General features: G+C 33.0%; 2 protein-coding genes across 2 annotated transcripts; both read right to left on the reverse strand.

Annotated features, from left to right (window-relative positions):
- Positions 1-22,179: 22,179 nt before the first annotated feature.
- On the reverse strand, positions 22,180-26,481 carry LOC127721859 (ankyrin repeat domain-containing protein 50-like). Its single transcript, XM_052228668.1, has 3 exons — positions 25,709-26,481; positions 24,428-24,538; positions 22,180-22,461 (listed from the first exon to the last, which is right to left on the reverse strand). Exons 1-3 carry the CDS (start codon positions 26,340-26,342, stop codon positions 22,400-22,402), a joined length of 807 nt encoding a protein of 268 aa, XP_052084628.1. The 5' UTR covers positions 26,343-26,481; the 3' UTR covers positions 22,180-22,399.
- Positions 26,482-38,815: 12,334 nt separating this feature from the next.
- Positions 38,816-47,073, reverse strand: LOC127721083 (E3 ubiquitin-protein ligase DZIP3-like). The gene is made up of 3 exons (XM_052227765.1): positions 46,851-47,073; positions 39,078-39,311; positions 38,816-38,868 (listed from the first exon to the last, which is right to left on the reverse strand). Exons 1-3 carry the CDS (start codon positions 47,068-47,070, stop codon positions 38,816-38,818), a joined length of 507 nt encoding a protein of 168 aa, XP_052083725.1. The 5' UTR covers positions 47,071-47,073.
- Between the last annotated feature and the right edge of the window lie 25,016 nt (positions 47,074-72,089).

Consider the following 72,089-nt stretch of genomic DNA (forward strand, 5'->3'; position numbering starts at 1 on the left):
AAAAACACAAATTGTATTTAGTATTAATACCATTTATATACATGTAGTCTTGTAAAATATCAACTCTTGCCTTCAAATCGCCACAAACTAAACTAACACCTGGTTCATTAAAAAAACATCTTCAGATAAAAACGAAAAAAAAAAACACTGGAGCCTACAATTGCACGCTTCAACTTATATGAAATTGCGTTTGGGAAGTAGACAACACATACATATATTTAATTTTCTGTATTGATAAAAACAATAATTTTTAGGTACACACCACTGAAAGTTTAAACTTGGTATTGGAAGAGTTTTGAAAACAATGTTTTGAATTGGGTTTATAAAGGATACCTAAGCCTCCAAAAATTGTCAAATTTTGGATTTGTTTCTATATACAGGAAAGTAATGGTAGCCCGGAAAGCTCACCTGATCTTTATATCCAACACGCTTTTCAGCAAGCTGTACTATATCATATAAAGTTAATTTCCTGCATAAACAATGAATTACTTGTTGTATAATGGTATTTGGACTTAAAGCCAACTACATTCCTAAAACAGAACTTTAAATAACATACTTGATTTATAGGTGCCTTGGTACTCTTCGTCACCAAGGCCTTTATCATACACTTCTATGCAAACAAGTTACAAAAATTTCAGTGATATCATTGGGGTTATACTATGTTATTTATTTTTCGCTTTAAAGTCAGTTGGCCAGCGAGCTTGTCGATATCCAAATTAATAGCGAATTCGAAATTGTTTATTTTCAGGAGATTCCCGTATACGGGAACACAATGGTATGAAATTTTCAACTCACGACAGAGATAATGATAAGCGATTTACTGATAACTGTGCAGCGATCTGTAAAGGTGGATGGTGGTATAATGGTTGTTATAGGTCAAATCTGAATGGTGAATTCCTAGGTGGAGTTTACGACGTGGTTGTAATGGATTAGAAAGGAAACAGTTGGACATCATGGATTGGCAATAACTATGCTCTTAAAGCTTCACAAATGATGATTCCGAATCGCGTTTTGGATTTACCTTCATCGGGAACACTCACAACCAAGAATTGTTTATTTAATATCGAATACCTGACTGTTTGAGAAACTGTATTACATAAACAAATTATCATTTATACATGAAACAAATCTGATTCGGTTTAAATTAATATACCAGTGGCCAAACAACACAAGCACATCAAATAAACTTTAAGATGTCTAATAAACGAGCTCCCAACATCTCTTTTTATTCGATATACTCTTGAATGAATGTTTTGTATACTGCTCAAACTTAACCTATACTGGATAAGAATTTTACTAATGGGTGACTTAATGTATCGTAAGTGTATATCACCAATAGCAGTACACAATCGGTCTAGTTTTTTGTTTAAATCTGCAAATTTTGAGACTGAATTGCAATTTAAGTGTAAAACAGTTCATTTAAATAAACCACCATAACTGATGAATTTTATTATTTAGATTGTTTACAAATACCACCACAAATTTGTGTTTGTTCAGTTTGATTTTTAACTTAGTCATATAAGGGGAGATAACTCTTTAAGTAAAAATTTGTATAAAGGAATGTTTATTAAATTTTTTCGGTGAAACCATTTTTTATTTTTTTCTAAGAGCTTATTTTATTTAAAAATTCTATCTGATATTTACTTTCTATTCACAAGTATCGGGATTTTTTTTTATGAATAATCAATTTGCATAACTTGTAGCTTGTAGTACGATGGCCCATACTTTTTATTATATTTAAAAAAAAACATGGAAAAATCTACATTTTATGAAAGTATAAGAATAAGAAAATTCTGTTTTAGGAAATATTAAGTGACGATCCATTTGCAACGGAAAATGTATTGAGATTTCACGTTGCAAATTGCAATGTCATGAGTATATTAGCATCAAACAATATAATGTTAAAATGCTTTGTCAGTTTATTGATGCAAGTAATTTTTTAGTGTAAATTGCCTTTCTGTTTTTCAAGAAATTTATCAAGGTATTCGTAATATCCACAGATCTACACACAATGACCATGCTTAAGTATATACAGACCGAAGTAACCATAAACATGTGTAGTATAAAAATAAACATTCAAAATGGATTTTAATTTGGAAAATAAACGAAGATGCTTAATGGAAATCTTTTCTAACAACGTTCAAACAAAATATCAGTGCAACATGATGTTTGAAAATAAACCTAGGAGAAAGTAACTTCCTGAAAAGAATTCATGACAAAACCCATGATCATGACTGCAATAGCGGGACTGATGGTTTTATCTTTCACATATTTATACTGTATTTGACAAAACCTTTCGGAATTTTGGGTCTTCAATGCACTTCAAGTTCGTACTTTATCTGGCCTTTTTAACTCTTTTAATTTTGACGTCACTAATGAGTCTTTTGTAGACGAAAAGCGCGTTTGGCGACAAAATTTTAATCCTGGTTTGATGAGTTCATTATTGAAGGTAAAAGAACTATCAAGAACCATGTAATATTTAATGTGTCAACTCCTCAAATAAAGTTAAAAGTATTTGGAAATTGCCAGAGCAAAATAAAAGTACCGCCCATCAACTGCTATGAACCACAATTATAATAAGTCTATTTTTGTCGATAAAATAGACATACGTGTTGTTTTAAGTAATCATTCTTTCGGTTGAGATTTCTAAAAAACGTAATATGGAGAAGGAGTTTGAGGAATTTTTTACGAAAATGGAAAACAACGACTCTTATATCTCAGTAAATACCAGTAGATATCAGAGTGATCATATTATAAGAAACATTCAACTAGAAGCATCGATGAGTATTTAAATAAACATTTGTACGATGATGCTCGAATTGATTCACTTATTGATCTCTTTACGATAATAACAGACCCGAACTTATATATTGACGATAGACAAAAAGACATCTTCACACCCATGAATATAAAAAGCTGGGTCTGTCTTTGACAACGATGATTATAGAGGGATTACGCTTAACATAATACATATTCAAACATTTTTGAGGAATCTGTAATAAAAAAAAATGTATTTTGGACAAATCCATGAAGCATTTTTGAAAAAAAGAGGAATAAAGTATCATATTTTTCATGAACAAGGTATTTGTTCTATTCGTAAAGTAAAAAAAAATATTTATCTTGGACCTGTTTAAAGATATTGACAGAGCCTGGTGCGGTGGTAACTTCTATTTGTTGTGGAAAAACGGTATTTGAGGTAAGTGATGAAAACCGCTAAAATCAATTTATTGTAATGTATTAAACAAAGTATTGTTAGATGCTAGTGAAACAGGTTTCTATGAACAAGAATTCGATCTTAAACAATACTGTGTCTTGTCTTTGTCTGTGTTCTCTGTTTTCTTCGTTTTAAAGAATGACCTCGTAAGAATAGATGAAGCCAGTAATTTTGGCGTTAAACTATCCTCAAAACTTGAGACCTTCTTATTGTTTGCTGACTATAAGCGAGCTTATCTATTATGAATATTTTATCAAAAGTGATTTGAAATATTGTTTCAAAAATATCTTATTTGATTGTAATTGATTTGCAGAGGTCCTAATAAATCCTCTTCTTTTTGTGTCTGTAAACACGGTTTAACAAAAATATCGAAATCGAAGGTAACTTGAAAAATGAAGTTAGTCCATAAAAGCTGATAAAATCTAATGTAAGGCTATATAAACCAACGAAACGAATGGGAAACAACTGTCATATTCCTGATATGCATTTTCCGAAAATAATGGTGGGTTAAACCTAGTTTTATAGCTAGCAAAACCTCTTACGTGTATGGCAGTTGTTTATTTGAATGTAGAGTTATAGCATATCTAAAACAGAACCGAATTAATTTGTAAATAAAACAAGCTAATTATGTAGATAAGTTGTCCCAATCTTTTGTAGTTTTGCAGACAAAAAGAGAAATGGTAGCTGTCGTTGCTGCATCGGATTTGTCCGTATGTTTGTCCGTGATTATACCTTGTGTTTGCTCTTCTTCAATTAGGATATCATCATATAAGATGGAAATTTAGTGTTTGGTGATTTAATGGAACATATTTAGTCTGCTTTTTGGTCTCTTTCATGTCTTTCTTGGAGTGATGGCCAGTTAAGCTAGATAAGACTGTAGGTCACTCTTCAACGTAAGAGTATTTAGAACATACATATCTTGGATCGTTTCTATGGCGTTGAGGTTTTCGGTGGAATAAGGGTCCTAAACGGTGCAACATTATTCAAGTTTTGGTCTGATAAGGTTTTGGTATGCTTTGTCTTTAATTGTCACTGAGTTTATTTTAAGGTTTATTCTGATAAATGAGATTTGTTTGCTTTAGCTGTCATGTTCTGAAAGTGGTTGTTCCAGTTAAAATTTGATGACATGATTACTCCGCGACACCTTGCATTTTTAACTAAATCAATAATGTGGCCTTGCATGTAATTTTTGCAATGAATAGGTGGTTTGTTTGTGGTCATTCGGAGTATGTTACCTATGTCGGAATGGAGCTGCTTAAGTAGTCTGAACTTATATGTCCTGTTCACATTTGAATGCCCCATCTAGATCTTTTTGGAGTTTTAAGCAATCTGTAATTAGTTGATTCTATCGGTCAGTAAATGTCTTCAGCAAAGGACCTGATTTAATTGTATGAAGTCAGATAAGTAATTCAAATAGATTTAAAATAGTATGGGCCCTATACAGTGCTCTGAGAATCATCTGATTTCAGAGGAATGGTTTTTTTAGTATAAATGTTTGTGTTCGGTTTAATAGAAAATATGTTTATCTAATCTTTAATTTGTTCTGGTATACCATTAAGTCTGAGTTGATATAAGAGTCTCTTGCGTGGAGCTTTTCAAAAGGTTTCGCAAAATTCATGATGATTACATTGGTTTGTATTTGTTATCGTTGTTGGATGACAACTGGTTTATAAGTACAATTATCAGTAATTCGCAGGATCTATTTGCTCTGGATCCGTGTTGTAGTTCATATAGTATGATGTTTGATTCAAGCTGTTGCATGACGTTTCTCTAGTATTATGCAGGAAATCCATGTAAGTGAGATAGGTCTATAATTCCAAGGGTGTTGTTTGTCTACTCCTTTTTTGTTATTTTCACTTATATATTTAACAGAAAACATTTTGTATCTTTTTGACTGTGTCATTTACTTCTTGTCTCGTTGACGTACACCATTTGGTATATTTTAAAATTTATCATCGAACGTTCAACTAAACTATTCATTTAAGTTTTGTATGTTCTGTTTTGTGACATGTTGTTTATATCTTGTTTCCTTTTTTCTATCAGTCTAATGTTCTGCAACTTAAATTTAAGTAACTTTGGTATCTTTTTCCTTTTAAAATTAAGGATTTGCATTTGATCTTCTGCTAATAAATACATATTTAAGTTTCATCAATTGTATCTCCCTTCAAATATCTTGAAACTTAATACTCAATATAAATCAGAATCCCAAAAAAAGCTATAGTAATCATGCTCTAAACGTTCTGTTCCTACGTGAGAATCTCTCACCCAAGCACTGTCGTTCAATTTCAGATCAATAATAATGGACATGGTACCGATTTCGTACCCGTTACGATCGGCCCAGTTCTGGCCAATGGCTACTCCGTTTTTAACAATCTCAACATGGATGCCATAAACAGGCATCGTCATTACTGTATTAGTGATAAAATACAGACCCGATGTCGGTGCTTTAAATACACCACTAAATCTATTGTAACCCTTTACTACGTTACGTTTACTTTGACAACATCGTAGGCGATTGTATGATTGAAATTGTCGTTAAAATTCGTAGAAAGGTGTGTGTGAAACGCCACTGGAGTTCGCCCATTGGCTAATAAGAATCCTTGACCTTTCTTGTGGAATGAATCGAGTTTCACAATCTGTAAATCAGGAAAAGAAACATCAAAATAAATATTTTTAAATCTAAACATGATGTCAATGATCAAGGTTAAAATATATTAGCGATATTGGGAGAGGTTATTATTGAATAATATAATGCAAATAAATTAACAGCATAAACAAAAAATGTTTAGATCCCATTTTTCTAAAATGAATTAAATTGTTTAATCCGGAATGATTTTATCTCCGCAATATGTTCTGTAGAATATACATGCTTTTCAATAACATTTATGGCAATAGTTATGACTTGAGGTATCATTAATGTAATGATGATCATATTCAACAAAACATATTTGGTAAAAGATTACATACACATTTTTGTGATTATATGATTTAAAAGGTTAATTATCAATCTAAAGTTTCTATTGGAATTGTTTTTACAGTAAGAAGACCGACATGTGTACTTGTGGAGCATGCATAATAAAAAAATCTACACAAACTATTACCATAGAAAGGTTGATAAAAGATTTTTTAAGCAAAGAAAACAGCCATAAAATCCTTAAAGTATTAGAAAAACTTTCAATACAAATAAGTATGCACCCAGGGTTTCCGCTGGCGGTCGCCGTTTTCGCATTTTGCGAAAGAAACAAAATTTTTGGCGATTAAAATTCATTTTTGGCGAAAGAATTTGGCAAAAGAAATATATATTATGATTTTTTCTTTTTTTTGGGGGGGGGGGGGGGGGGGGGGTTCTCGGACTTTACCTGATCAGACAATATTCGGAATTCACCTGGAACTCGTTACGATTTTGAGAGAAAATCAATAATGAGCTGATTGAATTTGATAGCTATAGGCAACAATGGACTAATTAATAAAGGGGTTGTTTGTATTATTTTACGAAATGATGTAGTTAAAAAGCGTCACATGTCATCTAACGGATTTAATAACAACTATGCAACACACGTGTTTGAGGCATAATTTCACATATCCTCGTTTTCTTTTCAACGATGGTCCGGAAAAGAAAACTGAAGTTATGACGAAAACCGTTCAAAAGCAAGAAAGATCTCCGATTTATACTTTATCCTTTAACTTTGATAGAAATAATCGATTTGAAGTGAGTACCAGTTCTTTACAACCGTTTTGGCAACGCACGTGTTTCAAGCATAGTTTTACGTCTCGACTCTTTCTTTTCACAATTGTCCGGAAAAGAAAACTGTCGCTAAGAAGAAATATATTCAAAAGAAAAAAGAATCTCGGACTTTAGTCTTTATCCTTCAACTAGACGGAAAAAAATATATATCCGATATCCGATAACTTATTGAAATGAATCTCGTGTTCCCTGTAGTCAAAAATTATGATTTCATGATCCATATTGCAATTTTACAGTATCTTCTGACAAGTAAATGTTAAGTGTTATTTCATTACAATAAAGATTAAAAAAAAAAAATTGAAAAATTATCAGACAACAATGTCTTTGTTAGAAAGAAGGAAAATTTTAAAGAAAAATATGCATACGTTAGTTGTTAGTTGGCGAAAAAAAATGAAAGTGGCGAAAAATATATTGTTTTGGGCGAAAGAGGTGGCAAAAAATTGAATTGACAATGGCAATTGACTACTGTGTTATATTTTTAGTTAAGGCGGTCATGTTTGTTGGTTGACCGGAACAAAAATTTCAACTTTTAAACGAATTAACGTAAGAATCATTCAGCTCTCAAATTTGCTAGAAATTGTTTAGTGGTTTTAAAGGATATAATTTAATTACCATGACAGAAAACACCGAGGAAGAACGACATACGCCAAATGATGGTAAAAGCTCACGTGAGATAAAAAAGAACTGCAACATTGACACGTTCATATTGATTATAGTGATTAAAATTCGGTGACACATTCAACATTTGCTGTTGTGAATCATTGTTCAGTAGCTTTCTATCATGAGCTCAGTAGTCAGTACTTCGGTACAGACATGATTTATTACGAAGTATCTAAAATTGCCCGTTCATAAAATTTGAAATTTTACAGAAACTTAGGGTTTAACTCCTTCATGCAAAGTTGGCCTTAGATGAATTTGGCTATTTTTTTTAGGTAATATTTGATTTATAGCTCTTCCACTTTTCGGTCCTTATGCATCCTTCGCTTACAAATATTCGGCACGGAGCGTTCCTGATGAAGGTAAATCAAGAATAGCGCTTCGGACGCATGAAATTTATAACGTATTTTTTTCATTTTTTTTTCAGCACTGAGTCGATATCTCTGCTAGTGGACTATTAGTCCCCGAGAGTATCATCAGCTGAGAAGCCAGTGCTTCAGTACTGATATGATTCATAACGAAATATCTAAAATTGGCCGATTGTAAATTTTGAAATTTTACAGATAATTAGGGTTCAACTCCCTCAGGCAAAGTTAGCCTTAGATGAATTTGGCTATTTTTTTTTAGGTAACATTTGATTTATAGCTCTTCGACTTTTCGGTCTTTATACATCTTTGGCTTACAAATATTCGGCATGGAGCGTTCCTGATGAAGGTAAATCAGTAAAAGCGATTCGGACGCATGAAATTTATAACGTGTTGTTTTTATTTTTTTCAGCACTGAGTCGATATCTCTTCTGGTGGATTATAAGTTCCCGAGTGATTCACCAGGTGAGGAGTCAGTGCTTCAGTACTGACATGATTTATAACGAACTATCTAAAATTGCCCGTTTATAAGTTTTGAAACTATACAGAAGCTAAGGTTGCAACTTCAACAGGCAAAAATGGCCTTAGATGGATTTGGATATTTTTTTTTTTTGTAATATTTGTTTTAGAGCTCTTCAACGCTTTCAGTCCTTAAACATTCTTTGCTTTCAAATATTCGGTACGGATTGTCCTTGATGAAGGTAAATCCAGAAAAGCGCTTCGGACGCTTTAAATTTATAACGTGTTGTTTTCATTCTTTTTCAGCACTGAGTCGATACCACTGCTGGTGGACTATTAGTCCACGAGAGTATCATCAGCTCAGGAGTCAGTCTTTCAGTACGGACATGATTTGTAACGAACTATCTAAAATTGCTCGTTTATAAATTTTGAAATTATACAGAACTAAGGTTTCAACTTCCTCAGGCAAAGTTGGCCTTAGATGGATGTGGCTATTTTTTGGATTTATTCGGTTTATAGCTCTTCAACGTTTTCAGTCCTTATACATCCTTGGCTTTCAAATATTCGGGACTGACCGTTCCTGATGACGGTAAATTCAGATGGAGCATCGGACGCATGAAATTTTAAGGCTGTTTCATAATTTTTGTTATATTTAAAGCAGCAATCAGACTCTAACGCGGATATCGCTACAGGATGAACGCAGCTCGAGTATTGGATTTATGACAAAACAAAAAAACGAAAAAGAAGTATGACAGACATCCTTCAGGACAAGTATTATGCGACAACTTGATCCTGTCTTTGAAATCCTGTTTGAATATGTTTTACACTAGTCATTTTTGGGGCCCTATATAGCTTGCTGTTCGGTGTGAGCCATGGCTCCGTGTTGACGGCCATATTTTGACTTATAACAGTTTACTTTTTACTAATTGTAACTTGGATGAAGAGTTGTCTCATTGGCACTCATATCACATCTTCTTATCTTAGACAATATTTGAAAATGTCTAATTTTTGGCAATAGGAAAAACCAAAAACAAATGTCTTTAGAACTGGTATTCTAATAGCACAAATCGAAGAACGCACATTGAGGATTCAGGAACTGTTGTCTGTAATTCAAACAATTGTTAAATGTGGTAACAATGACAATGTAAAAAATTGTACCAAAAATTCCAGTTCTTTCCTGTTACCAAAATGAATCAATTTAAAAAGTTTCTAATGGGAATAAGGAATAAGTTAAAGATACTATTTGTGGTTTACTTGTATATCCTGCAATATTTTATCAAATGCCAATTATTTATTTAAGCATTTACAATACAAAAGGTTCAGAAATATACTAAAATATAGTCCGATATGTCGGTAATATGAAAGAATCTTGAGTAACAGGACAGAGTTGGTAACAGGAAGGAATTATTTTTTTAAAACAATTGCTTTATTTCATAGTTTAAGAAAAATACATCATTACAAATTGGTCACAATTGGAAGATAATAGCAAACAATGTCATTTATCTTTTGAAACTTTATTTGCAAGATGAAAAATCTGCCTAGGTAATGAAAAATTCAAAAATAAATTCCTTTCTATTACCATCTACTATACTAGAATTGCACAATGTTTTCTGCTGTTATCAAAAGTCAAAAACCTGTCTATTCATTCAAAATACTGTATATTATGCTGAGATTTATTTGATATGATGATAATAACTTACATTAAATGAAATGGTTGGCATATAGTAGATTAACTTTGTGATTCATCATTGAAATTGTCTTTAACATCCTTCCTGTTACTGATTATGGCTATGCTGTTACTTTTTATCAGGTAATATGACAGAACGTAACAGAAAGGAATTACGCAGTACTTTTTTGTCCTTTTATTCGAATTGTATGGTTTATATTCATCTACATATCAATTTAATAAGATACTATAAAAACACATTTACTGTTATAATGCTGACAATCAAATATTCTCAGAAGGTACACAAAAAGGCTGTAACAGGAGAGAACAACAACATTATTCTTCTCTAAATTCTGATCTTTGGGGAGCTCAGATTTTTCAAACTGGCTGCCATTCAAACTATACATATGGAGTCATACATTCAGGGAATGATGCTCTTCTCATTGCATTATAAGAAATAAAATCTTGGTCTTTCCACAGGTGGTAACACACAGTGGTTACAGGAGGTAAATTACCCCTTGGGACAAAATTTAAAAGACCCTTAAAAATGCAAAATTTTATTACATGCTTTAGTTATAATAAAAACAGACCAGTAAGGTACAAGTTTCTTATATGATCTATCATATTCGTGAAAATCGGAAGCCTGTTTACTTAATTTGGATATTCGTTGAATGATTTAGTTGTCAGAAAACAACACGGGACAACATGATTTTTTTGGGGGGTGAACATTCAAATTATAATATTTTATTGGAAGAAATATAAGAAAGAGTGTTTAATTGGCAATAGTTGGTGCATTATATACTCTAGTTAATACTGAAACCAAAAATATGGTTGAATAAAAAAATAATTTCTGGTGAAAGATGGAACCAGGAAATTAGACTTTTTTCAGATATTGTCTCATATATATTATCTCTGTTTTATATTGTTCTTAATTCTTTATGCGGGGAACTGCTCACATTGATGTTTCATTGTTTTGGTACTACATTTGTACTACCTTGAATTCGGCATGACAACGGGACCTTAAAAGACAATCCAGTCTGTTAACTAAATCTTTAATCTGGTACACAGTCTAATCTATATTTACAACAGTTACACTATGATTTACATTTTTTCCAACATTGTTATACACTGAATATTCCGCAATATTAATCGAACAATGATACAAAACCCGACAAATTCGCTCCATTAACATTAGATAAAGTATCAAAATAAGATTGGTATTTTCAAAAGTTATCTTTACGAAGAAGTTAAATACTTTTTATGAGTTAAGGACTTTTTATTTAAATCATTTACTTAAATATTATCTAAAACTTTGGCTATAATTGATTTTAATCTATCTCATTATTTTTTTGTAAATATGAATAACAAATTACTTAACTGGAAAACTTCTTCCTGATTATTCAGTTATTTGAGATAACCGACCGTGCTAGACCCTAATGGGTAGTCAAGGTCGTGAAAAACATCCCTCGTTCTCGTCGTCTTTTAAATGGTTTATCTCGTTTCTTCTAATTCTATAAAGCAAATTACTTGACAACAATGAAATATATAATAACCTCAAAATTAAAAAACAATCCAGTCTGCTAACTACATTTAATTCTGGATCACAGTCATATGAACAGAACCATTTTACACGACTATATATTCCAAAACTTGACTTTGTTTCACACGTGAATACATTTTTACTCAGTTTAATCTTACTTTGATCTATGTTTGAATGAACAATGAAATATACCGGATACAGGAAGAATTGATTAATGTAAACAATATTTTATTAGAATTATATTACATGGATGTGTCACGAGAATCCGTTCGTTTAGTTGGCTTACAACAATCGTGTGTTATTCAAAATTTAACCTTCGCATCAAAATACAATTTAACAGTCGTAATGACACGTGAACAGTCGACTTACTGTCATAATTACTTGAAAAAACTCGATGATATAATGTATGAAGAGTATAAATATGTGTAATCGAGAGATAACTTTTCCATTTCTTTAAATGAACATACTATAATTTAGGCATTTATATAACATGTTTATGGTTAATTTTAGAAGTTTTATTATTATTGCATGTGAGTAAGAATTTTATCAAATATTCCAGTAAATCTTTTGTTAAATTTTATTTTGACTTAATATTTGAATTATTATTATAGTCCGATAATAATTCGAGTTGTAGAAAAGACATTTCGAATGTCTTTTACTGAAAGGTTTTTAAATTGAATGATTTATACTCTGAGAACAAAATTGAAAGCTCAAACACAGCAAAAGAATGGATAACAGCTGTCATATTCCTGATTAGGTACAGGCATTTTCATATGTGGAACAATGTTTGACAATGTCCAACCCAATGGAATGTTTCAACACAAAAATAACCTGGTTTAGTCCTGCAGATCAGTGACACAAATGTGGGTTTGATGATAAAAGCACCATATTTGGCATAGTACTAGTTCTGGGTGATTTAAACATTATTAGCTATGAGTCCACCGTGAAATTTCTAAATGGCGGCTATTTCCAAGATGGCCGCCATAAAATATCAAAATAAACATATGTCACTTATATAAGGTCACATTTAATGTCAAATAATTTTGGCATGGTTGAAGTGCTGTGTGTTTCGAAAAGTAGTAGGTATTAAACCCACCTTGAAATTTCAGAGATGGCGGCTTCCATATCTAAACCAACAAATATCCCTTACATTATTTTAAATTTAACATTTGCATGCTAGATGTTTCGATCATATTAGCTATGGACCCAAATTAATATTTCAATAAGGTGTTTTTTTCCAAGATGGCCGCCATAAATTATCAAAACCAACAAATATCCCTTATAGAAGGTAACAAAGTGTTTTGTTTTAATGTACCTTCAGTAAAACTAAGTGCCCTATAATACAAAGTGTATGACACATTATTATGCTTAAAAAGACTAACGTTGAAAGATTTGGATTGAAAGTATAAAATATCGTAACTTCTGTTACTGTACCATTCTTCCAGAACAGTATTTTACAACGAGAGATTACTTATAAACACTGGCGTAATTCCAATATTCAAGCTAACCCTATTTAATATGTATACTTCTCAACTCGAGCAGTTTTCTTTATGTTCAACTGAAAGAAGACATAGTAATGGTCTTCAAAAATGCAGTAATCCCAGGCTTGCCAGGCCATTAACAAGGGAGGTGCTAGTTTCTTGTGTTTAGTAATTATGTTGGTGTGGCAATTAAACAAGCAACCGTAACAACGTGTTTGTATGACGACGATACTTGAAAAACTGCACATGCAGGTAGATAAAAAAAAAGATATGAGGTAGGCAAAAGGCTTTTCCACAGTCATCTAAACATAAGTTGATATTCAGATGCAGTCGAATTATTACATTAAGGCGAATCGACGCTATCCATTTCAAGGTTACTTCAGTTTATTTGCTGTATTTTTCTTTAATATTACATTCAACTTAACTCAAATCATCTCTTTTAGGCCTTTTTGATGCTTGGATTATGAAATAAGGTACTAAATTACCAAATGTACGGTTTACGTTAGTTGTTTATGAATTATCCAATTGTCCATTTATCTTTAGTACTAGAAGATTCCATTTATGAAACATTCAAGTTTGAATATGTGGCTCCTCCCTCAAATGCCGATAGTTTTACAACAACAGCTGTGCACAATATTGACAAAAACAAGGAAATAGTACGACACTTCCAATATTTCAGCATTTCTTAGTCTAAATTGGCAAATTCGTCATAACATTATTCTTTGAAATATATGGATTTCCCTTATACTTTCGGGTACTTTCACCAGTATATTATGCCCCTGCACAACTGTTCGTATTATTGCTATATCTTAGTATATAACTTAGTATATAATATTATAGAATAAGATATTTCCTTAACGCTAACCAAATATAACCATCTAATAACTACCGTTTTATTGACATGTACACTGTCAATTGTCTAGCCAGAAATACATGTTTCTCAAAATGGTATAATAAGTCAATTGTTAACTTCTATCCTTACATGGTATAAATAAGTTTACAAAATGATAACACGGTTGACTTGAAGCAGATGCGTATGAAAACATTAAATATGTCTGAATAGCATTCCACATACTATTATATGTAAAACCAAAATAGAATATCAGTCCGTTTTGACCAATGTTACAGGAAGAGATCAAATCTGTCACGCCGAGTCTACAGTCCATGAATACAATCCAACAATGTGTTAAGTTTTTCCGATACATATATCAATTATAACTTGTATTCAATTGTTTTTTACTTGCAAAATCGGAACAGCAAAACTCGGCGAGCCTATATCTAGCAGAACAAAAAAAGTTTTGTTTTAGGTCTTCATATACATATAACATCGTTGAGAACAAGTGTACAATTATGGAAAATAGTACTTCATGAACAGCAGATCCGTGGCTCTCATGCATCATGAACAAGACATCTCGGCTTTCCTATGAAACCGAATGTGTGCCTCTCCTTGCCGACCTCTTCTTATTTTCATATGAGTCGGAGTTTCTTCAGACATTTGTCAAAAAAAATATCAAAGAAGCCAGTTCATTTAAATTCACATTCAGATATATTGATGATGTTCTTTCCATTTACAATCCAACCTTTTCTGATTGGGTTCCATTAATATATCCCCCAGAGCTAGAAATTAAAGAAACAACAAACACGGCTTCCTCCGCCTCATTTTTAGACTTATACCTCGAATTTGACATACACGGTCATCTCTGTACCAGAATCTTTCACAGACGAGACGATTTTAATTTCGAAATTATCAATTTCCCCCCCCCCCCCCCCCCCCATTAGTAGCAATATACCAAATTCACCTGCATATGGGATAAACATTTCCCAGTTTATTCGGTATTCAAGAGCTTGCAGCTCCTACTCAGACTTTGTAAAACGTCACCAGTGTCTGAGCAGAAGGTTGATGAACCAGGGGTATGTCAAAGAACGTCTCGTCATTTTTCTGAAAAACGTTCATCGGAAGGTACCAAGATCTTGTTGATAAATATTCCGTATCAACTTCACAATTAATACACGATGGTCTTGAAGTATAGATCCTGGGTACTGACGTTGTTTATCAACTTAATAACGTGTTATAGTATTATTTTGTTTGTCTTTATTTATATTACTTTCACTGTTAGTCTGTTATTGGTGAAATCCATATGACGTGATTCTGTACTTATACATCCCGTCATTGTGTTATTGTTCTACGATAATTTTTTGTATTCTTGTCTTTCATTTTTGCTAATGAGCTTTGTCTGTATGCCTTTTTTATGTTTTTTTATACATATGACGTGGCTCTGTACTTATACATCCTGTCATTGTGTCATTGTGCTATGGTAAATATATGTATTCTTGTCTTTCATTTTTGCTAATGTGCTTTGTCTATATGCTTGTTGTGTTTCTTTGTTATATATTTGTTTGTTTTATAGTGATTAAGATTATAACACAATGTTGACTACTGTACCCTTATTTTTGACATTTGTACCTATATAATGGAATTTGATGCGACTGTCATACCAGTGAGAGGTTTAGCTAGCTATAAAACCAAGTTCAATCTACCATTTTTTACATAAGGAAATGCCTGTACCAAGTCAGGAATATGACAGTTCTTATCCATTCATTTTTGCCGTTTGATTAGGGACTTTCCGTTTTGAATTTCCTCGGAGTTAAGTATTTTTGTGATTTCACTTTTTTTCCAGTAGGTTACAGTTAGTTACTCTAAAATCAGAGACACGTTGATGTGAAATCATTAAGAGAATGTTCTTTCTGGGTGTATGAAGATTTCATTATATGGCTTATTCATTGTGTCTTTGAATTTTTCCATCCAAATTAAGACTTCCATTACCCGTACGCGATATTATGGCATTAATTCCTTAGTTTAAGTGTTGTAAATGTAGTTTTAAAATGAAAAAATGTAGATCAATATAAAAAAAGAAGATGCAGTATGATTGCCTACGAGACAAAATGAAACAGAAATCAACAACTATGGGTCACCGTACGGCCTTCAACAATGAACAAAGCCCATACCGCATAGTCAGCTATAAGAGGCTCCGAAATGACAAATGTAAACCAATTCAGACGAGAAAACTAACGGCCTAATTTAAGTAAAAACATGAACGAAAAACAAATATGTAACACAGTAACAAACGACAACCACTGAATTACAGGCTCCTGGCTTGGGACAGGCACATACACACAGAATGTGGCGGTGTTAAACATGTTATTGGGATCCCAACCTTCCCCTAAACCTGGGACAGTGGTGTAACAGTACAACATAAGAATGGACTATAAAAATCAGTTGAAAAAGGCTTAACTCATCAGATAGATACAAATAGAAATATATCTAACAAAAACACAGAGTGGACGTGGCCGGGTATTTGTACATCCTAACAACAAAAAGACACTTAGTACAGATATTAAAGTACTCGCAGTTATTGACAGCTAGTTCAAAGCCAATGAGAAGAGTTAAATACTTGTAAAAGGAAAAGGAGGGTCAATCATATTGTCCATCAATATCTTTCAACCACATCATTTAATGGTGTTTTGTCTAGAAATGACCATACAAATTAACAGGTTTCAATCCTTCTTTGAACATATATAGCGTAATCAGGTAAACTACATGATGTTCTACATCAGGAACGGTTTTAAAGCGAACACACAACATTCTCACTAATTAAACATATATCATATAATATTGGATTTATAAAAAAAAATTTCTGACCCTTGGAATCACAAAATTTAAAACCTGTAAAAATCATTGGTACATGTAAATTATCTAAATATTGACCAAATCAGAACGCTTGAAATGAAATAAGGTTCCACTTGCTTGTATGATGGATAAACAAGACTTTCACTAGTTGACAACAGACATTACAGGTGATCTGGAAGGGTGTGTAGTTTCTTACAAACTGGAAGCTATCGTGATTTTACACCATTGCAAGTAGAAATTTTATGACCATCTTACTATTATACCACAATCGAGGAAACAGAAAGTATTGTGGCATTGGGGAAATGGTAGATGTCCGTTACCATTTGTGATTCAGATGGTACTTAACGGTCAATCAAATCATGATGGCGTCTGAAAACTTTCAAATGTTTTCCTCTTTGATTAAATTGTCATGCAAGCAATCCCTAGAATATTGTATGAACTGAATAATGCAATCGATAAATGTAATGTCATCAAAGGCTTGTCTTTATCTTATTTATAATCACTTTTAAGCGGCCATTTTGAAATTTTCGTCATTTTGTTAAAAAAAGATACAAGTCTTATATAACCTTATGACTTAGTATAAACGTTGGATTACATTTTTATATGATTTCCAATCATTGGTTTGAATAGAATTTGCATTAAACACCATTATATGGACTGATTGGAAGACGTCTTGAAAATGGCGGCCATATTAGATTTGTCAGATTTAATCCATAGCTTTAATCGAGTGTCAAATATATATCTACAATTGTGCAAAGTTTTATGCTTTAATCATCTAACCCACCATTCCTCTAAAAATATGAAAGTTTCAGCATGACTAGTTCAAGCCACTCAACTTACAAAAGAAGTGTTTCCATCAGGAAGACTTCTTTTATTAATGATAATAGTCTGTACCATGCACTATTTCTATTTGTGTCGTCGGTACACCTGCTGTTTTCGAATGTTTGCTTTTGGCATTTGAGTAACATTTGAATTTCAGAACTTTTGGTATTTGTTTTTTAATTTACACCTGTAACTACCCAAATAGTATAGTCAGCATATTATGTTGCTCCACATTAGCGATGACCTAACAGAACAGGGCTTGATCATTCAAGTTTCCTTATTAATAGCAGTGTAAAGATCGAAATCTTCTGTATCAGCAGGACCTGCTAAATATCAGATTTGTAACACTGAGTTATATATATGCATATACTTGAATTGTTTCACAGTTCTCATTTCAAAACCTTTTATTGCATTGTTTGTGTTGTGGATTTGTTCATCGTTGAACGTTGTACGGTGACCTATAGTTGTTATCTTCTATGTCATTTGGTCTATGGTGGAAAGTTGTCTCATTGGCAATCTTTCCATATCTTCTGGTTTTTACAAGTATAGTTGTAGTGTATGTACCATCTGATCCTGCATAATCCGTTGATGCAAGGCTAGATAGTTTAACAAAACAGCATGGTTAGTGTGTATTGTGCGTTTTACCATCTTGGTCCCTACCTAGCATTTTGAAAAACTGTGGGTTTTGTTTGTTGAATGTGGAGGTAGACTTGTGCAAACAATTGTCGACATTCCAATGGGAACGAACTGTGCGCCTCTCCTTGTCGACCTCTTCTTTTTTCATATGAGTCGGAGTTCCTTCAAACACTTGTCAAAAACAAGAAGATCAAAGACGCCAGATCATTTACTTTCAAATTCAGATATATTGATTATGCTATTAACAATCCAACCTTTTCTGATTGGGTTCCATATGTATGATCAAGAACAAGAAACTAAAGATACAACAGACACGGCTTCCTCTGCCTCATTTTGAGATTTAAACATGTTAAACTTTGAACTTGACATAAACGGTCATTTCAGTACCAAAATTGATGACAAACGAGACGATTAGTAGCAATATACAAACTTCACCTTCATATGGGATATACATTTCCCAACTCATTCGGTTTTCAAGAGCTTGCAGCTGCTACTCAAGACTTTGTAAAACGTTACCAGTGCCTGAGCAGAAAGTTGATGAACCAAGAATATGTCAAAAAACGTCTCGTCCTTTTTTCTAAAAAAAAAGTTTATCGGGAGATCTTGTTGATAAATATTCCGTATCAACTTCACAAATAATACACGATGGTCTTGAAGTATAAATTCTAGGTACTGACTTTGTTTTTCATCTTAATAACATCTTATAATATTCTTTAATTTGTCTCTGTAAATTACTACTTTTACTGTTTAGTCTATTTTTGGTAATATCCATTTGACGTGGCTCTGTACTTATAAGCCCCGTCATTGTGTTATTGTGCAATGGTAAGTTTTGTATTCTTGTCTTTGGTTTTTGGGACTTTCTGTTTAGAATTTTCTTCAGAGTTCGGTTTGTTTTTTTATTCAACTTCTTAACTAGCTCCACAACTTTCTCTTTTTTTTATAATTATCTGGCTCCGATGAAGGAACGCAAAACGTTTAATTTTATTGCAACAATTAGTTTAATCAAATTCACATTAAGTATGGTATACAATATAATAATGTTTTGTTTAAAAAGATACACATAAGTTTCAATTTGATGAAATGCCTATACTTTGTGACAACAGCCTTCAAATCACACATGAATAAAATTCGTATTGGAAATAAGTGTCACGCCAGTCAATTTGAATGAATACATGCTTCTCCTTTCAAATAGCATATGTATTGTATATGTTGTGTACAAGTTATCATTTTGTACAAATTATAATTTGTATAAAAATGTACTAATTATAATTTGTATTATGGCTTTGTACAAATTGTAATTTGTACAAAAAGTGCTAAAAATTCACTTATAACCTGTACAATAATTTATAGTATGGATTTTGCTGTAAAAAAACATTGAAACACACTACAGAATTTTTAATCAATGACCACACAATAAACCTTATTTATAAAATACACAGTTCTGTATCATTTGTTTGAGCATGTGAGCGAATTATGGCATTAGAAATGCACAACATCTTTTTCTTTTTACATTTACATTTAAAAGTGCTGCACCTCCTTTGCATTTACATGAAAGAAATCCCGGACCACCAGTTTTTGAAAGTTTTGTAACTGCTTTACGTAGCGAAAGTCGAAACTAATGAACTGTTGCTGCGAATAAAGATATGTCTTCAACAGCTTCAATTTGATTTCTCGACAAATATCCTGTAAAAATGCATACAGCTGTTACAAAGCGGTACCCAAATTCCCCAGATTAATTCATGACAATTGGGCTAATTTCTATTATGCTATCAGAATTGTCACTGGACCAATTTTTATTATTCTATCAAAATTTTGACCGGGCCAAATTAGTATTGTATTATCAGAACTAACTTGCATGCATGTATTAATTACATTGCCCGTCTACATCTGGTTATTTTAGTATTTTGTAAATAAAGTTTATGTTGTGGTCATTGAATAAAAGTTCTATAGCTTGTATCAATGTTTTTATACAAAAATCCATACTTTAAATTATTGTACAAGTTATAAGTGAATTTTAGTCAAATTTTGTACAAATTGTAATTTGTACAAGCACTTTTTGTACAAATTACAATTTGTACAAAGTCAAAATACAAATTATAATTTGTACAATCTTTTTGTAAAATGATAAATTGTACACAACATATACACTGTTTACCATGGTTGACATATTGTAGTATGACATCCTATTAGGAAATGTTTACTGTAGGAACCACACCTTAATCCCGGTATTTATGTATTACGTGTAAACTTATCATGAACATCATTTTATAATAATATGTGTACATTGATTGGTTTATGATCAATTTAGTGGATTGTCTAAACTGACCATTGGATTCAGGCAAGTTGCAACTATTTCCATTTACAAGATAACATTAAAATTTTATCTAGACAACATACAATTTTTTGGTTCAAACATATTTTAACACCAACATGAAAAACAGGTCACAATACAGTTTTAAATATACTACCAACGATTTAATAACACATGAACTTTTAAATAAAGTTGGTGTTCTTTTCTATTTTGTGTATCGAATTGTTTTTTGTGTAGCATGAAATACCTTCTTACAGTGAAGTCTTAAACAAAATAATTTCTAAAAAAAAATCCTTTATCAACAATAACATGAATTAGACACATTGATCAATACAAATGTCAATAAAAAATACACAGTATAACTCAAACTGGTGACAAAGAATGAAAACTATCAATATCAGAATGTTGCACCACCGAATAACGTTCAATTATTTATGCCAAATCATTTTGGCATACGTCACTATATACAGTGTTATTTCATACTTGTTTAAATACAAAATGTACAAAAAAGTTTAATGGAGACAGCACATCGCAGATTTGTTTTTTGAGGGGATTGAACAGCAGACAAAATAAATATAATACTTTTAATCAAATAAGCTTCTAAGAAATACCATTTTCATTAAAAATGAAAAGGACATAAAAATCAAAATGGTTCATGACTTTGAAGCAGCAAATCAGTAAACGTTTCGTAAAATCCTATAGTGAAAAAGTTAACCCCAGCCTTTTTCTATTGATTATTAAGAAGTTCTGCAAAGGTTTCAGTTTATGTTTTAAAAATTCATGGTGTGGTACTGTTTCTAACTTAATTCTAAAACACCTAAATATTACTTCCGTTACTGTGCTCCGACCATGAGGAAGCTTCCAAACATATTTGCCAAAAAGATCATTGCAAAACAAATTTTCCGTCTCACGCAACTCTACGTTTCGGCACAATTATTGTTTTATAGTTTCGCTAAATAATGTTAATATCAGGGTTTAATAATATAAATAAGTAAACATCACCGAGGATGAGAGCTGGTAAATGTCCCCTGAAATTGCTAATAGGAAATTCGTTCAAGTCTTTTAAAATTATGTACATTTTAATGGGAAATCAACCAGTTGCTTTTATATAGAAACCGTATTGCAGAACAGTCACGTGTTGTTTCACTATGGCGTCATAAATATGTCAAAGTTTATGTATTTGACCGAAAATTGTCATTTCACTCATAGTTCTTGGTCACAATTTTTGAGCAAGAGCATTACCCAACAAATATTTTACACACATTAACGTCTTTGTGCAATACATTTTGTAAGGAAATATCTTTTTGAGAAGCGCACTTTCTAAAATCTAAATACATGGTAAGATCTCAAAATGATGCTACTTTGACACTTTTGCGGTTCTGTACTAAAAACAGGAAGTTTGACGTTAAAATGACAAAATTCAAGACAATATGTAAACATATAAATTCTAATATCCAACAGATTTATGTGTTATAAACATATGAAGGATGTTATTCGGTATATTTGATATATTTCAATTTTCGAGTTAAACTTGTTAAAGGGGCCAAAATATGGCCTTATCAACATTATCTTTTGTTCAAGCTATATAGTGTACGAAAATTAAATATTCTATAAGAGTTGTACATTGGAAAGCATAGCTATATGTTTTAATGGCACAAGATATGCTGTATGAGAACAGCCTCACATCAAGCTACCCTTTTCCGCTTGCTCCAGATACAGCACTGGTACCACGGGCTCAGATCCGTCTTCATTTTAACATGTTTAAAACGACATTCTCACTGTAGTATTTTGCAATCCTGGTTAAGATACTATTGCCTATCGCTGGGACTTCCTTAAGCTCCTTCTGCTTCCTTTTCTTTTTTTCGTCAAAGTATCATCTGAAAATAAGCCAAAAGTATAACAAATTTTAATATGAATAAAGAAAGAAATTCAACTCCTGACCAAAACAACAATCATATCCTATGCTCATTTTTGAACTGACGTGTTGTTCTGTCACTCGATGAATATTTTTACTAGTCCTGAATTCATAATACTAAAAAAGGAACTATCCGTAAATACAGCTATTATTAAATTGTTGTTTCTTAGCCAGAACACAAAGAATAGTTGGTGCCTAACCACAAAAAAGACAAACATACGTACAGTATATATTTTTGCAATGTTATCACTTGCTAATATGCTCATTGGCTCCAACAAAATGACCATAAAGCATGAAAGTTTTTTATTCAATACTGATGTGAAAATTCAATACTGCTTTCTTTTTAAGTGGATCTGAAAAAATGTTGGAGAGACTGACGCTTTGATTGGATAGAAATACAAACCTGAAGACAAGAGTACACATGATGGTATGTCGCTCCTTCTTAAAGGGGCACTAGCTACGAGAAATATAAAAAAGTCTAAAGTCTCGCCTCATCAAAGTCAGGAAAGCGAGACTAAATCGTGCTGTTTTGGGCAGTATCGGTGCCGTCAATAATGTGTTAGAGTTTGTGATTAAGTAGGTTTAAGTGGGAGCGGTAAGGATATGTCAATCATTTTTTGTCAATGGTATTTGATGTGAAATTGCATTGGCACATTTCATTTCCATTGATGTTATTGAGTCTGGCCTTTGACTTTAAACCTTTGCTTAGTTTCAAGGTATTTTTTCTGATTAGGTTAGTTTGATGGTATTCACTTGTAGTAAGTCAATGATATCTTATGTGTTGATGAATCAGCGTTAGCACATCTCATATCTACAAGGATTACTTGGGACCGTCCATAGTTTTATTAGTTATAGCATGTATCAATTCAATAGAATTTTTTGGTCCCATTCCGTAAGCAATGGTTCATTGACCTATGTGTTTTTGCATAGGTTACTTGTGAAAAAGTAAAATTACAAAAATACCGAACTCTGAAGAAAATTCTAAATGGCAAGTCCCTAAGCAAATGGGAAAATCAAAAGCTCAAACATATCAAACAAATGGATATCAACTGTCATATTTCTGCCCTGGTACTGACATTTTTTTATGTACAAAATAGTGGATCAATTCTGGTTTTATATCTAGCTAAACCTCTCACTTGTATGACAGTCGCATTACATTCCTTAATATAACAACGATGTGTGAACAAAACAAACAGACATAAAAATGTCAAAAATAGGGGGACAGCAGTCAACATTGTGTTATAATCTTAATCACTATTAAAACAAACAAATATGTCAACAAAGAAAAAGACAAGCACATCAGCAAAAACGAAAGACAAGAATACAAAAATTTACCATGGCACATTAACACAATGACGGGATGTCCACGTCAATGGATATTACCAAAAATAGACTAATCAGTAAAAGTAATAAGATTATGACTGCATCAAATTAGGAGCGGTCCAACTCCAATAGTTACTGTCCAGGATTTGCAAAGTTGAACAATTAAAATCAATTATATAAAGAAAGCAGTTGTAAAAAAATTGTCATATCATTTTCACAAAGGTTTTTTTGGCTTTGACCTTCACTCGTTTTTTCCACCCTTTATGTTTTTCATAGTTTAAATTGTAAAGTATTGGCGTTGTCATATTACAGTTTGCATTTTACTATCATAAGTAAATGCAGGCGAGCCACATTCCTGTGTCAACAGTTTATTAACCCATGGCATGGAATATCTTATCAGGTAACATCCACACCATATATTTTTGTGAACTAAATTTTGAATACACACGAAAAGTACCCAAAATTGTGTTTAGGAAACCAAAGACAAAACTGTTAAAGTTCGAAATATTTCTATATTTGCAATGACAGATCCTTAATATTTTTTTAGTTATCTTGTTGTCATGTTTAAGTGGTCACTAAGACTGAGCTAAGTTTGATTTATTTACCTTTTATTTTTTCCTTAAGTCTGGCCAGTGGAACATTTTCATCTGACTCGCTTGAATCTAGTCGCCTCTTTCTGCTATATCTACCTTTCGGGTGACCTCGCCTTTTTCTTGCTGCAGTAAACAAATAGCACAGATTTAAAATTGTGGATAATTTCTGTATTTAAAAAATATCTTTTCTTAAACAATTACTACAATATTCTTTAGTATGACGTTATTAACTTGCTGTTTCTGTATTGGCCCTGGTATAAATTCGAGATACACTGTATTTGGCCGATACTCTAATAATTCTATCCATTCCAGCTAACTGAGAAACATACTGTTAAATACCTTGTAGGTAAATTAAATCATATTTGAACTTTCCTTTTCCCAGTCGCGACAAATGTCACATTATATACCCTGTCTGAAACCTCAATTACACATATATTATATAAGTCTGTTTGTCTTTTTATTTTTAGCCATGGCGTTGTCAGTATGTTTCCGATCTAAGAGTTTGACTGTCCCTCTGGTATCTTTCGTCCCTCTTTTACGGATTCCCCTGTATTATTTTTTTTTCCAAGTACCAGGTATTGGTTTAACATTGTTAACATACAGTATAGATATTTTCCGCATACGTAAAGGATTTTGTAATTTGCCGTGAAAATAATTCTTTCGTGTATGCCATTATTTGTAATACAACTTAAAGACAAGTTAGTATTTGATATCTGAATCGCGTTATTTAAAAACGTATTGTTGACGGATACACGTCATTATTTTCCCTGTGTGAGCCTCTGATGTTCTTAAAGTATTTTGTATAGCTAAAGACTACGTCATATAGTAACGTTCGTTATTATGACATTGTAGAATTTCCAATCATTTCTAATCAGTATTCGGCATTTTTTATAAAGAGTTGTGATAAATAAATGTTAAACTTAAAGTTAAAATTAAACTGAGCGGTCTAAAAAACTATACATATGTGTGTAAAACATGTTCGTGTCATGAGCGATGACTTAAAAAATTAAATGTTTGTACAGTTAGTTGAGAGTATGAAAATTTCCAGGTCAATGCTTGATTAATCTATTAGTTCATTTTACCATAAAGACATTGACATTTGTAATGATTTATCGACCCTAGTGAACATAAATGTTTATATATTTTGTTTTCTCAGGGCATTGCATAGTATGGGCTTTATCAATGGATTAAAGGCCAGTCTGTAACTTGTAGTTGTTTCATCATTGACCTCTGGTGCAAAGTTGTCTCATTAGAAATCAAACCACATCTACATATTCTAATACTGTTAATTACCTTGTTCTTTCTTAAACTGTTCATTTATCACACGAACTATATCTCTATGACCTCTTTCAGATGCAATTATTAAAGATGACTGGCCTTGATTGTTACATTTATTATAATCTGCACCTATGTCTAACAACATCCTAACTATTTCTGTATGGCCATTTCTACAAGCACACATTACAGGTGACCAACCCACATTGTTACAATTATTATAGTCTGCTCCTGTATCTAACAACACCTTTACTATTTCCGTATATCCCTCGCCACAAGCAAAAATTACAGGTGAACAACCCGAATTGTCACATTTACTATAGTCTGCTCCTGCGTCTAACAACATCCTTACTATTTCCGTATGCCCCTTACTACACGCCAAAACTACAGGTGAGCAACCCGAATTGTCACATTTATTATAATCTGCTCCTGTGTCTAACAACATCTTTACTATTTCTGTACGACCATGTATACAGGCACTCATAAAAGGTGACCTACCAATACTGTCACATTTATTATAATCTGCTCCTGTGTCAAGCAGCATCCTTACTATTTCTATCAAACCATAAAAAACAGCAAAATGCAATGCGGTTAAATTCTTCTCGCTACACTTATTTACACAAACCCCATGATTAACACACCAGGAAATCATCGAAATATCATCATAGGAACATAACAGTATCAGTACAGTATAATTGCCACGTACATCACATGTGTGGGCTAATTTTTTCTGGTAAGACGTGTTCAATCCTTTCAAATGACAGAGAATTCTCCGTCTGAACTGAGGTATCTCCATGTTTATGTTACCAAATACTTCAATAACTTCACCCTTTGACCAGTCGTCAATTATTCTATGTATATACATTTGGTGATACTTTGGAGGCAAAACTGATATAAACTGATCCACATTGTCTTGTTTTTCTATTACAAATCTTCTCATAATAACATTGCTACGTGCATTCTTTATCAAGCAGTGGATTATTTTTTGTCCAAAGTAGTACACTAGAAAGTCAAATATTGTATCATGAATAGTTCTGTATATGTTTTGTTCCTTTTTCAGGAATGTGTGTATCAATGAATTAAGTTCATCCCGTAATTTAAGCCTTGATGTTCCTCTGTCCAGCTTACATGCCTCACATGTGTTCTCGATTATAGCTCTTGTTTTTTCATTCACCTCCTCTGTTAGGGTTTCTTCCTTTACATTGTTGTTAAACATGACACATAAAGCCAAAGCACAGTATTTACTGGAAAATCCTTTTTTTTGTAGCTTATCTATCTCTTCTTCATAAACTGAAAAAGGCTTTTGGAAGAAATCTTTGATATTTAGTAAAGGGTTTTCTTGATATAATTTACATAAAAGTGGGAAGCAATCATATAAATCATAACAATCTGATATATCAGGAGCTTTAGTTTTAAGATATAATTTGGCTATTGACTTCTTTTCAGCTTTTGACAAGCACAGGCTATCTGATAAAAGGTTACAAATGCATGATTTGAAAACTGATAAAGATTCGAATTTCTCATCCCGATACACTTGTAGTCGACATGCTACAATTATCTTGGCAAATGTGTTTGAAAGAATTTTTGTTATTTGCTCAATGAATGGTTCCCAAACTTTCATGTCAGTCTGATTTAAAGAATAGTTACCACATAAATCATCAATAACAAACAATGTCTTCTTTTTAGGGTTATAAAACTTGACAATGTCACCTGGGTCTCTTACTGGAAGTACATCGTACCCTTCTGCTGACATCTGTAAAGCCACATGTCGAAGTATGGCTGTCTTACCAACACCAGAACTAGCGGTGATAGTCACATTACTGTTCTCCTTAATACATTTCAGTACATGTTTGGCAGCTCTAGTTGTTATAAACATCTTGTCATTCTCCTTCCACTCCACAAGATCCTGACTGATTTGTGCTACAATAGAAATTATTGAATACTAGTACGTATTATGGACTTTATTTTAATGATTTTGAAGTTCATATCCTTGCAATTTACTTTAATACTCAACCAGTTTTATTGATTAGTCACTGTTTTTTTGTCATAATGGCATTGCCCTTACACATGAAAAATTGGTTCACATGAATTTCATCTGAACTTCACATGAAATTTACGTAAAATTTTCAGGTGAGATTCACCTCAAACGAGCTTATACATGAAACTCACTTGAAAATGTTCATGTGAATTTCACGTGAATTGAGATTCGCATGAATTTCACGTAAAATTTTTGGCATGAATTTCCCTTGAATTGTTCTTACTAACTTTGAAATTAAGATGTTATTTGAATTACATTATTTAAAACAATTTTGCGAATTTCGCTTGAAAAAAAAATCATTTTTATTTAAACATGATATTCACGTGAAACTCATATGAACTGATGTCACGTGAGTTCAGGTATAAGCTCGTGTGAGGTGAAAACCACCTGCATTTCACGTGAGATTCACTCGAATTTCACGTGAGATTAACATGAAATTAAATTCACGAGAAATTGATGTGAGTGAAATTTCCCTGTGTAGGAGTCTTGAATTTTGGCATTTTGTTCTTGTTTTAATGATACATCATATCGATTTCCAGTGTTTTTATTCGTATTGTAAATTGCTTCAATACAATTTGCCAAGAGATTCAGCATCAATGGTTTGCTTAATCTTGGGCGAGTAGGTATCAAACTTCTACAGCAAAGCGGGTTGAAAACTTATTTCAAAACAAGAGGCTCCCAAGAGCCTGAATCGTTCACTTGGAAAAACATAATCTATTTTGATATTTGTTTCAACTTAATAGCAATCAATTATGTTTTCCTCACTGTAAATCTTATTTAGTAGCTTTTGTGTAGGTCTGGTGTTGGAGATTATTTTTAGAGTTTACTTTCTCTTTTCCTATCTATTTAAGATTTTGAGATAAAAAAAAAAGTTATTCATTATAAATCTTATAATTATTTGGACAATTTGGTGTGGTATGATCGCCAATGAGACAACTCTCAACCATGCAGAAAGCAAATGACGAAGCGGTTAACAAATATAGGTCATCATACGGCCTCAATAAATGGCAAACCCAATACCATACAGTAAGCTATAAAAGGCCTCGAAATGAAAAATGCAAAACAATTCAATCGAGAAACATAACGGCCTCATTTACTTACTTTAAGATTTTATTTTGCGGACCTTTAGTTTTAGGTTTTCTCCTACTCTTGCTCTTAAACTATTTTATACAAAAATGTTAAAAAGGGATAAAAGTCATAATTCAGAGAAAATAACTTTGAAAAGGAGTATTTTTGCAATGATAAATGATTTGTAGATCTTATTGTGTTGAACATTTTTTTACTGTTTCTCTTTATTTATCACAGTCTGTGCATAAACCGAAATAAATGAAGGGAAAACATCTTGGAAGGGCTTCTCTCAATGGTCATTTGACTTAGATCTTATGTTGCTGTACGTTTTTACTATCTATTGTTGCTATCTATTGATCTTATTTCTGCAAATGAGTCATCAAATTGGAAAAAATAGTTAACAATTTCGGTTATCATCACTTGTTTGTAAATCTTATTGTGCTTATTGTCTTTGCTATTTACAATTGCTCTCAATCTATAGTGTTTTTTGCAAACAAAATGCAACTCTAGTGGAATATTTCTGTTAACCTGATCATCAGAGAAATATCTCTTACATTCGACTTCATCATCAGAGTATTTCCTCTGGCATTCCAATCTTATCAACAGAGCAGTATATCTACTATTTCAAATTCGAACTGATCGTCAGATAGTAGTGACTAACTTTCTAACCTAATCTCCAGAGGATTACTTCAAACGTTTCAATCTGATCACAAGAGAATCTCCTCTTTCATTTTAATCTGATCACCAGAGGATTGTCTTTAGCATTTCAACCTGATCACGAGAAAATTACCCTTAACATTTTAACCTGATCACAAGAGGATAACGTCAAACATTTCACCCTGATCACGAGATGATAACCTCTTACGTTTCAAACTAATCGACATAGGAATAACTCTACGATTACAACCTGCTCACCAGATTATTATCTCTAATTATCCAACTTAATCACGAAAAGAAAATCCTTAAATTCAAATCTGACCACCTGCTGATTACCTCTAACATTACAACAAGCGGATGATCACAAGAGGATTAATTTTAACAGTTAAGTCTGATTACTAGAGGTTAACTGCTAAGATGTCAATCAGATCTACAAAAGAATATCGTTAACAGTTCGACTTCTGTTTACCTCTTATATTCAAAGGCACTGTATCTTTTAACCTTTCTACTTCAACTGTCAAATCTGCATTTGCTAATCTCAAACTCTCAACTGATTGTTTCAATTCCCTAATTTCATCATTTGAGCGTTTGATGTCTAACATTATTTCTTGATTAGTCTGGTCCAATATCTTTCTTTTCAAATTATCACACTCCAGCTTCATTGGTTGTCCACCTAATCTGCCGACAGCCTGGAAAATGTGTAGTTTTTGTTGACAAATGTAGGTGTTTCATAATTTACAAGTAAATGATATAAAATCTATTTCAATAACAGTTATGTATATGCTCAACACAAAATGCATCAACAAAAATTAATATTTAGTACATTGAAGAAATCTTGACCTTTCATAACAATAATATTTTCATATTTTTCAAAATAACATATAAACTTTTGACACAGAGATAAATCTTGCCTATATGTATTTTTGATAGAATAAAGCAAATGTTTAAGCAGTTAAAACATGTAAATTATGCAAAAACTTAAAAGTTTATAAACTATAATTCAGGTGGTAGGGCCAAATTATCTCTTAGGAAATGAGAAATGTCACTGGTAATACAAGTGCCTACCGAAAATCATGACCTATAACATCTCAACCTAATCACTAGAGGATTACCTGTAACATTTCAACTTGATCACTTGAGGATTACCTATAACATCTCAACTTGATCACAAGATGACTACCTCTAACATCTCAACCTGATCACTAAAGGATAACCTCTAACATTTCAACCTGATCACTAGAGGATTACCTCTAACATTTCAACCTAATCACTAGAGGATTACCTCTAACATCTCAACCTGATCACTAGAGGATTACCTGTAACATTTCAACCTGATCACTAGAGGATTACCTGTAACATCTCAACCTGACCACTAGAGGATAACCTATAACATTTCTACCTGATCACAAGAGGATTACCTCTAACATCTCAACCTGATCACAGGAGGATTACCTCTAACATCTCAACCTGATCACTAGAGGATTACCTTTAACATCTCAACCTTATCATCAAAGGATTACCTCTAACATCTCAACCTGATCACTAGAGGATTACCTCTAACATCTCAACCTGATCACCAGAGGATTACTTGTATCATTTCAACCTGATCACCAGAGGATTACCTCTAACATCTCAACCTGATCACAAGAGGATTACCTCTAACATCTCAACCTGATCACAGGAGGATTACCTCTAACATCTCAACCTGATCACTAGAGGATTACTTTTAACATCTCAACCTTATCATCAGAGGATTACCTCTAACATCTCAATCTGATCACTAGAGGATTACCTCTAACATCTCAACCTGATCACCAGAGGATTACTTGTATCATTTCAACCTGATCACCAGAGGATTACCTCTAACATCTCAACCTGATCACCAGTGGATTACCTGTAACATTTCAACCTGATCACTAGAGGATTACCTGTAACATTTCAATCTGATCACTAGAGGATTACCTATAACATCTCAACCTGATCACCAGTGGATTACCTCTAACATTTCAACCTGATCACAACTGGATTACCTGTAACATTTCAACCTGATTACAAGAGGATTACCTGTAACATTTGAACCTGATCACTAGAGGATTACCTGTAACATCTTAACCTGATCACTAGAGGATTAATTGTAACATTTCAACCTGATCACTAGAGGATTACCTATAACATCTCAACCTGATCACCAGTGGATTACCTGTAACATTTCAACCTGATCACCACTGGATTACCTGTAACATTTCAACCTGATCACTAAAGGATTACCTGCAACATTTCAACCTGATCACTAGAGGACTACCTGTAACATCTCAACCTGATCACTAGAGGATTACCTGTAACATCTCAACTAGATCACCAGTGGATTACCTGTAACATTTCAACCTGATCACCAGTGGATTACCTGTAACATCTCAACCTGATCAGTCGAGGATTACCTGTAACATCTTAACCTGATCACAAGAGAATAACCTGTAACATCTCAACCTGATCAGAAGGGGATTACCTGTTACATTTCAACCTGATCACCACTGGATTACCTGTAACATTTCAACCTGATCACTAGAGGAATACCTGCAACATTTCAACCTGATCACTAGAGGACTACCTGTAACATCTCAACCCGATCATTAGAGGATTACCTGTAACATCTAAACTAGATCACCAGTGAATTACCTGTAACATTTCAACCTGATCACCAGTGGATTACCTGTAACATTTCAACCTGATCAGTAGAGGATTACCTGTAACATCTTAACCTGATCACAAGAGAATAACCTGTAACATATCAACCTGATCAGAAGGGGATTACCTGTTACATTTCAGTCTGATCACAAAAGGATTACCTGTAACATTTCAACCTGATCACTAGAGGATTACCTCTAACATCTCAACCTTATCATCAGAGGATTACCTGTAGCATCTCAACCAGATTACCAAAGGAGTCCTTTAAACATTCCAACCTGATCAGCAGATGATTTCCTCTTACATTTCACCCTGATCAACAATGCGGACATTTATAAAGTGATCAATAAACTTTAAGCAGTTCGAAAAATAATTGTATCGTAAATCATCCTCAATTTCCTTCTCAATTAAGTAATGGTTAGACACGTGCCAAATTGAATTTAAAAAATTAGTCTTTCTCAGACCGGAATTAATTGTCTGGATTAACTGCCAATTTCATAGCCGACAGGGACATGCGGAAGTGCACGAGCCGCAATGCATTTGCCCAAAGCCACAAGCAAGTCATACCTTCATGTACCTGAACCGAGCGCAGCTCTCAATGTAACGATACCAAGCATTAACCTAGCATACCTTAATGTACCTGTAATTAACATGATTAACACAAATCTTGCACGCCTCAATGTACTTGTTCCAAACACAAACCTGACACAACTTAATGTTACTATATACCATTCACAAACCAGGCACTTAAATGTTACTATACCTAGCAAAAACATAATAACAATTAAGTGTCTGTCCAAAGTACAAAAATGAGTTGTGGAATAATAGTTAGACTAAATAACAGAGAAGTAAAGAACTATGTCATCGTAAGGCATTCAAAATGGACAAAACCAATACCGCATAGTACCCAATAAAAGGCCCCAAAATGACAGATTTAAAACAATTCAAACGAGAAACCTAACGGCCTGATGTATGTACAAAACAATAAATGAAAACCAAATATAACATACAGCACCAACGACATCAACTGATATACAGGAAGAGCAGAATGTGGCGATTTAAACATGTTTGCTGGCAAAATCCTCCTGCTAACCTTGGAGAGTGGTGAAACAGTACAACATTAGAAAAAACTATAAAATAGTTATCAAAGGTATCAGGCTTATATTTTGATTTGCGAAACGCGCGTTTCGTCTACATAAGACTCCTCAGTGACGCTCAGATCAAAATAGGTAGAAAGCCAAAACAAGTATAAAGTTGAAGAACACTGCTGACCCAAAATTCCTAAAGGTTGTGCCAAATACCTGAGATAAGAACATCCTTATGTTTCGAATAATTAAAATAAAAATAATAAAAACCAGTTTAAAAGGGCTAGGACACATTAATGTGCCTGTACCTAACACAAATCTAGCACACCTTAATGTGCCTGTACCCAGCACAAACCTTTCATTTCGTCATGTTACAGTACCAAGCACATACCTGACACACCTTCAAGTGACTATACCAAGCAAAAACCTGGTACACCTTCATGTGACTCTATCAAGCACAATACTGAGACACAAAAATGTTACTATATCAAGGACAAACCTGAATCACATTAGTGTGTCTGTACCAAGCACAAACATGGCACACCATTAAAATACCTGTGTCCAAGCCATAAATCTACCACATCTTGATAGATATGCTTTTCCCAAGCAACGACCTTAACACACCTTAATGTGCATCTTACTAGCCATAAACTTGTCACACCTTAGTGTACCTTTACCATGCCTATAATATGCCACGTACTCTTCCTGGCATACCAATACATGACTATATCAAACATAACCTGCCACAACTTAAAGGGCCTGTATCAAGCACAAACATCGCACACTTATTCATGACTATATCAAGCACAAATCTGCCACACTTTAATGAGCGTGTGTCAAACACAAACCTTGCACACCTATATGTGACTATTTCAAGCACAAACATCTCACACCTGTATACACAACACTAAGGACAAACTGGTCAATACTTAATGGGTCAGTACCATGCCACAACCCTGTCACGCTTAAATGTACCTGTACCAAGCCATGCACCAACCACAACTTAATGAGCCCATGTCGAGTAACAAACCTACCAGACCTAAATTTGCCAATGCAAAGCCATGAATTTAAAGTTTCAGACACCTTTATTATTACCTTTGTTAACAAACATTTCCTATTGATAGTAGTAAACAAACTAGTTTCTCGAACGTATACGTATCTTTAATGAAAGATTTCCTGTGTAACTAATATTACACATACTCCGGTCGATTTTGACTCTGAGGCTAATTAACAAGTGATTATAGTTTGATTGAACAATCAACAGTTGATAGGATATTAGCTGCTCATAATGGCTTCGGTTTACCTGCCAATGATGATTAAAGGTAAATATCGTGGACACAGGAAAGACATAATATAATATTTACATCAGATGGTTTTATTAACAAACAAAACGAATGTCGATTAAAGCTTTCCCAAACACGTGCCTCTCTCAAATCATGTGCTTCAATCTTAGAATTTACTTTTCCTAAAATAATTTGTTTTGTTGGTGGATCTGTTGCAAGTCTTCAATTATCTTTTTTATGAATGCTCCAAATGTCCTTTTATGAATCTTTATTCAAATTGAATAAAAACAAACAAACCATCTATGTGACAAATCAAAACAGTTCTATCATATCTATGCAGGATTCGGTATTACCGGAGGACAATGGATCATTGTGATACATGTAGTCATCATCGGGCAAATGAAATCTGCTGTGTCAGGATCAGGAAAAATGAAAGACGGTCATGATCATAAATACTGAATATAATCTTTATTTTTTATTTTTTTTTCACAAATAAATCATATCAGTTACCATTAAGAATATCATTACATGAACGTTTTTTTTATACTATAGCCATGTTAAAAACATTGGCTGATCAGAGTACGATTATGATGTGCACATGTTGAAATCTCTCTCCTGCTTTACTTACAGTATCTAAGAAGCAAACTTTCAAAATTGAACATTGACTAATGAACCATGATAGGATGTCAAGGTCAGATGAACCTTACCACTTAGACGTGTACATTTAACAATCATTCAATACACCAAATACAACTGACGGGCTGCTTACAAAATCTGATAAATGGACACAACTATGTATGGAACGTCACAGCTGTATTATGTGGTACTCCGATATTACGTTATGTTGTTTTATTATTACTTGATGATATTTTGTCTTTACATAATATGGTTTTGACATTATGAAATGAAGTTATGATATAACTCGATATGGAATAGTCATTACCTAATGATATTTCGATATTACATGATATGATTTCGTTTTGACTTGATATAGTTTTGTCATTACTTAATATGGTTTTGTCATTACTCGATGTGGTTTCACAATTATTTTATGTGGTTGTGTTATTAGGCAAGGTGGTTTTAACATTACTGGATGTCTATGTGGCTTAACGTAAGGTAGTTGTTTCATTACACGCCGTGGTTTTGTTATTTCTTAATGATGATTTGCCAATTCTTTATATGGCTTTAACATTACATAATGATGCTTCAAATGTTGACGATTTCAGACTAAATGATGTGTTCGTTCTAGTAATTGATGTGGTTCTGTCATTCTTTGATGTGGTTATCACATTACTTTATGAGGTACAACTACGTGACCATTTTGGAAAAAAAACTAGTTCTATTACAAGAACCATGTGCCTCGGATGAGTGTGGCCTTCCATCCAGTTAGAGTTTTAATTAAGGTTAGGCATACCATTCGAGTTAAACTTCGAGTTAGTCTTCGATTTCGAGTTGAACTTCGAGTTTGAAGGCAGAGTTCGAGTTACAATTCGACTTCAACTTTGGATTTGAGTCACCTTTTGAGGTAGAGTTCGAGTTAGACTTCGAACTTGAGTCTCATTTATATTAAGATTTCGAATTGAAATACGAACTAAATATAAGTTCGTATTAAAATTTTCTATCGATGATCAAGGGCTTTTGCTCGTGCTTCCGAAAAAAAAGGCTTAGGGGTATGCGCACAAAAGATAAACAATGTTACAGTTTACAAAACACAACATAGAAATCTAAATACAGTTAGAATATGTGGTATGGTTGTCAATGAGACAACTATCCATTAGAGTTTAAATGCAGTATATGTTAGCAAGTATAGGCAACCGTACGGCCTTCAATACACCGTTTGGTCGGCTATAAAAGGCCACTATGTGAAAATGTGGAATAATTCAAACGAGAAAAGAACGAACTAATTTATAAAAAAAAAAACAATTTACGAAAAACAAATATGACAAACATGAACAAACGACTACTATTAAACTACAGTGTCCTGACTTAGGACAGGCACAGGCACGTAAAGAATGTGGCGGAGTTGAACATGTCTGTGGGCGCTCAGCTCTAACCCTAACCTGGGACAATAGTATAACAGCACAACATAAGAAAAAAACTTTTAAAAATCAGTTGCAATTGGCTTAACTCGATAGATCGATATGACTGGGCAATAGAAATCCATCAAAATCCGGGGGTGATCTCGGGTGCTTCGGAAGGGTACGCAGATCCTGGTCAATGTGTTGCACCCGTCGTATTATTCGTGAAAGTACAAACCGAGTGATTTGGTCTACTTTGGTAGGTCACATTCAAGAAAAGGAGGACGGGATTGTGATTACTACAATTGGAACATATATGTCGTCAGGTATGAAACAGATATCCCAAAAAAGTTGGTTTTTTTTCTGCAATTAGTGCGAGTATATCAGAGAATGCAATTTATAGATATAAAATATTGATATTCGTATATGTTCAAATGATCATACACGCTTAAATAATCGGAAAATTCTTATTTTATAGCATTGTTGCTTTGTCTCTTAGTCCGAGCCCCGGAGGAGATATTACCGAATTAAACTTTTTTGTGATGAGAAATTTGTAAACCTCCATAAATTATTATAAAAAATTGTATACGAGTTAATCTTTAAGATCAAGATAAAGCATCTACAGAAAAACAAACATTTTACAGGTAAATGGACTTGTTACAGTCATCATTTCACTTTAAACTGACAGCAGCAATCTCAGGCGATACAGAGGGTTCCGTGGAATCCTTCACCAAATAATTATAATACTGCATCCATTTGAGAACTAAGGAAAACAAAAACAAAAACGGCCGGACCAAGTGGTGTGAGGATATCCCCCTTATGTCTGAAATATTGTTGTTTTTTTATACTTTTTTTTCTTATATTTGTCTGCCGTTCCCATTTTTCATTAAAAAAAACTCAGAACAACAAATCGAACATTAATTTGAACTTTAACTCAATGAATAGCGAAACTCATCCTAAGCACATAAAACATATGGAAATCGGTTTAAAAATAGAACTGGACTAGCTTTTCCCAAATGGTCACGTGGTTGTACCTCATAAAGTAATGTGAAAACCACATCAAAGAATGACAGAACCACATCAATCACTGGAACGAACACATCATTTAGTGTGAAATCATCAAATTTTAAAAACATCATTATGTAAAGTTAAAGCCATATAAAGATTTGTCAAATCATCATTAGGAATTACAAAACCACATCATGTATTGAAACAACTACATTACGTTAAGCCACATACACATCAAGTAATGTTAAAACCATACTGACTAATGACACAACCACATAAAATAATTGTGAAACCACATCGAGTAATGACAAAACTATATTAAGTAATAACACAACTATATCAAGTCACAAACAAACCATATCATGTAATATCGAAATATCATTAAGTAATGACTATTCCATATTGAGTTATATCATAACATCATTACGTAATGTCAAAACCATATTATGTAAAGACAAAATATCATCATGTTATAATAAAACAACAAAATGTAATATCAGAGAACCACATAAGACAGCTGTTCAATAACTATGACACCTTAATATAAATCGATGAACTATGAACATAAAGTTAATGTCAGATAAAACCCCCAAGACAGACATGTCTACCTGACAAATATACCATACATCACAAATAGTTCCCTTTGACCTACAATATCTGAATTATAGCCCAGACATGTGAAAATGAACCATGAAAAAAGAATTAAGTTCAGATGAAACCTGTCAGACTGATATGTTCACCTTACAATCAGTCCATACAACAATATAGCTTACCTTTTGTTTATAATATCTGAGAAACAGTCCAAAGCGTCAAACATAACATTGAACAATGAACCATACAAATATATTCAAGGTCAGATGAGCCCTGCTAGTCGGACAAGTACACCTTAAGTTCACTGCATACACCAAACACAGTTGACCAATTACTTATTGTATCTGATGTTCGGAACATGAAAACTTAACCTTGATCACTTATCTATGAAATGAGGTAATCTTTATGTCTTGCATGCTTAGGCTTTCGTCGCAGGCGAAACAAAAATTATCCGGGACACGATAACATAATATTATCGATTTTCAAAGTTGTTAACGAGTGGAATTAATATGATAATGGAAGATAGAAAAATATATAAATAAATATTAAACTAACCCCTTCAGGTAAACGATTCCAGATTATGCATAAGAGCCCGGTACGATTGTTTTATTTCTTTTTTGGTAATGTGCTCATTACGTTGTAAAATGGTATTGCCAATCCCCTTTGATTAAAGATAGCACGGCAACTGACTCTTATGATGTCAAGTTTTTCGTCAGAATACCAGAAAAACACAAAGCTAAACATGCTGAAGTTTACATAATTTAATGTCTTAACATGCTCAAAATGGTATTGTAAAATTTTGATCAGTAAGTCACTTTTGACTTATCTTTCACATAATCAATACATGGTCACGTAACTGTCCGAATGGCAAGTTAATGTCGAGTCCTGCTATTATTTTTAGGGTATCATCCAATTCTGAGGAAAATGGAATTATATGGTATTGTTTTAATATACCTACTCCAGTAATATCGTTCCATGCTTTGATGAACATAACATTATCCATTTTCCCCTCATCCAGGTGAGCCAGCATATTTCTGTAATATTTAATCCTGGCCAAATCTGAAGTAGGTGTTGTTTCATTAGGAGGTGGCAACAAGTCATAGTCACCATGACACGGGGACAAGTTTGCCAGGTTTCTAAGTAATGTTATCACTAGAGTTACATCAAATGTTTTAGAATCAGGTACATCTACAAATAAAATATAAGATCAGTAAATCATAGAGAAGTGAGTGAGGGAAATCAACTCTAAAGCAATTAATATCATTATAGATGAAGATGATGATGATTATGTTGATTCCCAAGCTTAGCAAAGCCACAGCAAATGCCAATTTTAAAAGCATTGGTCTGACCCAGTCAGGGATCAATCCAATAACCTCTAGCACTCGCGAACAAGCAGAGAGGTATTGAAGATAAACGGAAGTATGTATTTCTATGAAATGCATAATATGATGTCTTTTCAGTAAGGAACAAAGGTGTTACATAATTTGGACCTTCTCATTCCTTCTCGTCCAATGGTATATCGGTATTTTGCCCTCTATTTTTCATAGTACATTGGTTTTCCGGCACTATAAAATGCTATACATGAATGATTTTTCATTGAACATTGATTATGAAACAAAGTGTACAAAAACCTGATATATTCTCCTTTTCCTGTTCATTACTAAATCTTTATAGGTTTTCATTTGATGTTTTGATATTAAGAATGCACAATTTATTCTTTAACCTTATTATAACCGATACAATGACAAATTGAATTCATCTCTCTTGATCACACAAAAAAAATGTTATCGTTTTATTATTTTTACTCAATTTTGTATTTAAAGTTTCATATGTATATTGGTATATTATAAATAGATTATTTATAAAAAATTACACTTATTTTTATATTATTTTGCAAATTATCAATACGTTTAGTAATTTATTAGAAAGACATTATATATTTACATGAATTTTTCCATAAATCCATGTTAATATTTGAAAAGCGAAACTACTCCCCCACCCCTCTCCGAAGAAAAACGGTTTTCACCATTTCAGTTGCAAAAATTTCTGTACAATGAAAACATAAAACTAACTGGTCATTTTATCATGATAAAACATAGGAAAACATTTTTCGAAGAAATTTACATAATTTTACAATTACATCTAACTGATGTATTAACCGGCAGTACAATCGGAAATATAAAAAAAAAATATTTACAAAATGCATTACCTAGTGAATAAGCGCAGTTCCTTTTAAGCAGCACAACCTGTTTAGTTTTTTCATATTTATTCCTTTCTGATTGAGGATAATAAAAAATTCCCAAGGCACATAAGTATAACGGGAATTGATTGTCTTTTTGCGCATGTGTAATACTTGTAAGTGTAGGCGTAGGAATTTTTGGCGTCAAAAAATTAGGTTGTAAAGCGACGATTTTAAATAGTTAATTCTAGCCTGTACTTCGTACTGTCAACATCGTATTTTGTGAGTGTCGTTCACCGTCACGCTATAGATGACTTATAAAATAATGTTAAGCGTATCGTTAGCGAAGAGGAAAATAGATCGCAGAATTAATTTCTATCAAAGTTGGACGGTTTATTTACTTCTAAATTTCAAATATATGATCAACAACAGAAAGAATGTTCGGACGCACAGTTCAACCGTATTCATAATGATCTTTTATCAATTGCAACAGACAGTTATAAATTCCAGAGGAAGAGTTGTGAAGATCGGTATAAGTATAACCAGAAAGTGTCCGTTGCTTTGAAAGAAGCTGAAGCTGTTATAGAGCCAAAAGATTCACCTTCTGCAAGGGCTTAACAGAAGATATCTGAAGGTATTGAACTTTTAAATTATCGGCAAAAATTGGTAAAAATGGCGGATTCTTCAGAGTGTGGGTGGAAATTGGTGCAGGAGTATACTGCAAATCCTCTGGCGGATAATTCCGAGGACGACTGAAAGATATTTCGGGCACAAAACAGATCTGAAATGAAGATCAAAACAGACAGAGTAAAGAGGAGATCCCGGGGTGACCCTTATGCAAAAGCAGTGAGTTCCAGTGGAAGCAGAGATCGACAGACAGTATCAAGGAAGAAATCTGTTACAATTATTACAAGCCTGGTCATTGACTGAATGAGTGTGATGAAAAGAAGCGACCAAAGTTAAGTAAAAGTAAACTGTTGTAATTTAGCTTGGGATTTAAGCTTGATTTAGAAGGGGGGTCGTTAAATGAATTCTGTTCACAAAGAGGTACAGGAATCCATGGTCAATTGTGTTAACTGTTCAGTCAGATATGACGAGGGTAATGACCAGAAGTCTGGCCATTTAAATTTACAGGTGAATGTTTTGACACCTTTAGGTAAATTACATAAAGCAATACACAAATGGAAGGAGTCGGGTACAAGTGAGTACATTTTAAAAGTAATCGAGGAAGGTTTTGGTATAGCATTTAAAACTCTTCCAGATAGCTGTGTTCTCAGAAATAATAAATCATCTTTAGATAATTCTGTTTTTGTAAATGCTGAAATTTCTAAATTATTAGAAGTGTATTTCAGAAGTACAAGAAATACCGTATGTAGTAAATCCGCTAACGGTGGCATATAACAGATCAGCAAAACCTAGAATGGTTCTTGATTGCAGACACATCAATGAGTGCATACATCAGTTTAGATTTAAGTTTGAGGATGGGTCAATTGCAAAGCAACTATTTAATAAAGGAATTATCTGTTTCGTTTTGATTTAAAAAGCGCCTATCATCATATAGAAATATTTCAAGACCACAGAAAGTATTTAGGTTTGAGTTGGCATTTTGAAGGGACATCCAGATTTTTGTATTTTGGAATTGCTAGTGCTGGTCATATATTTACCAAACTGACAAAAGAAGTTGTTAAGTATTGGATGAGTCAAGGTTTGAGAATCATAATGTATTTCGATAATGGTTTGGGTGGAGACTGTAATTTCGATTGCGCACACCGTGTTAGCACTTTTATAAGACAAAGTTTGACAGAGTTTGGTATTTTATTAGCAGAAGAGAAATGTATATGGTTGCCTGTACAGAATATTACTTGGATAGGGTTATTTTGGGAAATGCAATTTGGAAAATTGAGTATAACCGAAGAGAGAGTCGAAAACTTCTTTCTGTTATTGACAAGACATTGAACAATATAGGCAAAGGCAAGTTTTTGTACAAAGCTAGATTTTTGGCTGGTATTGCTGGACAAATAATATCAATGATGACTGTAATGGGAAACGTTTATAGACATAGAACTAGAGAACTTTACAATTGTTTTATAATGAGAGCAAGTTAGAACTCACTTGTAGTTTTGATTTCTGTTGCTATTGAAGAGCTATATTTTTGGTTTGAGAACTCACGAAAGTTCAATAGAAAGGGTTTTAATCTGCATGAGTCAGATTTTTGTGATTCTATGGCTTATACTGACGCTTCAGATGTCGGCTTTGGGGGATATGTAGTCCCAGCTAATACAGAGAGTCTGATTGTATTATGAAAACGACTGATTGTAGTTAAGAAATTTCCAATAACAGTTTGATAACTGTGACTAGTAACTGGTCGGTATCTGGAAGTGTTAAAAGCTCTACATATAGAGAGCTTGAAGCAGTAAGTAGAGTAGTAAAACGTTCTGTTAGGATGCTAAAATTATTTACAACAGGTTTAGCAATTCGTTTAGTTGATTCAACTAAACTTTCAACAAAGGAATTATTTGTAGGTTCAATTTGACCACTCATTTCTGTTCAAAAGAAATACTACAATCAAAATATGATTTTAAAAGCAATCAGTGCAAAATTCAAAGGATATACTCCGAAAACACCATTAGTGCCTCTCCCTCTTACAATTAAATGTCCATTTGTTAAACACACCTTGCTCTCAACAAAAGTACAATTCGAATTGTGTAATAATGCCCAGAATGGAGCTGATTTCCAAAATGCAACAACAAGAGTACTGTCAGCGCTATCTGCGCATACTTTTCTAATGACCTTGGATATCAAATTTGGTGGTTGTACCAGCCAGTTATTTTCCCCTTGCCAATTTTGCGTGAAAGCGTCAAAAGCTTCAGTACGTACCTTCGCACCAACATTTTGAATTAAACCTAAAACATTTACTGTTATCATCAGTAGCAAATCTGTCTATAGAATGTTTTCCCCACAGCTCATCAAGCATGGCAAACACTTCAAAATGAATTCCCCAATCATCACAATCTGAATATCTACTTAAATTATTGTCTATTTTGTTTTGTACAGATCAGGTGACGAGATTTTAATTTGTAAAGGGCATACTTTGGCTTGTCCTTATGCTATGTTTTTTTAGATATGTTAGTTTAGCCAAATTAGCTTTGGATAGTGATACGTTTTTGTTTCGACCATTATACAGAAGTAAGAAAAAAATGTGCTTTAATAAGTATTCACAAACCTATTAGTTACACTACTGCTAGGGAGTGCGTTATCAAGAGATTAAAATTAGTTACACCTGAATTGAATCTTGGGTTGCATTCGCTTAAGTCTGGTGGTGCTACTATGGCGGCAAATTCAGGTGTTAAAGAAAGGAGCTGGAAGCGCCATGGTAGATGGTAGAGAAATTCAGGCAAAGATTGCTATGAAGCCGAATCCGTAGATAGTAGGTTATCTTGTGTGTTCTTGCATTTATTTGATCTGTATTCCTGTCATGTAATGTTGTCATTTCAGCGGTATACTTAACATTGTCATAAAGCGCGGAGGTTTGGATAGCCACAAAACCAGGTTCAACCCACCAGTTTTTCTTAAAATGTCTTGTACCAAGTCAGGAAAATAGCAGTTGTTATCTTATAGTTCGTTTCTGTGTGTGTTGCATTGTCGTTTGTTTCTGTTGCACTCCAGTGTTTCTGTTGTTTCGTTGTTTTCCTCTTATAGTTGATGGGTTTCCCTAGGTTTTAGTTTGTAACCCGGATTTGTTTTCTCTCAATCGATGTATGACTTTAGAACAGCGGTATACTACTGTTGCCTTTATTTAGCCATATCAAAGAATTTAGGCTTGTAGTTTATGTAGTTTCATATTTTTCTATCTTTGTTGCTCTATGCAGTACTCGAGCTAGTCAACACACATAAGTTTTTATTCCACTGTTTAAACATATTGATAGTTTAATCAATATTTGATTGGTTGAGACTATCCCACGTGTCATTGAACAAATCTTCATATTCCATTCTGAGGATCATATTCCCCTCTGAAATGTCGGGATTACTTCGTGCGACGTTACGCGCGGTTAATGTACATAACGTTTTGAACTTCTTATTCTTCTTAAAATAGCGATGGCAAAAATCATTATCATGTTCAAATTTATTTCAGACGATAAAACAAAAAGACTTATAATTAAATTTTGATCCTCACTGTTTATCAATGGGTATGTCGTGTTTAGTTTGACTTACAAAAACAAGCGGATAAGGAAAAAAATGTATGCAAAATAATATTTAATGTATATTATAATAATTGATAGTAAACAAAGCATAGGCAGTGGAATAAAACATTCATTTCCCTTTGCCTCGGGAGATATGAAGATTTGCTCACCCTCGAAAAATCATATTTCCCTCGGGCAGAGCCCTCGTGAAATATGAATATTCTTGGTTGAACAAATCTTCATATCTCCCTCCGGCACGGGAAATAAATGTATAGTGTTGTGTTTTTCTTTAAATAGTTCAGGTTGAATGTATTTAGTAGAAATAATACTAAAAAAAATTCCCGAGGCATATAAGTATAACGGGATTTTATTGTCTTCTTTCGCATGAGTAATACATGTAAGTGTAGGCGTGGGAATGTTTGGCGCTAAAATTTGGTTGAAAGCGACAGTTTTATATACTAGTAGTTAACTCTAGCCTGTACTTCGTACTGTGAACATCGTATTTTTTAAGGAATTTTAAGGAAAAAAGATTTGCATAAGTTTATATTTTGATAAATATATTGATTTTTATGTAGGTATTCCACTATACAAACGTAATCGTATTTCGACTTTTGTACCAAATATTTTATAGCCAGTGAGTCCTAATGACTCGATTTCTTTTCTATTTTCAATACTCATATAAACAAAAGTTATGTTTTCTTTTTCTCTTTTGACAAGTGAGGTCCAACACTTAGAGTTTCGACGGCATTGACAAAAGGACACATATTTCCAAAATGGGTTTTTCCTGATCGGCCACGGAACATTCAGTTATTGAGTTGTTCAAAGAATACAAAAGTTTAACATGAGTGTGTTTTTCCTGAACAATAAAGATATTGTATTCACATTTTATAGTGTATAATATGTTTATATTGATCATTTGTCTTAAATCGGCAGCTCACAATTTGCAGTACTCGAGCTAGTCAACAAACATAAGTTTGTGTTTTATTTTTCTTTAAATAGTTGAGTTTAAATGTATTCAGTGGAAAGAAGACTTGATATATACGTAAGTAATAGTACATATTGACCTTTAATGTAACAGTTGTAGGAAACTAATCTTACGTTTCATTGCATTAGAATAGTCCTGAGTAATACACATGAAAAATATATATCTTTGGTTTTTCAGATCACAATATTTTTTTATTTGGTAATTTATTAATTATTTTGGCAACTTGAGGATACATGGTTACTAAAGCTTGTAAACATGAAAGAAAGGGAGACAATTTGATTAGTTTAATTCCAGTGATGGTTATTATCTTATATGCAATGAAAATGAGTAAAGTTTTATCCTATCCAGTACTACAGACAACATTTTACATAACATTTCATTGCATATAGGATAAAAACTAATGAAAACAAAAGGCTACACTAGAACTAGTAATACAATCACATAAACTCCATATGTTCATTAGCCATTTTGATCCTTATGAATATGCAGTAGAACATTTTTATTTTTGTATCGGGTAGGTTTTTCACTTTTTTGTTGAAATAGACTTAACTTCACTACCAATTTATGTTTGTCACTGACTGATATATAACATGGTTCTCACCTACATTGTACCTACTAGATTTCAGCTTACAAAAACTAAAGAATCAAGGGTTCCAAGAGGTGGAATAAACAAATCGGTCTTTTTTTTTTATTTACCCCCATCAGGAACGCTCAAAGCAATACTTGGGGCAAAATATGTATTTCAGTTTTACAGCTGGAATAATTATTTAAGAAAGATCCTCTCCATTTTTTTCTTTTGTAAATACATGGTTGTCCACTCAGAGGAAAATCATTTTGTGGGGGAAATATACTGTACACAGAAAGCATTTTTATTTTGAGTTGAAAATGAAATCATAATCTTTTTGTATATGCATCTTTTCTGGCTATTCATTACTTCCGAGATTTTTTTTCAAATGTAAGTCAAATATTTGTTTCATAATAAATTTTTTTTAAAAGAAGATATTTTTTGTAAACAATACTAATAATTTCAATGAAATGCTTGCAAATAACCCTCCATTTACAATTCTTTTTACTTCATTTTTGAGTATGATATGAAAACAAAAGGGTTCGTTATAATTGCCAATTATCAACCCTTCGACAAAGACTTATGATTCGGAACACCTACATTAGACTGTACCTACTTCAATAATAGGTAAAGCCTTTCTGTATCATGTGAATGGTAAGCTATAAAATGCTCCTGAATAGCAAACAAAGAAACAATTAAAAAAGGATATCCAAAAGCCTCAATTAGGTAAATAACGTTAAACCAAATGTATTTGTAAATTATGTTTTCATTACGATTTGTGTATGTAATTTGAAGTAACTATATCACTGCTACATACCAGGAAATCTTGGAAACAGCAAGTTCCACTGTTGCTGATTGATAATTCGCTTTTTCTGAAGGTCTCTCAATTTGTTGTAATCCTTTTTCAGCGATGAATTCAAGCATGCTGGAGCAAATTCACTATCAAACAAGACTCTTGCTGCACGAGGAGATATTCCTGTCAGTAGCAAGCTCATTCTGACATAGTTTTCTTCCTCTTGTGTTAGTCCAGATGCCATTGTCTTTGACTGTACAAATTAAAATAACTTTTTTAGTTTTCTTTTGTAAAGTGTAACAACTTTCTTTACTTATACTACACATACACTATTCAACTCATTGTTTTAATATTAATATGAATCAAGACTACTACACTTCTCATGATAATCCAGTGGTCTGTGTACTAACTAAGATTGCTAATTCAATATACATATGTGACTATTTTCGGAGAGGGGGGCGGAAGGGATGCATACACTGATAAAAACAGGTTGTGGATACATACATTATCTTTTACTATTTGGTAATTAACCAATTATTGCTGATTTTTATATGAAAATGTAAAAAAGTCAATCGTGCAAACCAGTCTGAATTATTAAAGTTTTATTGGTAAATGAACAAGATGACATAATCGGGACACGTTTATGCCACACGTGTAGACTTTCTCTTTTTATGGCCGTTATCAAGGTAATAGAAAAAACTTGCATGTTTGAATAACCTACCTATCCTATTTATTTCTAATAAGGGCATTTGACTTAACATGAATAGAGTTTTTATTTATTTTCGAACAATGTATTCTCAATCCTACATTGAAATTTAAGGGGTCATTTGGTTTTTGTATAGGTCTTTTTATAACGTACATACAGACATATAAATGAATAAATAAGTTTAACTATTTGCAAATTCAAAATGAAACTTACGTTACTACACGAAACTTTGAAATATACCAGGCGGTAATCTGTTAATAAACAACAATTCACTCTTTCGATTTCGCATTGGTCTCCCAAGGGTATTTCCCTGGGAAAGTTTAAAAACAGAATAGGTTAACCAGAACTATTTTTAGTACTTTTTTACCTGTAAATTTTGTACAAGTCTTCAAATTTGTTCTATGCATGAATATATCTTCAGTATTATATCGGAGCAGCCGATAAGGGTTTAACACGACAATTATCACAACCCAAAAAGGTCGACCAGATTATTTATTTTCAATCAAATACATGGTAAGGGCAGAATATGTATGTTCAGCTAGTCCCAAAAAGTAATAGAAAAACTGCACGCTCCCCTCATAATTAAATGGTCATCCACTATTTTTTTTAAAAGTTTTATGATACAGATAACCTTTTTGTAGTATACCCATATATTTTTCTTTTAAAGGAATAGTCTAATTGAAGTCTTTAACATTTTACCTTTTTGTAAATTTGGTGAGACAAACGAGCACAAAAATTTACGCAAGAATATTTACTTTCTTGTGTGATGAGGTAATATTACTTATTTCCAACTTAATGAGGGCCTATATGGCAAAATCCTAGGTACTTTATTCACTTTTGCAGTTTTGATTTAATTACTTCCCTTAGTTGTAGATTATAGAAATTTGAATTATATCAAATTTGAGGACAAGTAAGTCTTTTCCATCTTAGATCGAAAACAAAGATGTCAGTTTTAGCTCCCTTTGGTGGATATTCCAAATATGTTGTGCAATTCTAAGGACAAATGCTGAAAAATTAACTATCTATAGCTACGAAATAGGAAGGTTGAAATCATCATGATTTTAAAGGAATTTGGCCGTAAACTTAAAAAAAAAAAACAGATGAAGTACATTTTATAGTTTCCTTGAAAATTCAACCTGCAAGGTGTTTTCCTATATGCTGACAATTCATATAAAATGTCTTATTGTATCTTCATTTCTTTTTTAGTAATTGCTTTTTACTAATTTTCTTATATAACGGATACGCATTCGATTCTCAATCCGAAAAGGTCAAACGTTTTCGAAGTAGACACTGTTCATTTTTACATAAACAGTAGGCAAAAACATGTACAATTCACCTATATGCGGACAAATTGGTGATTTGACTTAGGAATTGGCATATTTTCTTATTTATTTTGAGGCATATATTATCCTATTGTAATGTAAAGGCAATATAGCCGCTATGCAAATAGCAAAGTACTCAAAGTTTTGCCATATTTAGTTTTAAAATGTGCCTTATCATTCCCCATTTGATTCAAATGGTCGTCCCTAACAGTGTAAGTCTTGCTTCAAACGAAAACAGGCGTGACTGGGTATGCCAGCACACAATATAAATACTCATCTGCTGATATCTTGGAATAACGTCATGTTAGAACAACAGACCTTAAGAAGATTTACACAATGTGGCAATGGGAAGGGAGGCTAAAATCTAAAGTTAAAAACGATATGCATCATTAAAAAAGGAAGAGTGTGCTATGAAATGAAAAACATAAATTAACTCTTGCATCTTATAAAAAGACAGAAAGGATGTTTTATACAATATTTTCTTTAACGAGTAAAACGTTTGGTAGATATAATCATGAGATGTCAGCTAAATAGAAAATTTCAGCATAGGTACATTGTATATCGAAAAAAAAAATTGAATGAATAAAACGTTGGTCAAGTACACCAACTTATTTCTGTACACTTCATCCTAATATAAACGCATGAATAATGCCCAAAACCGCATTTTTTTTTAGAGTATTGCACAAATGGGGTATCTAATCACAAAATGTGCAAGAATGGCATAGTTAACCAAAACCAAAATTATGTTGGAACTTTAACTAAGAATTGCCATTCGGATACAAATTAACTCGTTTTGGTTAGCAATGTCGTATGATGCAAAATTTGATAATTTTTTTTTATAAAAACGCATTTAAACATCAACATGTCGGAGGGTATGGATTGGGACTTTCATTTCTGTATTTTATTATAAGTTTTTATGCCTTGACCCATTAACGTGATTATATATTTAGACTGTGTCGAAAATCGTTGAACAGTGAGGGCAAACACTGTCTAAATAATCATGCTTGTTGGGTCAAAGCATACTTACATTGTTGTGCTGTTATGCTTATCGTGCTGAGTATATGATTAATAAAACGCTAAAACACAAATGACATAGATTTCACTTCTTAAAGTCTGACGTCAAAATATACACATTAATACTCCATCCTCGGACCGCGTATTTTGACCCTCACTTTTAATGTCTATGTTCCGCCCACTGATCGCATAACCTGATGATCTATTGATTTCCCGTGTGGTGCATAGTTAATGTGAGCTGATGCTTTCTAAAGATGGAGCCTGGTGAAAGATGATTTATCGATATAACTGTTGAAGAAATCGAACAAAAACGTTTGGAAATGAGTGCTGATAAAACTGTAAAGCAGAACATAGCAACTGCTACTATTTTTCGGGAGTATTTAAAAAGAAAAGAAAATGTATTAAGGTTTCGAACATTATGACACATAAAAAAGTCATTATAACTAGATCAAGTTGGGCCATTTCTGTATGGATGTGCGTAAAGCTGACAAAAATCCTTTTTAAACAAATTCACCGCATTGCTTGAGAAATTCGTTGGATAGATACTTAAAGGCTCCACCGTACGATAAAAAAAAACGTTGGAATTATATACATCTGCAAAGGAATACACCGCTTTGGCATTTAGCTGATCCTTACCGTGCACTATCTTTAAGCCAATGCATTTCAGTTCAAACCTACAAGGAAACAGTTTATCGACATCTAAATAAAGATTGCAAGGCGTCCATCTTAACATACAATAATTTTACTGAAACTTCCGTAAACATAAATTTCACTACTGTAACACTCTGCCCACAAGTTTTTAACAACTGTTTCCTTACTATTTATTGCCTATTTCATTTTATTTTATTCCATCTTATTTTATTTTAATTTTTTTATTTAGATTTACTTAGGGTTGTCCAAATGAAAAACATTTGTTAACCCCTTTTATCAAATAGTAATGTGCATGATACATTATAGAGAAGTTTAATAAATATATTTACTTGAATTCCTCTCTATAATTAACGCATTCGATTGCTGTCATTGTCCTGGTCTTGCATGTATATTTCAACACACTGGAATTTTCCACACGCAGAACTGTTAAAAGGTTGACTTGTCGTCTGGTCTAGGGCAATACACTATAAGGTCATCACGAGGCACCGTGTTTCTTGGTTTGTTCTTTTCATAGAACACTCGATTTAAGGTCAACAGATTATAACACGATTGCTGGTTGGCTAAATGTACATGTTTTGTAAAACGTTTTCTTTTTTTTTGTCGACAATTTCATTGGGTTGTGTATGGTGAACATGTTTATTTGGCATTTTTACTTTTCTAAAATTTTTTGTATATAATTTTATATTCTTTATATTTACACCCCATTATTCTTTATTCTATTTTTGTTTGTTTTTTTTTTAAATATTTTACTATTCTTAACTTTCTTGCCCTTTATTCTGCACTATTTGCCCATAATTCTCTATACTGTAAACTCAATCCACGCAGCGCTGAAATTTTTTTGAATTTTTTTTAAAATGTGAAAAATAGTGTTTTTACACTATTTTAAGAATATGATAAAGACTCTCTAATATCCAATTTCCAGTAGGATTTGACAACTTTTAGATCTTGACGCTTTGTCAATTTGTCCTACTCTTTTAAAATTTAAAAAACACATTTCATCCAAATCTAATGTCACAAAATAACCCATTGGAATGTTTTTATCACACCATAATTATAATAAAAACTTCAAAGTTTCTTTAAATCTACGACGTACTTACATTTGTTATATTGACATATCTTTACTTCTTTAGTACTGTATATTTTTTAACTGATCATCTTAAAATCACTTTGAGTTTAAACACATCGTTAAACCCGATGCCTCGTGTAAATAGAATGACACGCTCTTTTCGAGTTTTGAAGTGTTATTTTTGGAACTTTTGTGTTTCTATCGCAACAATGAATAAGAAGGACATTTTTTACCAAAACCAACCTCCCTTTGGAAGTAAAAACTATGTCTCGGGTTACATATAAGTTCACGTTGGTTGAGGATGTCTTTCGACGAAAATTTTATCCCAAAAAAACAAAGTATAATTTGTGATATTATATTAGAAAAATCTCTTCAACAGCAAATAATAGCACTGCAGAACGTTTGCACTGTACGGGTATGTGTGCACTGTTTTAAAATCTTTAACATATATTATGTTGACTTCATTCTTAATATTTTTATATTCCGCAAGTATGTTTGCACAAATATCAAACTTTGACCTCGTTAATGAAAGAAATTCAAGGGAAATCGACCTACCTGGTTACTTTGAAATTTAAAATAGCAGTAAAAACGTACATCTATACGACATTTGGTCTATGAGCGTGGTGGATAGTTGTCTCATTGGCAGGTATACCATGTCTTCTTTTTTTTTAATTTTTTTTTATCCAAACTCTGTGCGCAATAAGAAAAATAACTGAATATCTTTTATTCATATTTGATTTTCCAATAATTTGCAGAAATAAGAAATCCAGAGAAACTATTATAATCATGTGCCAGTTGTGCTTTTGTATGACCTGGATACCTAACCCAAACGTTGTCATGGACACTAAGTTGGACAATAACGGAAACAGTCCCGCTCTCGTACCCGTTAGTGTCGGCCTGGTTCCTGCCAATAGTAACTCCGTTCTTCTCAATCTCCACTTTGATCGAATGACCAGGCGTTGACATCACTGTATTTGGAAAGAGAAAAAAATACCTGCTTTCGGTGCTGACTTTATCATAACCATTGCCTTGGCTCACAGAAACAATATCATAAGGGACGGCCCGAGCGTACACAATGGTATGATTGTTGGACAGTTGTACATAAAACGCAACAGATGCTTGCTCAAAAGTCGTGGTGCCTGGTGGTTATGTATGTTGTTGTCGACACCTTGTGGCATTTCTGCAATGTATTTATAAAATATGAAATATGAGAGTCTTCCAAGGAAGACGTGTGTTGCCTGCCGTCCCCAAATAATACAGCCAGATTGCAAAGTCCGTTATTCTTCATGGAAAATTTCAAAATAATTCATATCTGACAAATATAAAAAAAAAAGCAGGTGTACATCATGTCATGTAGACGAATCGGTGCAAGGGTGTCCTTTGTGGTCCCTTAATACTTTTGTCAATCTTAAATTACATTATTTTTTCGATACTATCACACTGCTAAAATGTAAGCAGAAAAATAGTTGATGTCTCCTCTGTATATTTTTGCTGTTGGGTTGTTGTGTATAATTGATGTACATTTCATTTAACTCCGTTTTGTTTTTTCAATTATCTAATATTTTTGTGAATCACGTATAAGATGGACGGAACGTCTTAAAAAAATAACAATTGAACAATTTCTAGATCCAAACCTGCGATGAACGATAAATTCCGCTAGATCAGAATAAAGTTTCGCTGTATGAATTTTCTGTCAGTATTTCGCCTGTCGTTGGAATCCAATAAACAAAATCTTTTTTTTTTTTTGAAGTAAAAATGAAAATAACACTTTGTAAATCTCGTGCGTCCGAAGATTTTTTTCTGGATTAACCTTCACCAAGAACGTTCAAACACACACATTTCAAAGCCAAGGATGTATAAACCTAAACAGGTGAAGAGCTCTATGACCAAAAATGGGCCCTTTAAAACAGCCAAAATGTATCTAAAATCAACATTGCCTGAGGGAGTTGGAACAAATATTTTTTTAATAATTTCTGATTTTTGTCCACCGATTATTGAATCTCAAATGACAAAGATGAAACTGATCCGAATGTTATGACTCGTGGTGTACTGAGGTTCAGCATGTGTTCAAGCAGTACTTGTTAATCTCAAAAAGTAAAAATAAGCATGTGTTCTCTGAGAGTCCGTAGGTGTCCTGTTGCTAGACAAAATTTCTGTCCCTATCCAATTTAACCGCATTTTCCAGCGGCAGTCCATATTTTCCGGACCTTCATCCCGGACGGCCTCTATTACAAGACCTACCTATCATATTCATTGTTAATGAGGTTCAGCAATCATATTGCTCCAAAGTGTAATTTTGGGAGATTTTGGATTTCTATCGCAATTGTGAATAAGAAGGACATTCTTTACCAAAACCAATCTTCCTTTGGAAGTAAAGCTATGTCTTGGGTTACATGTGAGTTCACGTTGGTTAGGGATGTCTTTCGACAAAAATTTTACTGCTATATAGCTCCAAAAATATTCCAAAAGGGTAAACATTATTATTTTATAGCCAATGACTCCTATAAGGGATTATTTGACGATTGAAGCCAAGATTGACTTATTTGTAGATCTTATTGTTTTTGGTCGTTTTTACTGGTAAACATTTCTCTCTATCTGCTATATTTTTCAAGAAAATAATCAAAAACTGCAATATTTACTAAAAAGTGACATTTCATGACGTCCTAATGGTTGTCTGAACTGAATTCAGATTTGCTCTGAATGCTTTAGTTTTTGAGATATAAGCCAACAATTGCATTTTATCCCAATTTTCTTTTTGTAGCAACAACATCCATGTCCTCGGATACACTTTTTAAAGTAGATACTATATGGAACAGTCAGGTAAAGTTTTGCAACATTTGGCCCAGTAGTTTAAGAGGAGAAGATTTCTTTAAGCATACGTCAACGGACGGACGACGTACGAAAATTGATGGCAAAAACTTACATGACCTGTTATGCCAGATGAGCTAAAACAGTCGAAAAGACCAATAACAGTTCACCACAAACAAACTACACCAGAGTCTACTATAGCACATGTGAAATACTAAGTAGTATTCTTACGACTTCACAGAAAACTCAGAACCAAGAACGTTAAGCCCATCAACGGCCGGGAATGTTCTCAAAGATATCACACAGATTTAATTCCTCAATATGAAATACAACTCTTGCACCAACAATTCGAAACAGAAACTTGTAAAAATATGTTTACAAGGCAAGTAACTTAAATATTCATATATTTTTTAGTTTTCAATGACATTTTGTGTTCAAGCGTCTTGAATAAAACAAAACATGCTTCATTGTGTTTCCTTAAAATGGAAATGTGTTCGTATATTTCTGAATACGTTTTGTAATACTAGTATAAAACTCAGGAGACGTGGTATGATTCGCAACGAGACAATTATCCACCAAAGATCAAAGGACAAGGGTGTAAGTACGGATCCTACTTATTTCCTGTTTATAGTCACTCATCATTCTGTCAAGGAAACTTAATTGTTCTTTTGTCCAAACAGTTTCTGAGGTTGCAACAGGTTGTAGTAAATAGAAATGTTAACGAAATTATTAATCCAATAAGTGTTATCGTTAATGGCCAAACTAAAGTAATTTGATACGACAGGTTGACTTTCGTATTTATCAAAGTATAGTATATGACGTTATCCATATTCTCAGACCTTGACCCACATTTACGTTGTTACTGCTTTTCGGCCAATTTATATTCATAAGCTTCTGTTATAAAAATTTAATAAACTGACAAATAACGGCTATCTACTGCCAAATTATATCAAACTATGTAAATGTTATTTTCTTTAATAGACGTGACCAGGCGGTTACCCAGTTGAAATTAAACAAAAGAAATGGAATTCTTTGTTAGAGAAGACAAAAAAGGTCAAATTGGTACATTTGTATTTTTTTCATCTGTTTTTTTTTTTTGGCTTTAAAAATTTAATGAAGGTGCATAATTAAAGATTGTATGCATCTTATATACGTTTTTACTTAAATTATAGTATGGACATGATGGAGCTTCGAGATACTTGTATTTTTTTTTAAATTATAGACAAATTTTCATAAAACAGTCGATTGTGGTAGGTGCAAATACATGTGGATCTTTATTGTGCATAAGCATAAATTCCGCCAAAAAAAAATCCACAGGACGAGAATAGATTGATCTTTTTAAAGCATTAAATTGCATCTCTGCAACCGGCGACAGCTTTTTGGGAAAAAATCCTAAAAATGGGCAAACATGTCATCGAAAAGAGAAAGTCGAGTACATCTTTATATGTTCAGGCGTATTTGAGTTGACTGCTCTGTCTTGAAAACGTATAAAGCAAAAATATTTGATATATCATATCGCTTCAGATTCTATTATTTTTATATATTTAGGCTACATATTGATTTAATAACATTAAAAATTCACAGATATAAAAAATTAAATATATGGGTCAAGTGAAATACCTTTCAAATGAGTCATGACAACAGAGTAGGTGTGTTCGAATAACAAATGTTTACTAAAAGTACTTGACGACATACTTTACAAGTGGATCTTAAAAATTCATAACTTCAAAAAAACTTATTTTTTTGTGTGTTATCTAGGGGTGTTAGTCTTCAACATCTGAAAATATTTAGTCATATCCAACTATAGCAGTCATCACGTGACATTGGCGACGTCACACATCACCCGTATCATGCCCAAGTAAAATGTATAGAAATGCACAGGGGCTTTTAGGAATGGATAAAATAAATTACTTTAAGTTCATGATAAAAAAAAGTGTGGAAATATATAGTAATTCCTCATATATTTAGAAATATATTTATGCCTTTTGGAAAAGTTTAAATTTTGGTCTTCTCCCTTCCAAATGCTTTTGAAAATTTGTCTTGTTGCCTCAATAATTCACACGGTTTAATCATCCAACTCCGATAAATATTGGATTTTCTGTCGTGTTAAACCTAAAATTGCGATTTAAACAAAACAGATGGAAAAATTGTGGAAATATGTGCTTATTACTATATTCATAAATATTTGAAATATCGTACATGCAATAGTTTAATTTTTTATTACGTCCCTTCCAAATTGATTTGAAAATTAGCTATTTTCAGAAAATCGGGTATTATTTTTCAAGATGGCGACCACATTGACAGCGTGGGCCGACTTGGTAAAAATATATTTGGTAAGATTGTTACAATGAAAATCAAATAACTGTTGGATGCTCGCGTTTTCAGTCATTGTCTTACCTTAAAGCAGCATAGAATCAAACATGGGTTCCTTTTGATAAAGCTGATACATGCTGTTGTTTTTTTATAAAAAATTTAAAAATTGGCGACCAAATAATTTTCAAACGTAGACGATGTTCGACACTTATTTTGTCCATGCAAATAATTCAATTTAATTTCACTGTTTATATTGCAATTAAACATGACACGTTATTGTCACTATAATGATAGCCAAGGACATAGCTAGACTAAGGATATATTAAGTCATAACATCAACGTGATCAAAGAAAACAAACATGGCACCTAATCACGATGTAAGTTTTGACAATACCTATGTAGATGTATGTTTTGACAATACCTATGTTGATTAGTGTTGTCAGATTCTCAATGAAATTCATTACGATATTATTTTATATTTATAAAAGAAGACCTCGAATGGATATTAACCGAGGTGAAATAACTATATTTTTCAATTTTCTTTAAACCATTCATCGGGTAACTAGTGAATTTTACATAATCCTAATTAAACCAGTAACATGCAGAGTTATCGAACGTAATTATGACTGGAATAGTTGCATATGCTGCCCTTCCTCAAAATATTTTATTAGAATTATTTAAAAAAAAAATTGAACTTTCGAATATCCCCTCTGACAACCGATCAGACAATAGTTTTAAGTTGAGTAAATGCAGAAAAGTACAGTACATGATGCTCATTAGTTAGTAGACACATTTGTCTTTTAAAATACAACTGGAATATAAGGATCGTAATGGTGCTATGTGGATATATTTATCGGTTTTCAAGAGCTAAATTGGCAGCGCGTCATCCCTTCAATGGCTTCCTTTTTGACGATTGTAAAAAATAGCTGGCGTAATGGGGAGATAATTTTGACGAAGTAGAACCCTGACTGAATACACGTATATTACCGATGTCTATTGGGGTTCAACTTTCCATAATTTGGACGCTATCTCTAAAAAGGTTAAAAGTCGTGCGATTGTAAAGATTAATCAGGAGTTATTCCAAATGCCATCAAGTATACAACATGTCGTCTTGTAAGTTTTGTTTTGGTTTTTAATTTCGGGATTCAGAATTAACACACTATTATTGTTTCTTCGTGTTTCTGGCGTTGCACGGTGATGATATGAATGTGTAGATGAATAAGACAACTACTTTGGCCCCTTGAATTCCAAACCTATCAAATAACGATAAAATGTAGATTTTTAAAAGATACGAGCCTACCAAATCTTAGCAAAATTACATTTGAATGTCATGCTTGTCGTTTTATTATGAGTCTGCTTTTTCGAAGGATCCGGTAAGCCTATAATTCGTTTTACAATGCACATATTAAAACTTTTGAATTTTGTACAAACAATCTTTGGTTTTGCTTCCTAGTTTAAAACTTGAGAAAAAAAGAGAGCGTGGATCTCTGGCCGATTTGTCTATATAACTAGTTCAACTTCTGAATCACTAGCCTGTCAAAGGTGAACACTAGGTTGTGAGTTCGAACCCCGCCTGTAGCAGGCGCTTTCGACTCCAATCTTAATTAACTATGATTGCCAGTTTTCCTGCCGAAAGTCGGTGGTTCTCATCAAACACTCCGGCTTCCTCCACCAATAAAAACGGACCCAGGCGTCACGAAATAACCAATAGTGCTGACAGTGGCGTTAAACCTCAATCAATCAAACGTGAGGACTTCAAACTTATTTTAGGTGCATCTACTTTCTTCCGTTGCAAAAGGAGATCACGTTTACGGCTGTGTGCCAAATAAAATGTTCTTATGCAAACATTTTCATTGTAACACAAGTTATCGCATTAAAGAAATGTGTTTTCAAGTGACGAAACCATCGGCGACCACACAAATTGTTGATAGTATTGCAAAAAGAAAACTTATATGCATACAAAGTAATCACTTAATTAAGTTACCATCGGAAATAAACAATGCCGTAAACGCAGCGGCACACGAATTTTATTTCTTTTCCTTAATTGTGTCATGTCTTTTTCCTTTTCTTTTCTTTTGCAGATTTAACAATAACAATTGTCTTAATGATACAGCCGTATCATATGTGTGAGTAATAATGCGTACTTTAATCATATATAATTGTATTTCCCCCCGTTTAGTTTAAGTATAGCGGGAAAATATTATATTGACGGGTACCGGTCGTATGAATATATAATAGGGTCACTTATAGGGACCAATGGGTGTACTTTCTGGTAATAAAGCGTAGGGTCACTTTCTAGCTTACATTTTGGATGTATATACGATGATATTTTTTATGGTTACATTTTGATTTGCCTATGCACACACTTTTAAAATGTAGGTTCGAGCATCTGATCCTGGAGACGGGATTGCGCACTTGGCATCGATTGACACAATGTATTTAGTCACTGTTGATTTGATTTGGTTTGGTTTGGTTGTATTTAGAATAATATAAAAACAAAGAATATGGGGTATCCATCCATGACACAAAATTAGTACATGCACAGCAAAAAACACACAAAAAGCAAAGGAGTAGCGCCTTTATTGCTGTTCTTCATCTCATCTTCATGCTTCAACACGGAGCAACAAAAAAACACTCACTTAACTGCAAGTTTAAGACGGCCCCTAGCACCCTATATACATAGGAATTGTATGATTTTGAATTATATAATATTTGCGAATACTTCTATAATACAATATGGCTTCCATCGAGCATGACGGGCTGTTGGCAAACTTAGATGATGTTTGCGTTTGTTTATATTTGCACGAGTATGTAGTTAATATGTACTAATAATGTTTTGCATATTGTGTGTTCTTTTCTTATTGGCTTACGATGTTAATCCGATTTTCTCTTTGTATATGGAAATAAAAATATATGGTATGGTTGCCAATGGAACGACTTCTCACCGGAGACCAAATGACTAGGATGCACACAATATCGATTGCCGATAATCACGAAAGACTACATCATACGAATACAGGAAGAATTCCAACAAATATGTGAATTAGACAAGAAGACTTAGTGATTAGACATCAACGAGACAGCGAACTAATATCACAGCACAAACACAAACAAAAATATAAAGGGCAACGTTTTACGGTAGCACTTCTTCTACGTGTATTGTGTACTGACCGCCTTCGACGCCGCTGAAGTTTATGTAACTACATGTACATATGCACATTCATGGCTCTACAATCTGTCGATACCTATATCTTGGCATTGCAAAAGGTCATGTTTTTCTCTGACTGTTAATGACGTCTCTACACTAAATCCATTGGATATTGGATGTGTACTCATTGATATTTTAGTCTTAGATGCATGATTTGTTTATTAGTTGTTATTGGCTTTGAACTAGCTGTCAGTAACTGCGAGTACTATCAGATCTGTACTTAGTGTCTTGTATTTTTTTGTTGTGGGGATGTATAAGTACCCATCCACGTCCACTCTGTGTTTTTGTTAAATGCATTTCTGCTTTGTATCGATCTGATGAGTTAAGCCCTTTACAACTGATTTTTATAGCTTGTTCTTATGTTGTACTGTTACACCACTGTCCCAGGTTAGTCGGAGGGTTGGCGCGCCTTCAAACTTGTTTAACCCCGCCACATTCTGTATGTGCCTGTCCCAAGTCAGGAGCCTGTAATTCAATGGTTGTCGTTTGTTGCCGTATATCTATATTTTTTTCGTTCATTATTTTGTACATACATCAGACCGTTAGTTTTCTCGTTTGAATTGTTTTACATTTGTCATTTCGGGGCCTTTTATAGCTGACTATGCGGTATGGGTTTTACTCATTGTTGAAAGCCGTACGGTGACCTATGGTTGTTAATTTCTGTGTCATTTGGTCTCTTGTGGAGAGTTGTCTCATTGGCAATCATCCATCTTCTTAGTTTTATATCTATACCAAATTCTACGCTCAACTGTATCACAGTTGTGAATGAAATTAACAGATACTGCAAAATATATGCCATCAATATCAAACTTTCTGAAAATCTAAAAACATTCAGATTTAAAAAATGGGCAACTGCTACCTAGATTCATGACTTGTGACAGGGCGCATTTAAATCTAACGAGCCTGCGCTAGTTTGTTTTGGTACTTAACCTCTCAACCTTATAATCACTTAAAAAAGCGCCAACAATGTAAACTATACACTATCGGTATAACACACACAAAGCACAACCAAACAGATTCTTTTTCAGGCCGAAAAATTGGCAGATAGCCAAGTTATTTTCAAGCTACCATTAGCTTACAAATAAGATTTATTTACAGTACGATAAAAACATTGTAGTATAAAATTGTTTCACAAACAATACCAATGAATGTTCTTTTTGTAACATTGTTTTTCAGTATGTGGACAGGATTGTTTATCATGCACTAATGTTCCAAGCTTATCGACCTGTCATTATACAGTGACTTGTGCTGACAATGAGGTGATGTGATCTAACTGACAGAAGTTTAAACAAATATCTGTAAAATTAAACTCGCAAATGGTTCAAAAAGAATTTTGTCAGACAAGCTATAATGACTTTTCTCAAAAACAAATAAGCTAATGAAAGATGCTTGGTAAAGGTAAATGACATAAATGGTAACACAAAACACACCAAAAGTGTCGAGTTGTCTATTATAATAATAGTTTGGAACATGAATGAATTAAATGTCACTAGTTGTGTTTGAATATTATTCCGTGTTGTAATCTATCAAGATATAAAGTTGAATAAACTATAGTTTAAAAAAAGAAGTTAAGAAAGGGAAAAAATGATACAATCTTTTTTGGAATTATTGTCATTGATCAACGAATCAATACATTGATGTAAGACATTTCTGAAGAAGATTATAGATATTTTCTTGCTTATTTTCCTATTTCCGACAAAAGTAATTTATGTTCGTTATCTACTAAAGTGTATTGTTAATGTGTAAACTCAAAAAACATACATAACAAAAATATGTGTTTCGGTAGGGCAACATGCCCAGGTTGCACTATAAGATTTTTCTTTTTATGAACCTCAAAATCTGGACCAAAACCCAAATATGACATTATAATGAATCTGTTTAAAAAAAGTGTAAAGTTGATAAGACCATAACTTCATGTAAAGTGATACATGTTTTACATGACCTAACATCAAACATCCCTTAATCCGAAAATTTAAATATCGATGATTATCTATTGAATGATTGTTGCTTGCTTATCGTTCATTAGAAACCTTTTCGTGCATATTCTGGACGAGAACAAATTAACAATAATTGCAATAGAAAGTTTATGCAAGCTATGTCAAACCGTAATCCGAGATTGCTCTGGGCTCTCGGTCATAAAACTTTATTCAGTACTCGGAGTACAAAATTTGTGCAAGAAACACTAAATCCAGTGTTTTGATTGGTTGGTTTCTGAGTCTGAGTACAAGAATCGTACTCGAAAGATTTATGACCGCAAGGCCTGATGTCTGTTGGCCCTTTTTATGCCTAGCTTGGGCCGTAGTCTAAACGTCAGAGCAATCTCGTACTGGTCTAACCGGGATGATGGGCAGGACTTTTCGACTGCCACTGGACATGAAGGTATGTTGGATATGACATTTTTGTCTTGCAACAGGCAACCTATACGTACATCCCCAAAGAATTGTTGCGACGGTTCCTTAACGTGTAGAGAAAGTGGCACTTAGCATACAAGAGACATCGTATCTAATTAACGTCCCCATTCCTATTGGACCTGACTATGTTCATACACACCGCACAGCCAAACAGACTCCCTCTTAAATAAATGTTTTACTACCGAGCAGATGAGCTCTAGGGATGACTATCTTTCTTAATCATAGCTAAGACTTGAGGTGTCGATTATACTAGAAAGTTTCATTATTCTATATTATCTATTCGTTTATTTAGAAAACGATGTTGAAAAAAGTGTTTTGTAACATTATGTTATACGCAATGCTTGTTATGTTTTCAGTTGAGTAGGACCAGAATAAATTTACAATAAATCAGATAGGTTTGCTTTGCAAATAAGTCAATAAGTTGGAGGGCAGGAAACTTGAACAGAAAAAATAAGGCATAAGGAATAGTGTTCTAATTTTTCTCTTGCAAGTGTGACGGCATCGCTTCCTTTCAGTTATAGAAGCTTAACCAGTTGTAAGCGAATGAGATAAGAAAGTACTCCTTTAGCTCAGTCGGTTAGAAAGCTGAACGCTTGAACACAGAGGTTCAAGAGGATACAATGTGATTATCAGAAGAATCATTCTCTCCGGTAACACATTATATCGCCCAAGGACTTCGATAGTATTTGTTGAAAGGTTTCTTTTACACTTGCAAATAGCACGACATTCTTCTAACACGAGGCTCAAGGATAAAAGTTTTCAATTCAATAGAAAATTGCCGTGTATTCATTTAAATTCTAGCAGTTAATCGAACGGCTCTTACCAAGCCCGGGTCCAATTGGAAAGACCCGTTGACCGGGGTGACACTATCTTCTCTTTTCATATCAGATTTTGAAATAACTTCTGAAAACCTTAAAGAAATAATGAGCATTTATTTCATGCCACGCCATTCTTTTTGATTGCATTCTTTTTATAAAATATTTGTTATTCTATAGGTATGCTACAAACACAAGTTCATTTCCCAATCAGGATCTGTGAGTTACGACTTGGGATGTGCATACCGACAGGTAAAGAAGAAACTTGAAAGGAAACATTTTGTCATGCATGTACAAAACAAAACTGCAATACAATTTTTACACGCTCTTTCTCCAAATTAAAGCAACTTTCATGGAGAGAATTAGGATTGGTATTATTATATTTTATCATACGTATAAATGCTTATGTTACTGGACATGAATGACACAATCACATTGTAAGACTTTTATCATTATCATTCTTCGATATGCACTGTTCATGAGTAAAGAAAGATGTGAGATGCTAGTACACACCAATCACCAATAACACAACGCTTAGAAATAACCAATAGGCGAAGTACATTCTTATGTCAAATCGTTTAAAAATATGAAATTTCCATAAACATGATAAAAGCTATCTACAAGAATCAACACAACGAAAACAGAAAAAGGTAATAAAGGTAATTTAATAGACAATTTTGTGTCAAAATAAGGTCCTCTAATTCCTTATTCTCAGAAGCTCCTTCCCCCATTTTTACCTGAAATCCTTGGTCCGTGCCTAGCAACTGATCCTTATTCATTGAACTATTTAAACATGGTAAAACTATCATGTACTTTTTGACAAAACAATAAATACAATTTTTATTATTTACATAGCGATACATTATTTAATATCCAAACCATCATATAGATAAGATAATTTTGATATTTTGAAAAGATGTGAAAGTTGAAAGTCACAAGCTAACTTCTTTAACAGAGATATCAGCATTTAAAAGAAATGCAAATTTAACACAAGCTCAAACAAATAATATTATAATACTAATGATTATTTCAAATGCAGATTTACCTTTTCACAAGAACATTAAGTCTTTAACTTCATAAAATATAGGCTTTCAAAAATGATTTTGAATTTTGAAGTAAAAATACGATTTTTTTCTTCCTTTTTTCCTTTTTATTATTATTAATTGGTGGACAAGGGTGGGGTTGTCACAAATATGCAAGTTTTAATTTATAGTTATTTAATAGAATATAAGTTTTATTTTGAATGAAAGTATACATATTTTAAAATATACTAAGACAATAGTCACTTGAACTATAATGAAAAATAGATAAAATAGACTTAATGTGTACCGCTATTTTATTTATTTTAAGTTAATATTTAATAATGTGCCAGAAACAAATTTTGGGAAATATTTGTATGGCAGATTTTCATTTTTGTCCACATCTTGCATTTATCTCACGTTTAAGTAACTAAAATATTACCACTGAAAGTGTAATAGAAATATATGCAGACTACTACTCAAAAAATGTTTAGCAACACAACTTCTGCTGGAAATAAAGTAAAACAAAATCTAGCTTTATCTTTCAAGTTTGAGTTTTCCTAACCACCAATCATTTGTGTATTCAAAAGTACAACAGCTATGTTGGTCAAATTTCAAACAGCTACACTGTGCGCAAACTTTGCGGTCGAAATTGAAAGTGGCAATTTTAACAATTTTGCGCAAAATGGTGTTGTTAAAAAATGCATTCTCCACACACATTTGACGAAGTGGTGAAGCTGATGGCGTAATTGATTACAAATGAACAGAAACTAACATTTCCCTCTCAAACAAAAATTTTAAAAAAATCGGAGTGGCAATTTTTTTACTCCTCCCTAAATTATTACATTTTTTTTTTTAGTTTTCTTCTTTAATCAATTCGACATCCTTCAATGCTGTCAATTTCAGATCATTTTGCGCATTTTCAACAAATTTATAAGCTCTCAAGTTTGACCCCCATTAACTTCAATGGAATTGTTGCAAAATTTTCGTTGAGTAGTATATGTACCTGAGTGAGGAAGTGCAGCTGTCAGTTTGACACGTTGTTGAAGAAATGCATAAATAGACTAACAAAAGACACCCTGACAGCTTCCATAACAGTTTATAGCTATATAGATTAAGGTAAAAATATATATCTGTTATATTGTAGACATGCACCCATCTGACAGGATCAATTTTCGGAAAAAGATCTAACGGAAGAAGGCAGATATGTTCCGCATGTTGTGACAGTACTAGACTTTGTAACCGTGATTTGACCTGTTTCAACAAAGTTTCTAACAGTACGCCACTTCTACGTTTTGTATTTTTATTGTTGTTTAAAACTTCAAAAAGCTTGGATTTCTTTATTACCGTTTATTAGGTTTGCCAATATGTATGATCAATTTTATGATGCAAAATCAAATGGATTTATTAATTAAAGGGTATTAGCTGCGATTATGAGTTCAGTTTTTCACCAGACATAAATAGAAAGCATGTACTTTTTGTCGGTTTGTTTGTGAAAGAAAAAAGTTTGACACAGAGTCAATATCAGAATCTCGGTGAACATCAGTAACGTTTGATCACAAAGAACGCATTAATATATTTGAAACGGTTAGGCTACAGTGGTTATCTTTGAAAACTAGAAGTCCAAAATAAAACAAAATTAAAAAACATTTTGTACATGTACATTTTATACTTGCAATGACACCATATGCTATACTAAATTTTCGTAGCAATAGACATCACCCACCTAAATACAACTTAAGTCCCATTTGAAGTCCTTATCCTTTATCAGTACACTTCCCTTATGCTAGTTTCTTGTTAATAGATGCTCAAGTCAGACAAGCTTCATGGAAAGCTAATACTTGTAATGATCTTTTTGAATTTGATCTATTATGTGGAACGATAATTCAATACTAAGTTATTATGACGTTAATATAAAATTTGTTTTTTAATTATCTAGATACAATCTTACCCAGAGAATGCACAGATATTCCAAATGTGAAGACTGGTGTTTATGAGATTTATCCTGATGGTCCAATGTCATCTGTTCCTGTTTATTGTTTTGTGAATGGAACCAAATCATGGACGGTAGTTCGGTTTCACATATTATTGATTTGATTAATATTTGAAATATTGCTAAGGTTTAATATTTATTTTAAAAAATACGTCGTATATAAAGTTTTCTCCAGTATTTCGTATAGACGGTCAGGCTACAGTGGTTATCTTTAAAAACTAGAAGTCCAAAATAAAAGAAAGAAAAAGAACTTGAAAACAAAACTGTTGTACATTTTATACTTGCAATGACACCATTTGCTATATTGAATTTTCGTAGTAATAGACATCACCAACCTAAATACAATTTAAGTTTCCGCACTCTAACTTAAGTTTGCCTCAAGCAAATTATATGAAACTCATACACATAGCTAAGAACCAAAACTCGCAGACAGAGTTTGAATTTTGGCAGTGGGTCACTTACTGTTCTAGAGTTATGCCCCTTTATAACTTGGAAAATTGCAAATGTTTTCGTTTCAGCACTCTAACTTAAGTTCATCTCATCCGAATTTTATGAAACTCATACACAATGTTAAGAATCACAACACGTAGACAAAGTTCGAATTATAGGATGAATTGCCAAATTAAATAGTAATAATATTCATCAAAATATTCAAAGTTCAATGTTAGTAGATTGTTTACTTCAAATGTTTTCAAATTCAAGGCTGAAATTTAAAGACACAATCGGAAGAGCTGAATAAAATCATACACGTTAAGGCTTACATTAAATATCGACACTAGATATTTGCCGATCTATATGCGTGAGGTTTTCAGTTTTCAAATATAGAAACTCCTTTAAATTTTCTTATTAGTAATAACGGACAAATGAGAGGGGATGTTATACGAACATCAACGGTAAATAACACATATTAATATCGCTTTTAGGGTCAAATATCGGCCTTTTTCAGAGGGCATACCTCTACATTAACAAGGCAGTGAAGGCATGCCAAGAAAAATGTCCCTATTATTAACTAACATATACCTTGTGTTCCTCTCGTTTGAAAGTGGATGTTAGTATTGCCATGAATGTTTTTATTAAATATAAAGTGACAGTTTTCTTTATTTTTTTTGTATTTTACACTATTTTTTATTTACCGAACATACGGCTATAAATTGCAAATTGATAACAAATGATATTAATCGTAGCATTCATGAATAAAAGGGAAAAGTATTAACAAAAATATCGAAATCCAAGGTAAAGTAAAAAAGGAAAAGTACGTAAAACTGACAAAATCAAAACTCGCCTATATCATCCATTGGAACGATAGAAATCAACTGTTATAGTCCTAACGTAATTGGTACAGGCATTTTGGAAAATGGTTGGTTAAACTTGGTATTACAAGTAGCTAGCAAAACCTCCCACTTGTATGATAGCTCTTTCTTTTTCCGTTATATTGACAAAATTGAGTGAGCAACAATAGACATAATAAGTGAACGTGACAATTATTGGGATCTCGCATCCCAAACCTCAGTGTGTAAACATACATTACAGAAATACAACGCCAACCAATTGCAACTAAGTGTATACGTGAAATAAATATTGTTTTGACAAATATATCATTCTTTTGATGTTTTATATCGGCTTTTCTTGAAAGCCATACATTTTGATAGGAACTTAGGAGATGTCAATTTAAAGCAAGTAGATAACTCCTTGATATTTCTACTTATCCTGTGGAGAAATAAGTAGTCTTCTTTTTTTGACTGAGACATATACTTGCATCTGCTTATATTCATGTACTTGCAACTAAACAGTAACAGGTTGAATTTAATGCAAATTAGGTCATACAAAGAAGAATAAACGGATGTACCGACTTCTTTCGAGGATGGGATGCATACAAAGAAGGATTCGGGAATGCGAGTGGAGAATATTGGCTTGGTAATGTCTAATTGTTCATATATTTCTCTTCATTCTTTGTTTAAGTAATACCAGACCTTAATTAATCAAGGGCGTTCAAATAGAGCTTTCTTACAATTTGACGAAAGGTACGTACGCTTGACGAATCATACGTAAGATCCATTTAAAGGACCCTTTATTTTTCTCTCAAACTTAAATCTTCGTGCGACATATGAATTTTGTGAGTAGGAGATGACTAAACATAATTGCTGAACATAAAATTGAGAATGGAAATGGGGAATGTGTCAAAGAGACAACAACCCAACCATAGAGCAGACAACAGCCGAAGGCCACCAATAGACTTGTCAGAAGAAGTACAATGTACTTAAGAAAATAAAAGATTGTTCTCAACCACCCCTTACATATTTGCATTATTTAACACGAAAAAGAACCAAAACAAATATAAAATAAAACGAATTACATGTACTTCCTAAATTCTAAATTTTGAACCCTACCCTCGAAGGCAAAACATATCGAACTTGTTTAATAACTTTTATAGATTTCCCGCTTCCTCTTGGTAATACCCCTTGTCGCTTTGAAGTGAGTCCATACACACCAATCAAATATAGGTCTTTAAACCTACCCGTGGAATCGTTCTTTCAACGTGTAATTGCGTTTTCTTCCCAAAAATGTTTACTGGTAAATCATCAGTATCACAATATATAGAGTGCAAGATTGTGCATGTGTTTTCTTTATATCAATTTAGATGTTAAAATGTGTTGTAAATGAACAAAAAAGATCTGTGATTAGTTGATCTATAATTAGAGATCAAGGGCGGATGAAGGCGCACCCGGTGTGTATCTACGTGGCTGATACTGTGATAGCCTCGTATTCTGGATCTACGCCTTGGTCTATTTAATGCACATCTAAAACAAAGTTTTCCGTTTTGTTTTAATGTAACTTGTTGCTTGTTTATCTTTTTTGTTTTGGACCATTTTTAGCTTGATATACAATGTGGACTATTTATAACGTGCATAATGAACTCTATTTGCACTGGCGTAAATGATCCTTAATTTGCTTTGTTGGTTTGCTGTTGTCTCGTGGACATGTATTGTATATCGTATTACTATTATCTAAAGTAAATAGTACAAAGCTGTTTGTGACGGTGAGTTTGTGTGTTAATTGTTCCCTTGAAATTGACACTGGATCAACATGTTTGCTCGTGTTTGCATCTTTTGTAAATGCTAAATGCATCACTGATTGGTTCACAATCATTACATGCTGTTAAATCAATTAACGACGTTTAAAAGAATGAGACAAAAAACAGTTGTGCATCTAACATTAACTGATGATATTACAAGTTTAAAAATAGATCATGAAATTTGGGATTACTCAGGCGCAGACCATTTAACTTCCATGGGGATATAGTTTTTATTCCGTTAAACATTTGTTTCATGCGATCGCAAGTGTCGCATTATTGTTTTGCTCACAGTTAATTTTTAATTGAATGAAAATGATTTTCCTTCTCCAAGATATTTTTATCATAATTTTATCGAAACATTGAAACTTCTTTTTCCAGCAATTTCTGATGATCCACGTTGACAATTTGATGATGGCAACACATGAAAATATAAAAATAATTGTGAATTTTGTCGTTAAATTAAGAGTATCATACATTTAGAATATCATTAAAATGTCAACAACAACAAAAACCCACGCAAATGTGTGTAACTTTGGTTAACATAAGCAACGTATCGGACGTAAGTGTACTTTAAACAAGTTTTCCTTGTTTTCATATATTAGATGCGTGACTCATTTGCGATATGCTTAAATCTTTAAAGATGCATTTGATTCCGATCAGATAATGCCTTTTTACCAGATAAAACATAGACTCTCAGCGTTATCGTGGGACTGTATTACGTTCTCCCTTTACGTTCGTTTGTACCTTTCATCAAAATGTAAGAAAGCTCTTACAATAAGAGACTTTTTCTTATATACACATCCTGGGTTCTAAGTGGTTGAGTGGTCGAATTGCTTCATCAACCGTATCACTAGCTTATCAACACCGAAGTTGTGAGTTCAAAGCCCGCACGTGGCTGATGCGTTCGACTCTAGTGTTAATTGACTAGAATTGTCAGTTTCCCTGCCGGAGGTCAGTGGTTCTCTACGGGCACTTCCGCTACCTAAACCAATAAACACTGAACTCCACGATAAAGACAATAGTGCTGAAAATGGTGTTAAATACTAACGATCAATCAATCAATTACAAATCTGACTTACCAAAAGGAATATTGTAATATAAACAGATGCTTGAAATTTTGCTACATAAAAGCTCTTAGATATGTCCCAATAATATCATAAATTACGTTATGTTCAGACGTCTGTTAGGAATTATATGTTAACTGCAGATAAAAAAAACACGGTACATTGTAACGATATGTAAAGAATCCCCTAAAAGAACCTAAAGGTGTAATTTTTAAAAGCAGATTATAATTGTATGAATTTGCGGAGTGAAACGCATCATTTTTATAATGAGGAATGTTCATTGGATCAAGTTCCATATTTTCTTATACGTAGAACAATACAATAGAATAGATAAAAACAAACCATATTTTTCGAAATATACATAGAGAAGAAGTAAACAATTATCTTCATTTTTTGCACGAATTTTTGTTTTCAATTAATTTCATCGTGTCGTAACACTCTGTTCGGGTTGGTTTTGAAAGTTTTATCGTACAAAAAGATATAAGTAAAATTAAACTCAAAACAACAATTAAAAAAACACTGAAAAAAACGTAAAATAAAACATTAAAAACAGTAAGTAATATTAAATGATTCTTTTATAAATATTAACATGCATGATTTACATGTATTCGATTACAAATTAATTAAAGATTTGTTCGGCCATTAAAACCAAAATGTGGCAACAATGAGTTGTTTGCTTTGAAGACAAAATAGTATGATTTGCATTTAAAAAATCCTGTTGCATCCTTGATTTATTATATGTCGACCTCCAACCTGGCTGTCTGTACATGCTTTTGGTTTGTTTTATGTAGGAAACGAAAACATCCATGAGATAACATCCCACGGAAGACATGTCTTAAGGATTGAGTTATCTGATTTTCAAAACCAACATAGATATGCTGAGTACGAAATATTCTACATAGGAGATGAACAAGATGGATACCAGCTCACTGTCTACGGGTTTTCTGGTGATGCCGGTAAGAGGAGAGAGAGAGAGAGAGAGAGAGAGAGAGAGAGAGAGAGAGATAGAGAGACCATATCAATTTAAGGTTGGTTTTATAAATACCAAATATCTCTATAAAACTGCAAAAAATGCCGAATAATATGAATATGGATACAACTTTTAGTGAGATTTTGTCCTACTGGAATGTTTAACATATTCCACATATTGATATATATAAAAGCATCCCTTAGTAAAATCAGAAGGAGAGGCTTACTTCATACAGGATCTTCTTAGGAAAAAAAACGTTAGCAGTATCCTTAACTTCACTTTCCGCTATATAGATGATGTTCTTTCACTAAACAATTCCAATTTTGGTGACTATGTTAAACGCATCTATTCCGTCGAATTTGAGATAAAGGATACACCAGATATAGTTAAGTCTACCTCATATCTTGACTTACATCTAGAAATTGACAATAAGGGTCGGTTGAAAACAAAACTTTACGACAAAAGAGATGATTTTAGCTACCAAATTGTGAACTTTCCACTTCTATGTAGCAACATTCCAGCAGCGCCTGCATACAGAGTATATATCTCCCAGTTGATACGATATTCCAAGGCTTGCATTTCCTATCATGATTTCATTGATAGATGGTTGCTGCTCACAAGGAAGCTATTAAACCAAGAGTTCCAATGTGATGAAGTTGAAATCATATCATCGTAATTTTTTGCGGACGCAATCACGAGTTGGTTGACCGTTATGTAATATCCTTTTCACAGATGACAACGGATATGTTCTAATTGTACAATCCCTACCTTTTTCCCCGAAGGTGACCTACCGAATTAGACTTACCACAGGGTTTGTACTAGCATGAGCA

Source organism: Mytilus californianus, unplaced genomic scaffold, assembly GCF_021869535.1.
Source record: "Mytilus californianus isolate M0D057914Y unplaced genomic scaffold, xbMytCali1.0.p SCAF_12, whole genome shotgun sequence".
Lineage (NCBI taxonomy): Eukaryota > Metazoa > Mollusca > Bivalvia > Mytilida > Mytilidae > Mytilus > Mytilus californianus.

Coding starts and splice junctions, on each gene's coding strand:
- LOC127721859 (XM_052228668.1), bottom strand. CDS start 26,342: ATGATTTCCTGGTGTGTTAATCATGGGGTTTGTGTAAATAAGTGTAGC. Junction 24,539..25,708: donor ACAGTTTAAGAAAGAACAAG/GTAATTAACAGT, acceptor TGTTTACTGCAG/CAAGAAAAAGGCGAGGTCAC. Junction 22,462..24,427: donor ACTTAAGGAAAAAATAAAAG/GTAAATAAATCA, acceptor GCTTATTTTCAG/ATGATACTTTGACGAAAAAA.
- LOC127721083 (XM_052227765.1), bottom strand. CDS start 47,070: ATGGCATCTGGACTAACACAAGAGGAAGAAAACTATGTCAGAATGAGC. Junction 39,312..46,850: donor GCTGTTTCCAAGATTTCCTG/GTATGTAGCAGT, acceptor TTTTATTTGTAG/ATGTACCTGATTCTAAAACA. Junction 38,869..39,077: donor GAACGATATTACTGGAGTAG/GTATATTAAAAC, acceptor TGTAAACTTCAG/CATGTTTAGCTTTGTGTTTT.